The 72,089-nt window shown below is 36.5% G+C and overlaps 1 long non-coding RNA gene across 1 annotated transcript; it reads left to right on the top strand.

The window, feature by feature from the left end:
- The first annotated feature begins 23,879 nt into the window (after positions 1–23,879).
- On the top strand, positions 23,880–33,124 carry LOC141377501 (uncharacterized). The gene is made up of 2 exons (XR_015506960.1): positions 23,880–26,487; positions 31,835–33,124. It is a non-coding gene; the product is annotated as an uncharacterized LOC141377501 (long non-coding RNA).
- Positions 33,125–72,089: the final 38,965 nt, after the last annotated feature.

Raw genomic sequence — 72,089 nt, 5'->3', positions numbered from 1 at the left:
GAACCATCAACTTATCCAGCAAACGTTTTTCACAGCGGATGCCCTCCCTGCTGCGACCCATTTCTGGGAAACATCCATACACACTTTTCCTAACCAATTCACCTGTACCACATGTCTTTGGACTGTGAGGAAAACCAGAGCACCCAGAGGAAACCCACACAAATGCAGGGAGAACATGCACACAGAAATGCCAACTCACCCAGCCGAGGCTCGAACCAGCGACCCTCTTGTTGTAAGGCAACTGCACTACCCACTGCGCCACTGCACTGCCAACAGTCTATTTTAGTTCTTCAAAATAGCAACATGCCAACAATGCACCTTTACACACCTTTCTAGACTGGAACACCCATGATCCCACAAAGTGGCGCAAATGGATTTGCTACTTAAACAACGTGGAGCAAAATGTGAAAATTACAGTTGTGGTGGTCTGAAAATAGCAACAAATTGCAGAAAAACACGTCTTGTGCCTTATTGCGCCGGGTGTATGATAGGGCCCTTAATCTCTACTTTTGATGTTAGAAGTTTACAAATAAACTTTTACTGACATGTTTGTTTAATTTTGAAATTATATCTTGTGTTGTTTGTAAAATACACTACACAAACTGCATGGTGAACACTGACATTACATTTCTGTTATTATATAGATTTAATTAATTAAATTAATTTTTTTAACAGTATAATTTTTTCAAAAAAACTACCAAAAAGTCAATAAAAGTCACTTTGCAAACCTGCAGAGTTAAGTTTGTCAGAGCAGAGATTAAGGTTCTATAATGCAATCCAAAAGCTTAACACAGGCAGTTATGTTAACCGTTTTGGTCAGGAAATGAAAAGTTGATGTTTCAGACCGACATGGCTTGGAACTATACTCTCAATTAGGTGTATAAACATACATATTTTCCAATATTTTTCAGCTTGCACATTGATAATCTGCTGCTCCTGAAAATCAGCAACTTTCATCAATTTAAATATACCCAAAACATCCTCAAATAAGACATCAATGGTTCAATATGAAAAATTTTAAACTATAAAAACACTTTTGTGTACACATAATGATTAAATAAATAAATTTGTTTAAATTTTGCCCCTCAGCATCTCTGACATAATACCCCAGATAAGCCTGTGTTTTGTTTCAAACAGAAAAAAAAGATGTGCTCGGTCAAACTGGTTGTATATACATCACTGCACACTTCACAAAGTGATTTATATGTATAAAATAACAAATGTGCTTTCTAAACATTTAATGTCCTGCAAAGCAACATGCACTACATAGAGCAATTTAGGTGTTTTTGTTTCTTTCATTGTAAATTATACAAACTTGTTTTATAATATTAGATTGAAAGACATTTATTTAACTGTCTATAGAATTGCATCTTGAAACTAGGTGTATATGGGAGGAAAACTACTGTATATGACATGGAAACCCTTATCATTGGTCTAAACCATTAGCAAGAAAACAATTTTCTTCCCGACATCATAACTGAAATGATCTTCTATGCTCTATAATATAACTGTTCCAAAAGAAACATGACTGCTCGACTGCTAAATTGAGAACTTCTCAAAGTTTCATGTACTCTGGACTTCATCTTGACAATGGCTTTCATTTCAAAGCTGTAATCAAAGTGAAACTGGTTGATAAATTATGAAAGTCTTCACATGCTATGAAGTGTCAACTCGCTGTGATTTCAACAGTCTCTGCCCCAGTTAGACAGCTCAGTAACCCTTTGTTCACAATGTAGGTGGTGATGTTAAAGTGGGCACGCAATGTTGCTGTATATATCAAACGGGGTTTTTAGAGTGCCGGTTTATACTTACTTGACCTGCCCGTTCTCACTTGCTAACTAACCACAGTATCTTCTTATCAGTGGGTGGCACATGATGTAAAACTTATGCAACTGAACAAGAAGCAGAGAACAAGGTATCCTGAACAAAAATAGGCTTTGTTTCATGGCATCCTCAGGCTGTGAAATAAAGCAGTTCTAAAAATAAACCCTTTTCTATTTAATCCTACTTTCATTTACCCAAATAAAAGTGCAGACAACCCGCACAGAAGGAGGCTGGAATGAATCATAATCTTTTGAAAAAATCCATAACTAAATATATGGTGAAATATCCTGTTGGCTCCAAAATCACAGCTGGGTGAATATTGTCTTTAAATTTAACTACCATGTGGTGCTGTAAATTTTCAAGAAACTAATAATAATTATTCACCCGGCATAGTATACAAAGTTGGGGGTGATTAGATAATTACTTTTTTTTTCTTGTATTTATATATATATATATATATATATATATATATATATATATATATATATATATATATATATAGCATCAGAGACTGCATAATAAGCCCTTAGAGGAGAAAAACTCAATGTACTTTCAAATTACAGCTGATTAAATCATTAAAAAACATGTAAGTGACTTTCTAAATCAACCTCTGTCTTCTGTATGTTGTAGTGCTGCATTTATACCATAGTAGTCTGCTAGTGTTCAGCCTTATAATCTTAAAATGTGAGCAAAATTATCTGCTTTGTCATCATTTTACGCTAGAGAATCAGTCAAATACTAGCTCTGAAGTGACGTTGGTGAAATTAGCAACAGTTTCTGCTGTTCTGACGTCAGCAGCAGATGTGAAGGAATGGCGGAAGAAAGTAGTTCCTTATACTAACGTATTTTTTAGACTCTCTATGTTTGATTTTCTTTTTTATATACAAGATTATGCTGTCAAACTGTTGTATAAATACAATGTCACACTTATAGCAGGGCGATATGGCTGTACAAACGCACAAAAGCACACCTCTCACCAGTGCTGATATACAGTCATATCACACTGCTACTTGTGTAACAAAGTGAGCAAATTTGGCCAGGATGTCGGTGTTAAACCCCTGCTCTTTTTCAAAGGACATCCTGGGATTTTAAACGACCACAGAGAGTAAGGACCTCAGTTAAATGTCTCATCCAAAAATAGGTGTTCACTGAACAGTACAAAGTCACAATCAATATACTGGGGAGCCACACAGGCCGCAGGTTGAGCACCCCCTTCTGGTCTCACTAACCACTTCTGGCAGCATTCTAGCTTTCCCATGTGGTCTCCCATCCAGGGACAGACTGGGCACAGCTTTGCTTGGCTTCATTGGTTGACCATGTGAGAGTTACAGAGAGCTAGCTGCCGACATTTTTAGACCAAATAAATGAAGCAGAGAAGCTTAAGAAACTTCATTGAAAAACAAATATTTGATATTTCAAACTTTAAACCACTAGTAAGAAAAAATCTCACTGCAATTAATTTATTTAGAATTATTGGCTAATTTGTACAATTTAGTACAATTTGCTTATCCCCCAACGCATTTGGGGATTTGGCATGGGGTTTGGTGCCACGCCTACTAGTAAGAATCATACATATTCACAGGACTGAACATATTAATTCATTCACTAAACTGACACAGGGTAAAATAATTGTTTCCTTGTAAAATCAGGCTGAAAAATCTGTACAACAAATCTATCTAGCAGACATTCAGGAAAGAAATTTGTTGTTATCTCCATTACAGTGATGGATTTGAAGCTTCACCCCCATTTTGTGACTCAACCTGTCTGAATCTTGGCCAGAGGCTGATGGCTGCCATTACTCAACTGTGAATTCACCAGTATACACTCGCATTGCTAATGAACTGCTAATTAACACTGGCAGACTTCCTCAATTAGCTCAACCCCCAATTCAGCAGCATTTATACAGTTGCACAGAATAGGTAGTAACCAGCAGTACTGGAGTTCTGTTATATTCCATGTCAGTTTAAAATACCACGGGCTGCCTGAAGCTAAGTCACTGCTCAGTGACATTTGACACAGTGAAGGCAGTGATGGGCAAAGACATTATGACCCTGATGTTAGCACTGCACGCAGAAAGCTCTTTCTCTTGTCAAAATATTCAGACAGCAAAATGGTGCCACTCATCCTCATATGACTCATGCTCTCGTCACCAAGGTTGCAATTTTCATATCACACCATATTGCCTGTAAAATATTTAAGCACATTTTTAAGGAAGCATCACTCTTGAGACTTTTAACCACCCCAAACATGTTGCTCATGTCATATTCAAGATGATTTGGATACTAATCTGTCATTGAATGAAAATCGGGGCTGCGTTTCTCAAAGGGTGTGTCAAGTTGTACATTAAGCTGTACCATTACTACTGTATGTGTTTGCAGAAACATTCTTGTTAAGTACCTTCTCTAAGTCATAGGGCCCTATCATACACGCGACGCATTGTGGAGCAAGGCGCGGCGCAATACTTGTTTGCTTATTTCAGGTTGGCGCAAGAGTCATTTTGAGGCGTTGCGCTACGCTGTTTAAATAGCAAATGCATTAGCGCTCATATGTGCGCCCATAGGCGTTCTGGTCTAAAAAAGAAGGCGTTCTGAGGCGCATGGCTGGCGCGTTGCTATTTTGAGAAACTAAAATAGATTTTTCATTAGACTGCTTAATATGCACAAGAGAGCAATAGGCAAATATCTTTACATATGAAAAAAACTTTAATATTAAGGATATATATAGGATATAATAAGAATAGATATAGGATATAAATATAAAGGATTAAAATATTACAAACCATATTATTTTCTAGCCTACATACATATGAAAAATCACTGCTTTTATGTCTTCTTCATCGCGGGAGGCTTTTTCAGTTTATTCATAACAATTTGCTTTTGTATAATGTTATTATTAGTAGTAGTATTATTTATTATATCCATATTTATATTTGTTTTATTAAAAACAAGCTTAGATTTGCCCACCTGTCAGGTTTTAGACCATATGGGGCACTGCATGTGTTTTAGGATATTACTCAGGTTTTTGAGTACACTTCGTTATTGTTGTTTATTTATTTGTTTGCTGGAAATTAGAACTGAATTTAGAAATAGTTTTAAAACAAATATTTGCGCTTAACAAACGCAATTAATTATTTATAGACTAATTGATGTCTGTGCGTAAAGGTTTCCCTGTCCAAGAGCAAAAGTGAAAGTGATCCATCATCTCTCATTTTCACGCAGTAGATGCTCTGTTTAACAGTTTTCTGAAAAAAAAAAAAAAAAAAAAAACTGTTAACTATTTGCTTGTGAAATGCTCAGTTTTTCCACTTAGACTTACTTTACGTCCTGTAAATAGCGAATGTGCTTATGGCGCAACGCAGCTGGCTCTTAAAGGGAATGGGAGATGAGACTGTAATTGGTTTATTCTCAAAACACACCTATAACTCATTAAGAAAATAAACTCAACCCTTTTAGACCTTGCGCCTCGGCGCAAAGCGGATTTTCCCGTCCGTAAATTAGCAAAAATGCGTTCTGAAAGTGTTTGCACCCTGCTTTTTGCGCTCTGCGCATGGACCGTCAAAATAGAGCCCATAGTGTCATAAGATTGGTGTGGAACACTCTTAGCTATACTTTATCACTCCTTCTTTACATCTAATTTTATAAATATAACTCTTCAAATTGGAATACAAACTGTGTTTAAATATGCTTATTGAAGAGTTTTCTTGCAAAGATTCATTTGATTTCAAATGGACAATGCTAAATACAAGTGTTAACTGTGTGTAAAATATTTAAGTGTGTGCACCTGTTTTTGTTTTTTTGTTTTTTTAATAAACAATAATATTTAGCTATGATGTATGTCTGCATTGTATGTATTTATTGTTGAATGTTAATTATTGATTGTTATTGCTTGAACTGTGAGAAGGTCTATGTATTGTATATTGTTAATACTGTATTTTTTGTTTTTAAATAATAATAATAATTATAATAATAATGGGCAATGCAGTGGCGCAGTGGGTAGCACGTTCACCTCACAGCAAGAAGATCGCTGGTTCAAGCCTTAGCTGGGTCAGTGGGCGTTTCTGTGTTAAGTTTGCATGTTCTCCCCATGTTTGCGTGGGTTTCCTCCAGTTGCTCTGGTTTCCCCCACAAGTCCAAAGATATGTGGTACAGGTAAATTGGGTAGGCTAAATTGTCCATATTGTATGTGTGTGACTGAGTGTGTATGAATATTTCCAAGTGCTGGGTTGTGGCTGGAAGGGCATCTGCTGCGTAAAACATATGCTGGCTAAGTTGGCGGTTTATTCCGCGGTGGTGACCCCAGATTAATAAAGGGACTAAACCTAAAAGAAAATGAATAAATAATAAACTTAAATGGAATGCTTAATATTAACCTAAATTTATGTATCTGTATTAAACTAAGATAAAGGAATCAGATCTTTAGTGGTTTAAAGTGATCTGACGAATTGGAATTATACTGGTTTCCAAACTAACTGGATATATATATATATATATATATATATATATATATATATATATATATATATATATATATATATATATATATATATATATATATATTGTATAAAGCAATATCATACTCGTATCAGTGTGATATGGCTGTATATCATCACTGGAGGGCCTGTAGCCTCTTTCCATCACATACCTGCCACCAGTGCCGATATACATCCATATTGCGGTGCTACTTGTGTGATATTGCTCATATCATGGGGACCTACATTTTACTGCTATATTTTAGGCTGTTCTTTACATTATAAAGTACACGCACACACACACACACACACACACACACACACACACACACAAAAACATATATAACGTTGACCTAAACAATCCATGCAGCATGAGACATTCTGTTTGACTGGGTTAGATATATGAATATTACTTAATTAGATGTATAGAAAAAAGTAACAGTAACGGTAAAAAAAAGACTACAGTACATGCCAAAAAGTCCAACAGTTATTTTGTTTAAAATTAATATCTCTATATTAACATGTACTCAATTGAAAAAAAAGTGCATTTGATAGATTCAGCTGCTTTAACACAAACACAAAAACATAAAAAAAGAAAAGTTAGTAAAGTTAAAGAACTTTATTTTTGGCTCCATCTTAAATTTTCCAAGGAAGATTTAACAGCATAATTATTGTAATACTGAGATTATAATCAGAAAGTAAATTAATGAGTTAATAATTAACTATTCATTAATTCATTTTCTTTTCGGCCACAGCAGAATGAACTGCCAACTTTTCCAGCACATGTTTTACTCAGTGGATGCTCTTTCAGCTGCAATCAATCACTGGGAAACACCCATACACTCCTTTTCACACACATACACGATGGCCATTTTACCTTAATCAATTCACCAAGACCCAGTCAAGGCTTGAACCAGGGACCTTTGTGCTGTGAGGCAACAACGTTACCCCCTGTGCCACTGCATCACCAAATTATCATTTAAATTAACAGAATAACCTTTCATTCAGTAGTTCAAACATAAAACAAGAATTAAACTAAATGTTTTACCTACTCTTGTGATGAGACAACAGTGACGGGGCATCAGCTGAGCAGTAAATACTGATCTGACCAGAAGCAAAAGCAATAAATTCAGCTTTACGATTATGACAAAGCATAATTCATTGTTAGTGTCAAACTGGTAGAATGGCAACAAAAGTGTGTGAGAATCTATAGAAAACTGTTCCTGTTCAAATTATATGAGAGGGGTCTGGCTGCAGACTGGGTGCAGTGCAATCTAAGCAACATGCAATGTTTTTTTAATGGGCTCACCTAACCCCACCCCTAACCCTAGAGGATGTCACTAGCTCCATTGAGTGCATTGTGTCTGACATAGCATCTCTGACAGTTTGTCTTGATTTCACCAATATCAATGATGATGACCAAAATGAACATGGTTATATAATATCTATGTCAATGTCAACATCAATATCAGTATAACAATCAATGCAGTCAATAACAACACTAAAATGGAATATGATATTGTCAAGGAAACAGCAGCAACAGCAATGACTCTCATATACAAGAGTTAGCACCACTTTTTGCAGGATTATGGAACCCTGCTGATTCCTCCAATCGACACAGATGACACAGCTAATATGCAAATAAGAACCTGTACAGTGTGAAACATCAGTTTGTGAATTGCTAGAATTTACTTTTATTGCCGGGAACAGTATGAACTGTGAAATAGAAAAATCCAGGTTTCTGTTTACCAGGGGTTTAGAATGACCCAGGGTTTACTATTCAGGTGTGAAAAGCCCTTCAGTGTTCCAGATGTTTGTTGTCCACAGCCTTCATGTACAAGGTTGTTCAAACAAAATTAGACACTTTCTTCTTACTGCAATGCGGCCCAGCTCAGCTACTGAAAAACAACATCTATCTAGGGCTGTGCAGTATGATAGTATGAGGACAAAATAAAAAGTCTATCATTTCATATTATGCTCAATCATTTATTTTGGGATGTCACATGGTACATTGCTTACGGTAATGCTTTTTCATTACAGGGATGCAGACAGAAAAATGAACAGCATTGTGGGAAGTTACAATTTTAAAAGTAAAATCCTTATATGTTTGCAATTTATTTAGCAATGTTTTGATTATTGTTATGTTGGGCCTGTAGTCATTAGTTTTATATTTTATTAAAATGTATTTTATATTTTAACAGTTTTAAGCAAACATCTGCTCTGAAATATTAAATAAATAAATAAATAAATAAATATATAAATAAATAAATTAATTAATTAATTAATTAATATGAATAGTAAATTTCCGAGTATATGCTTGATATAAAAAATACACAGAGTATATGTTTTTTTCAAATTTTGTAAAATAAAAGTAAATAAAATTATCTATCCACTCATCTAAATACATTTATATGAATTATTATTTAGTTGTATTTATATATATTCTAGTTTATTTATGAAATGATCAGCTATTTCCTTGTTTTGGATCATTCATATGCATTGTGTAGCCAGCGAACTAAGGAGAGAATGTCACCATAGCGACATTTTGGTGCTTGGACATAGGGTGACATTCATTTTGAGATTGTACTGTACTTGGGTTGTTTGTGTGTGGGTCTAAAAGGATTTTGAAGATAAAATGAATATCTGGCCTGTTCAAATTGAGTTTACATCTTTTATTGGGGTTTAAAACAAATTGAAACATTCAAATGCATTGGATTTGATGCTTGCTGATAATAACAAAACAAATTTTGGCTGGATGAAACAATTCAATGAATAAATAAGCATGCTGTTGCATTCTTTAGTATGGCACTGACTTGTGGCCTCCACCTAATGAAGGTCAATCAGCAGCAAGATTGATTGTCATTACATACATCATTTCTAAAATAAATAAATGTTTTGCTTGTGTTGATGTGAAAGGTTGGGGCACAAGATTAGTTCCCTGTTCAAATTAGGGGATGCATTTCAAAGTGAAAGACAAAGATTCAAGATTTGCTGGTTAACTGAAGTTAAAGAGTGATACAGCACTGGAACACTAGATTTAAACAAAATTATCCCCATCAGAGTGAGTATAAAGTTTAATACAATTAATGAATTATATTAAATGTACTTAAATTAAGTTTTATTTTAATTTAATTTATTTACATTTTATTTTATTTCACTTCTATGAATTAAATTACATTACAATAGACCGCAAATCGTCTTATTAAATGGCATTTAATGTGGACTCTGAATTCCTTAGGAACTTTTTTTATTATCTATAATATATTTCCCTGTAGTTGTTTGCTTCTAATGTGTAAAACGGGTTGCAGTGAACTGTATCATATTGCAAAGCAAGTAAATTGTCTTCTGTAGTAAATGTATGGTCTAGTGCCTCCTGGTATATGTTGCTTAGCTAACAGTTTCATTGCTCTTCACAAGAACATCTTGAAATGCATGAGGCAGCAGAAGGCAGGCCATGTATTGATTGTATTGCTGAGAATAGAGCATACAGGCACAGAGCCCAGAGCTTTGTCATATACCGGATGTATGTGGATACTGCAGTGTTCCATTCAAAAGTCAGATGTGGCTATTTCTGTTTGATATCTCCTACTTCCGACCACAAATGCAGTCCATTAAATGACGCACAGAAAATGACGTATGAAAAAAAATGCATTTCTATGATTCTCTTTGGAAATGTCAACAGAGGCAACACATCTCCTGGAAAGCAAACTGAATAGGATAGGTGGTGATATACAGACTAGCATTGTTCTGCCTGTGCAAATTATGAACGGCAGAGCTTGCTTATGGTGTTTTACGTATTTGCAATCCAAAGCAACTGCATAAAATTGATTGTGTATCAATGTGTGTACTAGCTCTCGGTGACATGAAAAAGAATAAAATCCCCTTGAAAGATTTTTTTTTTTTTTTTTCCACAGAACATTGGTTTTCAAGCTACTGTCTGTGGCTTCCCAGTTGATCTTATGTTTATACTGTAGGGAGTCTGCTAGCTGCTATTATAAAAAATAACATTGTTGGTGTAAAAAAAAGACTAGTTATAATATGATCAAATAACAAAAATATAAATAAGAAATTGTTACTCTGTGTTCATTATTTGATTTTGCCAATTGGTCAGCAAATTAAAACCTTTATTTTATTTATTTATTTATTTATTTATTTTTCTGCAGGTCTTGTGTTTTCAGATGCAAAGACTTCTTTGTGAATGGCTGCTAAGTTGGGATTGCACTGCTGTGGTCTTTTTGCCTAAACTGTTGTAACTGGTCTGGTATATCTGCACTGACTATTTGCAGTGTGAATGCATGAACCGAACCATCACTCTCATAGTAGGAAGTGCTGATGCAAAACTGGCATTTCGTCATAGTGTTGAAATTCCAAAGCGCACGTGTTTCGAAACACTGCACCAAAGTATGATCTGAAACACCAGGTCATGTGACTAAAATTATTTGAAGCACACACACGTCACATCACTAAAGCAATTCAAAGCATCGAATATTTGAACGTTTCAAGACGGTTCTTGCTAGATTAGATGCGGGTGCGGCTGGAAATTAACAATAATTATTTATATTATTTATTAAATTTCCTTTTTATTGTATTTTAGTAAGGTCTACACCTACCCTAAACCCAACCGTCACAGTAATGTAAAAACAGTTGTACCGAGTAGCGAGCATTATTTAGGTATTTATCAAGCTATCCCCAAAAAATATTTTCTTAATGCCTACCCCCACCCTATCCCTAAACCCAATCATCATATTACTGTATTAGTTATTGCTACAGTGTTACAAAAATGATGCGATATTGCTGTGTGTATCCGCAACTGTATCCTCATTAGACTTCATCTTTTGAGAGCAGGCAAATCTGTATTTGATTGATAGGATCGGGAAAACCCTCTATTTCATGTTGCCTAGTGGAATCTGCGTGTGCACAAAATAAGTGTGTCCTGAGTTTGAATCCAGACTTGTGGAGCACCCAGAGGAAACCCACTTAAACACTGGGAGAAATACCACCTGACCCAGGAGAGGCTCGAACCAGTAACCTTCTTGCTATGAGGCGACAGCACTACCTACTTCACCACTGCATCACCCTGATGTATTTTAATAATGTTAATTGTTATGATAAAAACAAGACATACTTATTAACAAAGTGTTTATTGGCATGTCAGACCAATGTTAAAACAAAACATGTTACAATACAGAGCATTTAAAAACTAACATCTATAGATGCATCAACCATTATCTGCTTTGCTAGTCAGGAACTTTCACTAAATCACTTGAAATCTCAATTCTACAAAGTTGGGTATGATTTCTCAACTTGTGTAATTGTTTTTTTTTTTTTTCTTTCTTTTTTTTCTTTTTTTTTTTTTGCTGAAGCTGAAGCTGTTCCAGAGTAATACATGAAAAATACCAATAGTTGACGCTGTAAAGAAGAATTTCAATTGTAAAGCCTCACTCCTCCCACCACTATCCTGTATCAGGAGAGTCTGGGATATATGTAGGTACGGTAAGTAGGTAGGTAGGTAGATTGGTTAGTTGGTTGGTTGGTGGGTAGGCAGGTAGATTGATAGATTGATTTTTTTGTGCCCGTTTGTTGGCAGAAATAAATTAGGAACATCACATATTGAATTAAATGCATCAATGTATGTTTTTTTTTTTCAAGTTGAAAGTCAAAACCACTTTTTAAAGTAGAAACTATTGATTAGCATGGAAGGGTAATGGTTAAACCAGTGGGGGAAAAAAAAAAAAAAACTCAAATAGAAACTAAAACTCAAAAATGGGCATTCATCCTGCTCTGGTTGGCATATAGTGATACTGTCCATATGCCAGCTGTAAAATTAGCCATGTTGGCATAGCATGACTATTGAGCCATATGATAATTAATTAGCACAATAGTGTTGACTGTCAGTATTCAATGGACGACAGCAAGCTTGTTGAGTGTCTAGACTCTGAAACAAAGCTGCCAGCATATTTATCTTCCAACAAGATGAACACAGAAGATGTAGGAAGTGGCTGTGGAACCAAGCCACATTACACAATCCATGGGAAAATCTTGAGGATACTTTTTTTTTTTTTTTCTACATCATGAATGCATGGCTATATAACAGCTATAAGGTTAGTAGCATATTATTACCTAAATTTAGTATCGCTTATTCACTGCTGTGACAACCCAGTGAATGTTAGTATTTAGTAAAAATTTAGTATTGCTCATTTACTGCTGTGATAACCTGAACAACCCAGATTTAGATGATACACAAAGGAATAAGCAACATAAAGTCTGTTCTGTCACTCCTGAAGTATCCCACCTTACCTGCTGTGTTCCTTGTTCCTGTTAAAAGCTATGAAATCCCATCAGAGTTCCTGCTTTTTGGCCAGTAGCACATGTGATGTCCATCAGTGGGCTGTCTGAGTGCTTTTCTAGCTACCCAAAGGACTGACAAAATGGTGCAATGGATTTTTGGTGAAAGGTCAATTGAAAGTTCTGAAACAAGGTAGTAGCAAATTGCCATTGAGTCAAGAAGTTTAGAAACTGAAGACAAAGTGGAGTGTAAAGATCAAAATGTCCCCAGACATCAAGATAGAAGATGGAGTGCCATCAAATTAACTTGACAGATTTTCCACTCTGTAAAAACACACCGAGTGTGAAGTGTTTATATACATCTTGCTAGTACTGGGTTGAACACTGAACATCTGGCCTTACTGTAAATGTTTGTTGCATTGATTCAGTAAGGTGCTGGGAACATTCCTCTGAGATTTTGGTCTGTTTTGACATGATAGCATCGCATAGCTGCTGCAGATTTGTTGGTTGTACATTGATGATGCAAATTCCCTATTCGCCACATCCCAAAGTGCTCCATTAGTCTGAGATGTGGTGACAGTGGAGGCCACTTGAGTATAATGAACTCCCTATTAAGCTCAAGAAACCACTTTCAGTTGATTGGAGCTTTGTAACGGTTAGCATGATAAGATGGGATGGACATGGTCAACAAGTTTGTAGCATTTAAGCAATGCTGAACTGGTAGCCCACAGTGCACCAATAATGTAAGCAGTAGCTAGAACAAGTGATACTGCACAACATGTGGTCATGTTATTACAGCAAATTCTGGCTCTACCATTCAAATCTTAGTGCAGAAACTAAGATCAAATTTCTTTTCTTTTCTTTTCTTTTTTTTATCTTCTTGTCCAATTTCAGCAAGTCTGTGCAAAATGGTTGGACATTATCATGGTCTTCAATAGATTTGACATTCAACAAAGCTTTTCATACTTTGGTAGTAACAATACATTTTGTAGCATCAATACATTTTACTCCACAAAACTCCTTCATGCTAGGTTTATTTATTTATTATATTTGGTGAGTGGGCTTGACAAACAACCTGTAGAACTACTCTTCACTTTATATGTGCTGGACACTTTACTTAAATTTCATCTCACACAGAATCAGTGAGGAAAACAATGTAAAAATAATGTTGCACTACTTGTTTTCAGCCTTAAAAACCTCTTTTACACAGTATTTTGCACAATGTTATTAAGTCATATGTAAAAATACATGCGTAGTCTTTCTTAGGTAATGCAATCAGTTATTTAAACTCAAATTAGGTCAAATATGTACAAACCCAAACAATGGTTAAATTTAGTTATATATACCTCAAGTAATGCAACAAGCATTTAGTTTGGGCTAGCTTTTGCAGCTGGACATGCCCTTTACAATGCCCTTGAAGGGTGAACATTAGCCAGTGGGGGAGTGTCTTTTGTCTCTCCAGGTGTGAATTATTCATGACCATTGTCACTCCAGTATAAAGCTAAGACGACCCAAAATAGACTTTACACAAGACTTTAGACTTTACAAATCATTGTAATGTTTTCTTTAAATGAGAGAACTTTTTTTTCTTTTTTTCTTTTTTTTTTGCATAATTGTGAAGTAAATATTCTACCCTCCAAGATTATTTGCTCAAAACTAGTCCCATTTCAGTGTGGTTTTTGGATCTCATTTCAGCTACATTTTTTTCACTAAAAACTACTAACCCTGCATAATATTTTTTTTTTCCTCTAAAAAACGCAAGGATGTACATCCCTATTTCTCACATATGATTGTAGCACAGCTTGTGCTGAATAGAAAAAAAAAATAGTACATGTTGGCAATACTATGTAATAAGGAGCTGAAATAAGTACAAATGTCAGGGCTTGTTAAAACATCTTAGGGGCCCCAAAATTATCTCAGACCCCTGCGGGTTATGTAATGACTTTTTTCCTCGAAGTCAATGAGTGAACAGGTGAGCAGTTTTGGAAGCAACTTATGTGTACATGCATAAATGACCTAATTTTCTGCCATGTTATACGCTGATTAGATATTTGTGTAAGTGAACAGTTCACAGATTTACATGACAAAAGTGACCAGTCAGTGTGTATACTTACACAGAGAAATATTTATGAACGGTGCTTGCTAAACCTGCCATTGTCAGCGCAAAAACACCCCTTTGTCTTCAAATCTATTTACTACTGTAGCAATTTACTACTGACTTTTTCAGTTTAAGTATAACCGTTTCTTTTGCTTTAGTCACTAACTCTTGTTTGGCTGAAATTGCAGTTCCAAAGGGTGCTAGCTGGACCATGATTCACCTATTGGACTGATCCCCGCTCTTCTGCAATCCTGGCCAGCGCTTGATCCAGTCGGATAACGAAGAGATTGATAACAGACCTATTGAGATAGAGCGCTCCCTCAGTGTATTTGCCAGCCTGTAAATCAGCGAGGTAAGCCACCAGCCTACGCTAGCTGAGCCAGAAGTAAATTGCTGTTTACTCCGGAGCCTGCGGGTGTCCTTTAGGCCAGTAAGCCTGTGGTCGCACTGTAACTCAAGAGCTGTGTGTCATTATACACAGGGAAATAATCAATAAGTTCAGGGAAATCCATAGGAAATCTGGGTAAAACCTGCAGTTCATTGCTCAGCTGTCGAGTTGAATGACAGCACTGGGCTGTCAAAAGTTGCTGATGATGTATTTGGTGTAGTGTTGGGGTGCAGCACTACATCCAAACTGATTTAAAAGTAGTATGTAAAAGTATACTGCAGAATGCAATAAAATATCTTCTACAGCACAAAGGCTCAAACTCAGTGGAATAAATTCAGCTGAAAATTCACAACTCTGTTGAGAAGCTTAAAAGATCAGATGCAAAACTCAGTCAATTATTAACAATAATGATAATAATATGTAATGGCATCATAGACAGCAGTAGGTCTCTTTAGACTGCATTTACATTTACATATTAGAGGTTTTGTTTTAGCTGTTTACAAACCCTTAAGACTAAACTGATTGCATTATACATGCTGCATCATGGACTAGAGATAGGATATGCTAGCATATGTACAAATTTCAATGTACAGCTATAAGTTCTACAACATTAATTTACATCCATGAAGACCTATGCTTTTTTTTCTTTGCAACTGTGTGACAAAAACTTTGTAAAAAAAAAAAATAATAATGAAAATAGTACACGACAACCCCTACATCAACTTTTTTTTTATTGTTGCTCTTGATTCTTCTCCTTTGTTAATTTTCTGATTTTGAAACCCATTTATATACAGGGCTTGACATTAATATCCACCAACCCGCCAAATGTGGGTAGATTTCACTTCTTTTTTTTTTTTTTTTTCATTTCGCTTTGGCGTGTTGGACAGTCACTCTTACTAGCCACTTTGGCTGGTTAAAATTTATATTTTTTTATTATGGTTTTCATTAAAGCAAGGTTTGACTATAAGGATGACTCAATATGTGTGCAAATGTGATATTAGAATCGAGAAACAGTACGACAAAAAATAATAATAATAATAATAATAATTGTGTTTGCGCGAACAAAAGAAAGCAGGTGAATACCAAATGAGAGGATGATCACTCGTGCTAACAGTTGATTTGATGTGTGCGACTGTTTAAAGCAGATGCACGATCCTGCTTAGTTGCATGAAGCTACCGTGCCTGGAAGGCAACTGTGAATGATTCTCTTTCAAATAGACTACACAAAATGTTATGCTAATGCACCCACAGTCTTGCTGCTTTCAATAGCTTCAAATTTGTCCTTTTGTAAGCAGCACCAGTTGCTTTCGCTTTGAACAGATTTTTAATAGGTCTTAACCGTGTGGATGTGATCAACCTTTCATTATCACACACAATGTTTTTCACTTGCTTTCTTTTGCTTACAGTTATTTATTTATTATTATTTTTTTTAATTCATTCATTAATTTTCTTGTCGACTTAGTCCCTTTATTAATCTGGGGTCGCCACAGCGGAATGAACCGCCAACTTATCCAGCAAGTTTTTACGAAGTGGATGCCCTTCCAGCCACAACACATCTCTGGGAAACATCCACACACACATTCACACACACACTCATACACTATGGACAATTTAGCCTACCCAATTCACCTGTACCACATGTCTTTGGACTGTGGGGGAAACCGGAGCACCCGGAGGAAACCCACGTGAAGGCAGGGAGAACATGCAAACTACACACATAAACGCCAACTTAGCCGAGGTTCAAACCAGCGACCCAGCGACCTTCTTGCTGTGAGGCGACAGCACTACCTACTGCGTCACTGCCTCACCTCTATTTTTTTTATAACAATTTTTTTTATATGGCTTAATTATCTTTTTTTTATTTAATTTAATTTTTTTTTACAATAGCTTTGCTTTAATGGAGCAGAACTCCCCATTTATGTGAAGATAACTGGTGATCTGAGAGATATTTATCCAAGACAGATTACTGTGCATGTTTTTGATAGATGACAATAATATATATATATATTTTTTTAAAAGAAAGGGTTTTTAAAGGGATTTTAAAAGAGATGTTTTGTTAAATAATAATAATATATATATATATTTTTTTAAGTATAGTATACAGCTATATTTAGCTTGTTTTGACACATTTACAACTTGTGGCTAAGAAATAATTATTGTTTGATGTGGTCAGAGATAAATTTGGTAAGTCCTTAATTTTGAGTTCTGAAAAGTCATGTGAAATAACTAATTGCAATATAACACTATGGAACCATGACCCATTTGCTCATACACAACATACACAAATGCACAAATGCACAAATGCAACATACAGCGGCCTGTGGACATAAGACAAAATCTTAAGTATTTTAGCATGTCAAGTATCAAGTATTTTAGCATGTCATTGTCATACTTAGGCATTTAATTAATTTATTTGTTTTCCCAACAACAAAATTGTGGCTAGTGAAAATACAGAGTGGCTAGTAATGCAAAATTACTAGCCACAGTGGCTGGTGATCAAAAAAGTTAATGTCAAGCCCTATATATATATATATATATATATATATATATATATATATATATATATATATATATATATATATATATATATATATATATATATATATATATATATATATATATATATATATATATATATATATATATATATATATATATGTATATATATATATATATATATATATATATATATATATATATATATGTCATAAATTACATGTATCAGTGTAATGTATATTAATAAGCATTAATTGCTTAACTTATATCTTTTTTTTATTTTGCTTTTTAATTGTAAAATGAATTATAATTGCTTTCGATTAAACCATCTGCCAAATTCATAAAAAAACTTAAATACTGTTTTCCACATGAAATTACCTAGAGTATCTAACTTTTTTCTTGTGTTTTGACTAAAACATTGTTTAAAAAAAAGAAAAAAAAGAAAAGAAAAGAAATTATAAAATAGTAATAATAGGACCATTTGAATTATATGACAAATTGTGATTGCCCTTCTTGAAAACTGGTGAAATATTTTTCTTTTTTTTTTTCTTTCACTGTCTTTTGTTGTCTAAAAAAGAACATAGTGTAGGCTTGTACTATAAAATATTTAGTACACAGGAGCCTAGTTTTCCATTCTTAAAACCTCCATTGTTCTTGTATGCAATAAAAAGCAAGCTTTTTTATTTTAAATGAAAACTTTGAATAATAATATGTGTGTTTAGCATTTGCTGACAAAACAGCACATTGTACTCACTAAAGCAATAGTAAAAGGATTTCCCTTATGTATTGGATATAAGTTGCGTAAAGCTGTTTTGTGCAGCATCGGACACATTATAAAGACGGTACTCTGAGTTTTGCTAAGGCTTGACAAACCCATGAGTTGGATAAGCCCTTGCTAGGTGCCATTCCACAGAGACGCTGACAGATACAAGGGCACTAAGTCCTTTCTGGGCTGTCACCTAACCTGCTACTGTAAGACTCGGTCGGATTATGTTGACACGGTGGGGACACAGCAGTCAGTTTCTTGTGACTGAAGCGCTGGATCGTTACACAGCTCTCCTTTTCCACCTCACACCTCTAAAATGTATAAACGCCTTTTTCCTTCACTTGTCTACTGCTATTTTCCTCTTTCAGATGTGTCCTGCCTTTTTTTCTCTTTGCCTTTTATTCTCTCTGAAGAATTGTACTTGTGACCTTACCGAGCTGATTTTGATTCATGTGTGTATTTCTCTATTTATGCTATGACGGTTTTACTGATGATCGATTTGATGACTTCACAATGACTTCAGACTTCCGCTGGGACGCTGCGCTGCCTCTACAAACTATTTCAAATGGCCTGATGTCTTATGCATAAGCTCTTAATAATTGGATGCCATCAATATGTGTAATCTGTGCTGAATAAAACATAGACTGCAAAGGTGCCTCAGAGGACAATGTCAGAGAGCATATTAAAATAAATATTAGTGATGCACTCACATGAAATATATTGGCCGTTTGGATATTGTAATTTCAAATGATACATTTGGCAAGATGACATGAAGCTGGGGACATTTTCTTATTTCAGGGGTCAAAATACCATTGACATTAAGTATTTTGGAATGTAATCTCTTGTCTTTATATACTTTACGTGTGGATGCCCTTCTGTTTGCAACTAAAATCTGAGAGTGCAATGACTCATGCACACTCAGCCTATTAACTTTGAACAATATACATACATTATACCATATCTTGTGCTATTGTGGTAGTCTTGTGGTATACAAGTGGACTCTGGGGAAAACTCATGCAAACATTGGGAGAACATGCAGATTTCACACAGAAAGGCATCCTGGCTCAGCTAGGAATTTTTAAATCAAACATTTGCCAGCTTTATTTTCTTTTAATTAAATTACATTTTCCATTCTTAAAACCTCCATTGTTCTTGTATGCAATAAAAAGCAAGCTTTTTTATTTTAAATGAAAACTTTGAATAATGATATGTCGTGTTTAGCATTTGCTGACAAAACAGCACATTGTACTCACTAAAGCAATAGTAAAAGGATTTCCCTCATGTATTGGATATAAGATGCGTAAAGCTGTTTTGTGCAGCATCGGACACATTATAAAGATGGAACTCCGGGTTTTGCTTTTGCTAAGGCTTGACAAACCCATGAGTTGGATAAATTTAATTTAATTTAATTTAATTGTATTATGTTGTATTGTATTGTATTGTATTGTATTGTTTTTTTATTCACAATGAAAGGGCAGTATACATTTTAACATTTGTTAAAAATGTAAATATACCCAAAATTAGCCCAGTGACTAGTTTTTATTGGTAGTCCCAAAACAAAAATTAAAATTAAAATTAGAAACAAGACTTAAATATATAATGGTAAAAAAAAAAAAAAAAAAAAAAAAAAAAAAAAAAAAAAAAAAAAACTAAAGCAAATAAAATAAATAAATAAATAATAATAAAAAATAATAATAATAAAAAATTAACATTAATAATAATAATAATAATAATAATAATAATAATAATAATTATTATTATTATCATTATGTTTACCATGCTGATTATTAAGAAGCAATTTCCTAAAATGATAATTAAACCGAGTAATGCAATAATGTGGAATAGTGAGGGATAATGCAATATAAACAGGGATTTTTCTCAATGAGAAGATTGGCCTTCATTATATTATTTTTAGGTGCACTCAAAAGACAACTGTATGTGATTATGGAATTTTGTGTTTTAATGTCAGCACGAGTTATGACACCTCTAAACTGAAAAAGCAAATAATAATAATAATAAAAAATAAAACATATTCTGCATCTGCTCTGCTGCATTAGCACTGTGACTAGCTATGTTTTCATCCACCTATTTTTATGCGCATTTTGCATATGCGCATAAAAAAACTGTTGATGGAAACGCCATGATGCACATAAATTTTGAAAATGTGCATAAAAAACTATAATAACTATAATAACTGAGTAGGATAAACGTTTTAATTGATAAGAAAATATGTGCATAAACTATGATGGAAACAATTTTACCGCACAAATTTCAGTATACACATTAAAAAAGATCATGTGATTTTGTGATAAGAGATCATGTGATGATGAAAATGTGTGTAAATGGACAAACCAGCAGGCTGAGCAGACTGTAAAACATCTGAAATGTTATTTTAGTCATACTAAAATGCCTTATCGTTTAGTATTAGTGTTTTTTTTTTCTTTTTATTATTGATGACCTCCAGAATCAAGAGCGTCTGTGCTCCGCGTCCAACGCATGTTCACTACATGTCAGGATTGCCTTCTGAGATGCAAGTCATTTATTAGATAAAAAAAAAAATAGATATATGTATATTTATATATATTGACGTAGCTTCTCCTACTGCAGCAAATTCAGTTTTTACTGTTGATATTTGGTGCCAGTTAATCAGGCAATGATGATTTTGTTCGCTTTGAATCGTTAGATGGAAACACAGCTTTATTTGAACGTCTTTCATGCGATAATCCAGTTTTGCGCATAAAGTTCATTCGCATTTTTGGATTGAAACATGGCTAATGAGACGTTTTACCTGCAGTCACTACTCCTCTTTTGATTTGCTAAATTTGTTGCTACGGGAATTTTCACAAACTAATTTTGAGAGAAGCACATGTTATGATCGACTACAGCTGAATTTGTTGCTAGATGAAGTTTCACAGACTAATTTTGAGAGGAGCACATGATATGATCGACTACAGCTGATCCTTATCGCTAATCATTGGCTAGCCTATCAGATCACTCCAAAATACCCTGCCTAATCTTCGTTCCCTATCTTTGTTTTTGGAAAACCCCCATCTATTCTTCCCTTCACCCTCCTTCTCAATTCTTTGACTGGGCGGCCCGGCGGCTCAGTGGCTGGGACAGTTGTCTCGCAGCGGGAGGACCAAAGGGTCAAGTTATAAATGAGCCAGTTGGTACTCTCTGCATGGATTTTGCATGTTTTCCTTGTGTTCTCGTAGGTTTTCCCCAGGTACTCCGGTTTCCTCCCATAGTCTAAAAACATGTACATAAGTGAATTGTGATAACTGTCACAAGCACTTAACGCATACATACTGAATCAATTAGAACCCACCATATTAATCAAAGTATAGGATAAAAATAGACTGTAGGCTCTCGAGAAATAACTGATCTCGTATGCCTCATAATGCTCATTGACCAGGTGGGAACCTTGGGCCATCTATCTCTGAGCTCAGGGTTCTCTCCCTGAACAGCATGCCAAACCTGCTATCATAGTCAAGCATTATATAAGTGTGAACTCCTGAAGTGCTTTAAAAGAAAAGAAAAAAAAAAAAGCTAGAACGAAGTTGCTACATTTAACACCATGGATGCTAAATTGACACACAAGTGTGCACTTGGAAGTTCATTTACTAAATTGTTTAAATTTACTAAATTGTAACTCGTTGCAAACTATTTATATGTGTTCCGTTTAAACAAACAAGTGAAGTTGAACATTACTAATATTATTTTATTTTATTTGTTTTATTTTTTTACTTAGCACATATAAATTGTTTGCAGCCAGTCATCTTAAAAAATGTTCATTAAATTAATAATTGTTTAGGGTACAGGTAAAACCATACTTCACAAAGGCTCTTCACTAGTGTCCTTTTCATGACCCTGTTATACAATCGCATTTCTTTAATATGAACATCTACTAGAACAAAAGCTCAGGCTTAAAATCAGATTTTGGGATGATGCCAAAGAAAGACATTTTTGAATTTCTTTGCATCTTATTAGATCAAAAGTGACGTTGTAGAATAGAAAGCTTCCATAGATGTTAAAGGTTCTTAACTGAACCACAAATGCTTTATATTTTGAAGATTGTAATACTGGTTACCAGACACTAATAATCCAGCTTGTAAAGCACAATGATGACAATGGATTCCAAATTGAACATGTCTACCTCCTGGCAATTCAGAGTCAGTATAATCATGGCCTTTGTATTTAAGTGCTCAAAACTGACCACTTCAAAGCTCCCAATAGAATCAGGAATTTCAAAGAATATAAGTGATTTACATTTGCACTCTCATTATACAGTCTCTTTGTGACTGTTTGATTTTTGAGAACGATGACTCAGAAGAGCATCTTGTTGGTCCTTACATTTATTCAAAACTCTCAATCTAAAAAACTAACTTCGAGAGGATCACATGCTCAAACCATTCCTGAGCGCTGCATTTGGCGCTTTTTGGTGCAAAGATGTGTGAATGACTCCTAAATCTGTGCATACGATAAACATTTTGCAGTAAAAACTGGTCGCACGGCAACACTTATATGTGGCGCCAGTTTGTGTACCCTGATAGAAATCTATAGGCTATGTTTACAGTTCTAAAATGCATGCACTGTTCATATTTTGTCATGCCACAGAGCAGCATATGATATCCGGTGTGTGACCTACTTTAGGACTGTTTTTGCACGCAATTAACAAACAGTCAGAGCCAAATTAAACTTTAGTGACAATGCAGCACTGGCCAGATCGGGCCAGTAACCATAATGTCCACTGTCTCGAGCATCTCTCATGCTAGCCCAGTTCCATCGGACAGTCCTTATTGCCAAGCCCTGCTATAAATAACCAGTCTTCATTCCACAACTGTCTTTGTCTGTGTAGTGATCAGCGGTAAAGCCAGGAACTTGTGGAAATTAACTTGTGGAAATGAATTTCCAATATAAACAAATGCAGCAGAGTTAACACTAAACTCTGACCTTTTTCTTAAGCTCATCAGAAAGTGGCAATTGAGACAGTGACCATCTGTCTTTTGTTTATCTGAAAGACAAAGGTGTTAAGAGCCCAGAACTTGCTTCTTGATCCAATCAACTTTTGACATCGTCTCAAACTCAGAGATACACATGGATCAGTAAACTTGCATTTCACAAAAGAGACACAAATGGAAAATTTCACTTCCTATACCTGTATATTCAAATGATCATGAATATATTTAATATGCACTGCTTGAAATACTTCACTGTATGAAACTTTGCTTATTAAGGTTTATATATGAATGCTTGGGTAAAGATCAACATTACATAGTGATGTTTAGACTCTATATATTGCAAATAATGCCTTGGGTAAATTAGATGTGGTTTGGAAAGTGAATTATGCATAGGAAAATATTTAAGACTCTTAAATATTATCATAGTTAACCAGTGGACTATGACTATGCAAATGCAGGCCACATTATGGATGACACCTCCCAGTGACCAACTCACAGGATCATCCAATCACAATGCTGGATTTGAAAGGTGACATCCTTCAATCCCGCTTTCCAGAGAAAGTATTAAAGACATTGACTTAAACAAAGAAGGCCTGTTAAGAAGAGTGTGTGTGTCCTATAAGGTGGTCGAAGAGTGGTCAAAGTGTGGTTCATGGTGGTTTGCAGGGTTCTGTCCTAGACATCAGAACTTTTGCTGCCTGTTCCAGCAAGGATTTGGTAATTGGATTCACAGTGCTTTTTCCAAGGCGTCTGAAACCATAGCATCAAGACCACCACCTCCAAAAATCTGCATGTCCCAGATTTCCAGGAACGTTACCTTCAAAGGAAAGGCATCGGTGTGTTCCCGACATCGAACCACCACCTCCAGAAATCTCCAATTTCTGCGTGTTCCAGAAGATACAGATTTCTATGCTCAAGGATAAAGACGTTGGCGTGTTCCCGACATCGAACCACCACTTCTAGAAATCTCCAGTCTGCGTGTTCCAGAAACTACACATTTCTTCCACTCAAAGCTCAAGAGAGCCAAGTTGTTCGTTTCATGCTTCAAGATTTGCAGGAAGATCCAACTTCTTGCATCCACTGCATCAAAGGCAGAAACGTAAATATTCCACTTTCCAACCCTTTAAATTAGACCTTGGCATAGTGTGTTTCAGTATAAAATATTCTAATGAATTAGATGTTTATAACTGATCGTCAATAATAACAAAGCCTTTCTCAGTTCTTTGTTATTGTAGAATAAGGTTTACCTTACCTTAACTTAATCACCTTCATCACTCGCCTATGCACTTTATTTATTGTACATTTAGTAATTGTAGTTACCCTTGATTACTATTTTGTTAATAAATACACCTTTATTACAATTGTGTCTTCCTTGTGTTGATAATACAGAAAAAGGCTCTACAAGTCAAACAATCTCATTATCCTTCAGATTTGGCCAGATAATAAACTCCTCATTTGTATAATTTAACTAACAATATTTTATTGTTAATTATTTTGACAGTGGAAAGCTGTCTGGTGCCCCGTTTAAAAGGAGTTATTCATCTGTTATTTCTACATTAATTGGTGCCCCCACGTGAGGCTAAAATACCAATATTAATATCAATAACAAGATATTGATTTTAATATTTGATAAATCCAATTATCACTACATCTGGAAAAAACCCCTCTTCTCCTTCTACTCTCATCTTTACCTATAGATTGGGAAGCAAGGCAGCCCAGTGGTTAGCACTGTTGCCCCCACAGCAAGAACACCACCAACTCTGGTCCCCACCGGGCCGGTCGGCGTTTTTGTGCAAAGTTTGCATGTTCTTCCCCTGTCCACGTAGGTTTCCACCATGTCAAATGTAAACGGACTAAGCCAAATGGGCACCATAGTTTAGCTCCCAGCATCTGTATTTTTTCCTTTTCAAAGCAGTTCACATTTAGCCACATCAGAGGGTGAGTTTTTGAGATCTACCTGAGCTCAATCTCCTCTCTCGCCCTGCAAATCGGAGGGAGCCCAGAGCTTAAGGATCCTTAAAGCTCTTTTTTTTGGAGAGGGGGCTAAGATCGTTAGACTTTTACAAGTCACAGAAAGAAAACTCTTTTTTACTTTTCTTTTTTTTTGTGTGTGTGCTATTTTGGTGCAGTCCTAATGAATATATAATTTCCCTCCGAATAGTTACTACGCACAAAGAAAGCTGGAAAAAGAAAATATAATGCGCAAGAATCTTTGAAAAAGTCATATATGCTCTTCTCTTCTGCATGCATCTGGTGTCCTCACATTGTCAGTCAGCACTCACTGTGCTGTGCTGCTCTTGGATTCAATGCTCAGGTTCTATACTTATACTCTTATTTCAAGACTTTTGACAGTGTGTTATCATCCCATAAAATCCATAACTTCCAAAAAATCATGCCAGCAGGATACATATTTTTTTAAAGCAAGCTTACACATGTGCTATTACAATAATTTTGTAAGAACCATTCATTCATATTCATCATTCACTCCATACATGAATGCTGTATGCTCATAATTTATGCACATACATTTTTTTTTTCATCTAATAAATAACTCATACATCACAAAAGTACACAATGTGCTTTAAGACTTTTTGAAGTTTGGCAGACATAATTCTCCATGTTTATTTTAACACATAGTTGTTCATTGTATAATGGAGCACTGTTCAAATGATGTGAATTCGTTTCATAACCTCACATAATTTTCATTAGAGGTTATTAAGTTTAATTTTAGATGAGTGAAGCCATCACTATAGTGAATCAGGGTCTTTATTTGTCCCTGAAAAGCTGCGTAGCAGTCGGCTGGAACTGTAATTAAAAGATGATAAAGCTTTCGCTGATCATTCTGTCAGATTAGATGTTTTAATAAACTTTGAATCTCATGGTACTCCACGGACTCCAGAGTACTTTCCATCAAATAATCTTAAAAATCTCATTTAAATGGTCTCTTGTTCGTTTGAGGATTTTAATTAGTTATCTTACACCAGATGAGTAAACTCACTTCAGTAAATAGGCATTGTGCATTGTCCCAGGTTTAATTTTTAAAGAGTGTTTAAATGTTTTATTATGAAGATATATTAGACAAAAATTTACCAATGACGTACCCATTAAATAATGTTTAAAGATAAAAATACAAAAAAACAACATTGTTATTAAGCTTTATTTACTTACAACTTTATATTCATTTTTCATGTATATGTATAGGTGTCACCGACTCGGTCCCAGTCATTCCCCTCGCTGGCCAGCAGAGGCCACCATCTCCGGACTTCTAACCATTACGTCATCCATTCACCCTGATTCCAGCACACCTGTTCTCCATTCCACTAATGACCCACGTACCACATATAAGCAGCTCTCACACACACCTCAGTGCGAAGTCTTGTTTAGCCCCGGCCAGCATTTCTGAGTGTTCTATCCTGCCTGATCTCCCGTTTACTACTACTGCCCGTTTCACGACTCTGCTCTGTCTTCTGCCTGCCCTCGACCAAAGCCTGTTTCCTCGGACTCTGATTCTCGCCGCCTGCCCCTGACTAAAGCCTGTTACACGGACTCTGAATCACACAGCCTGCCTCTGACCCAAGCCTGGTAATCACACTGTGTCTGTCATCTGCTACTTCCCCTTTGATGTGTATGTTGTATGTCCGCACAGCCGTGCGAGTTGTTGATGTTTAAGTGTGACTTAATAAATACTGCAAAATGGATCCCTCCGTGTCAGTCTCCCCGTTACAGAAGACTTCGCCCAACATGGATCCCGCAGCCATCCAGGTTTTGTCTCACAAAGTCACAGCTCAAGCTCAGGTATTGTCTATTCACCAACAACAACTACCACATCTAACTCAGTTGACAGACGAACTTGTGAAATCTCTACAAAACCTGCAAGCTGCTCCCACAGCGCAACTCACCGCCAACTACTCTCCGAGTCCACTTGTTGTTACGCAACCTCCGATGACTTCCGGAGCTCGATTGGCATTCCCTGACAAGTTCTCAGGTAACCCAGCAAAATGTAAAGGCTTCCTATTACAATGTAAACTGTTTATCGCCCAACAGCCCCATCTGTTTAAGGACGATAATGGGAAAATTGCTTTTGTGTGTTCACTGCTCACTGGGAAAGCGCTAGACTGGGCTACTGCAGTTTGGCCAGACAGCACCCCGATATTTCCCTCGTTTAATGACTTTCTCAAACGTTTTTGCACTGTGTTTGATCATCCGGAGGGTGGTCGTAACGCTGGCGAGGAGCTACTGTGTATTCAACAGGGAGATCGCTCCGCAACTGAGTTCGCACTGCAGTTCCGCACCTTGGCAGCGCAAACTGGCTGGGCTGATGATCCGCTTACCACACTCTACAGAAAGGCTCTGAGACCAGAAGTGCAGAAAGAGATGGCATGTCGTGACGAGGGAAAAACACTGGATCAACTAATTGAACTTTCCATAAGGTTAGACACTCTCCTCCGCACTCGCAACCCACTGTGCTTAATTGCTTCCAGTCCTGTATCCCCTGAGAACTCCGCTGAACCCATGCAATTGGGTAGAACCCGCCTGAACCCAGAGGAACGAGAACGACAGAGAAGAAATCACCTATGCATCTATTGCGGACTTCCAGGTCATACGAAGGTTTTATGTCCCAACAAGCCTCTCCCTAAAACCCTCTCGGTGAGTGCAACCACTATGTTCACGACCACTAATAATGTTATGAATTTGCCTGTCATTTTGAGAAATAATGGAGATGAAATTGAGACCATGGCCATGATTGATTCAGGAGCCGCTGGCAACTTTATCGACTACACGTTTGCCACCACTCACTCCATTCCTCTAACCTCCTGTGATTCCTCCATAGCCATCACTGCTGTAGACGGGCGCCCATTGGGAGAGGGACGCATAAAATTCCAGACTCAACCAATCTCTCTTCAAACAGGCTCTCTCCATGAAGAGGAGATTTCCCTTCTTGCCATCGACTCCCCTAAGCACTCTGTAATTCTCGGGTTGCCATGGCTACAACTACATGACCCTCAAGTTTCCTGGAGAACTGTTGAGATCACAAAATGGAGCAATCAGTGCTTTACCCAATGTCTGCATTCTGTTTCCCCAGTCCAGATCAACACGATTACCAACACCGAAGACCCTGAACTCTGTCATGTTCCCGAGGCTTATCATGATTTAACTGAGGCATTTAATAAGCAGAAGGCTACCAAGCTCCCTCCGCATCGTGAAAATGACTGTGCCATCGAACTGTTACCAGGCACCATGCCCCCTCGTGGTCGCATTTTCCCCCTCTCTCAACCTGAAACTGAAGCGATGAAGAACTACATCTCTGAGGAGCTAGAAAAGGGCTTTATCCGACCATCTACCTCACCCGCTTCAGCAGGCTTTTTCTTCGTGAAGAAGGATGGTAGCTTACGCCCATGCATTGATTACCGAGGCTTAAATGAGATCACAGTCAAATACCGCTACCCCTTGCCATTGGTTCCAGCCGCCCTTGAGCAACTCCGATCTGCCCAGTATTTCACTAAGTTGGACCTCCGTAGTGCATATAACCTCATCCGCATACGACAGGGAGACGAGTGGAAAACCGGGTTCTCCACAATCGACGGCCACTATGAATACCTCGTTATGCCCTTCGGCCTAGCAAACAGTCCTTCCGTGTTCCAGGCTTTTGTAAATGAGGTATTTCGAGACATGCTCAACAAATGGGTCATAGTATACATTAACGACATCCTGGTCTACTCCAACTCATTATCTGAGCACATTCAGCACGTCAGGGCAGTGCTCAAACGCCTCATCCAGAATCAGTTGTATGCAAAGATCTACAAGTGTGAATTCCACCAGACCTGCATTTCGTTCTTGGGTTACATCATCAGCCCCGAAGGCGTGGCCATGGACCAGCAAAAGGTCGACTCCGTGACGCAATGGCCACAACCTGAAACCATCCGACAACTGCAACGATTCCTGGGTTTTGCCAACTTCTACAGGCGATTCATAAGGAATTTTAGTTCAGTTGCTGCTCCACTTACTGCCATGGTAAAGGCCAATAACGCCCGCCTAAAATGGAACCCAGACGCTATTCGAGCCTTTACTCAACTCAAAACCCGCTTCTCCAGTGCACCTATTCTGCGTCATCCTGATCCCGAACAACCCTTTATTGTTGAGATTGACGCATCCAACACTGGCATTGGAGCCATCCTGTCCCAAAGATCCCTAGTCACGAAGAAGCTCCATCTCTGTGCCTTCTACTCTCGCAAGCTCAACTCCGCTGAACGGAACTACGATGTGGGAAATCGAGAACTCCTCGCCATGAAGGCGGCGTTAGAGGAGTGGAGACACTGGCTTGAAGGCGCCAAACACCCTTTCACTGTTATCACCGATCATAAAACTTGGAATATATCCGCTCCTGTAAACGTCTGAACCCTAGACAGGCAAGATGGGCTCTGTTTTTCACACGATTCGACTTCCAAGTCACATATATCCCTGGTTCAAAAAACATCAAAGCAGACGCTCTTTCCCGCCTCTCAGACGATGAAACCTCCGAGAACAATGATGAACCCATTATCAAAGATCCTCTAATTGTCGCTCCCATCCAGTGGGACATCGAACACGAAATCCTCCAAGCCGCCGAAACCAGTTCCACGCCACAGTCCTGTCCAGAGAATAAGATCTTTGTTTCCCCGTCACTTCGGGAAAAGCTCATCTCCGAGGTACATGACCACCCCAGTTCCGGTCATCCAGGCAGCACAGCCACCGTGCAATTAATTCAATCCCGCTATTGGTGGCCATCCATAAATAAAGATGTCATCAACTTCATAAACAAATGCTCACCCTGTCAGATATCTAAACACTCCCGTCACCGTCCAGCTGGATTACTCCAACCCCTGGAGGTGCCACACCGTCCCTGGTCACACATCGCCATAGATTTCGTCACCGATCTACCCATATCTCAGGGCAAAACCACCATCCTCACAGTAGTAGATCGATTTTCTAAATCCTGCCGTCTCATTCCCATACCCAAACTGCCTACAGCCATGGAAACAGCCGAATTACTCTGCGAATGTGTGTTCCGGTACTATGGTCTCCCCGAAGACATCGTGTCGGATAGAGGTCCCCAGTTCACATCCCGACTCTGGTCAGCATTCTTCAAAAATCTCCTGGTGAATATTAGCCTAACATTCGGCTATCATCCCCAATCCAATGGGCAGACAGAGCGCTTGAACCAGGAGATTGGCAGATTTCTCCGCACATACTGTCACTCTAACCAGAATGAATGGGCTAAATTTCTTATGTGGGCAGAATATGCTCAAAATTCTCTGAGAAAGGCATCTACCGGGCTAACTCCATTTCAATGCGTACTGGGCTTCCAACCTCCTCTTTTTCCCTGGTCCGGCGAGACCTCCGAACTCCCCGCTGTGGACACCTGGTTCAAAAGCTGCAAAGAGGTTTGGAACGCAGCTCACACTCATCTCTCTCACGCCGTACGGCGTTTCAAGGAACAAGCCGATCGACACCGACGTCCTGGTCCCATGTATTCCCCAGGACAATGGGTATGGCTTTCTACCCGTGACTTGCGCCTCAGACTGCCCTGCAAGAAGCTCAGCCCCAGGTACGTGGGTCCTTTCCAAATTGAAAAACAAATATCTCCTGTTTCGTTCAGACTGACACTCCCTAATCATTTCCGTGTTTCTCCCACTTTCCATGTCTCTCTGCTCAAGCCTGCTGTTGGTCCAGTCGAGGCGGATAGGGAGGTGGCAGCCGGTGAACAGGGTCCCCCGCCTCTCATGATCGATGGTGAGGAGGCCTACCAGATCCACGAAATCCTGAGATCCAGACGCCGGGGGGGACAACTTCAATATCTCATTGATTGGGAGGGGTACGGTCCGGAGGAGAGATCTTGGATTAACCGCAAGGACATCCTAGACACTACACTACTGGAAGAGTTCCACTCACAACATCCGGATATGCCGGCCCCTCGCCCCCGTGGAAGACCCCGGCGTCGAGACTTGCCTCACTTCAGGAGCCGTTCGTTGGGGGGGGGGCTCTGTCACCGACTCGGTCCCAGTCATTCCCCTCGCTGGCCAGCAGAGGCCACCATCTCCGGACTTCTAACCATTACGTCATCCATTCACCCTGATTCCAGCACACCTGTTCTCCATTCCACTAATGACCCACGTACCACATATAAGCAGCTCTCACACACACCTCAGTGCGAAGTCTTGTTTAGCCCCGGCCAGCATTTCTGAGCGTTCTATCCTGCCTGATCTCCCGTTTACTACTACTGCCCGTTTCACGACTCTGCTCTGTCTTCTGCCTGCCCTCGACCAAAGCCTGTTTCCTCGGACTCTGATTCTCGCCGCCTGCCCCTGACTAAAGCCTGTTACACAGACTCTGAATCACGCTGCCTGCCTCTGACCCAAGCCTGGTAATCACACTGTGTCTGTCATCTGCTACTTCCCCTTTGATGTGTATGTTGTATGTCCGCACAGCCGTGCGAGTTGTTGATGTTTAAGTGTGACTTAATTAATACTGCAAAATGGATCCCTCCGTGTCAGTCTCCCCGTTACAATAGGTTAGGTAAGGTCTCATTACAGCATGAAATGTTCTTTCAAAAGCAGTATTTCAATACAAACAAGCACTCGACTAGTAGACATCATATCGCCTTTGCTGCCCATTATAATTACAATGCTTGCAGGGGAGCACTTTTCAATTTTTTGTTTCATTCAGTGTACCAGTTTCATTTCAGCTATATTTTATAGGTAATTTAAACCTTAGGAGAGTAGTTTCTTTAACCTTTTACTTTTAGAGGATTTTTTGTTGAGAGTTTGGAAATCTCATATCATTTACACATATAAAGTGGTGTGAAAAAGTGTTTGCCTCTTACTGATTTTGTAAGGATGGCTAAATCTGTCCATAATATCAGACCCTGAGAACTGTTATAGAAGTTCATGAGGCAAGACCACGAGAATTATCATGCAATAAAGCAATAAACTTTCTAATCTGAGAAGAAGATCAGCTAGGAGAACAGTTGTTAAACAGTTGTTCCCTCTCTGCCCTCGACTTTGCCTTCTCCACCAGAGCAGCTCACTGAAACTCCACATGGAATGTTCAAGTTCTCCATATGGTGTATCTTGTGGTGTATCTTTTCCCTTTTCATGTTGGGTATAATTTTAAATGTCTCTCTGTGACTTATAAAGTGGTCTCGATTTCGCAGTGGTATTTCTGTTGTCAGATATTAATTTTTACTTTTACTCATTACACTTTTACAGAAATATATGTACTTTCTTCTCCTAACATTGTTAAACCAGACTTGTTGTTTTAATTTCGATGTGTTTGGTGGCCCTATCTATGTTATGTCTTGTCATTGCACATTTTGAATGCCTTTTTAATTCAATATATTTTTATTATTATTATTATTATTTTTTCATTTTGCACATGTTGATCGTATGTTGATTTTATGTTGATCACACACCTTACAAGCCATGAGAAAGGCAAAGATGGCTAATGTGGACAAGACTAATGCTGCTCTGTTTAACTAGGGTAACAAGATGCCAATTAGTTGATTTCTAACAAATACTGTACAGCATATATTTGATGTTTACTTTAATAGCAAACAAACAAACAAACAAACAAACAAACAAACAAACAAACAATCAAAAACTTTAACAATCATGCACTTTTTGAATAAAATAATACTGCAAAACATCAGGGATTTATCACAAGTAAGATCGTGGTTGTAATGGAGGATGTGATTGGGCCTGTTTTCTTTTTTTCCCTTTTTTTTGGCGTAGAATACATGTATTAACAGTCTATCCATGAAATAAAATATCCACACTACTCTGAAAAAAACAAAAAAACAAAACAGGATATCGAGAGTTTTGACGATAATGAAACAGCTTCTGTCAATGAAAGAGTCAAATCTTAATTAATTGATATTTATTATAGCAAAATAAAAGTAAAATATAGGCATGTTTTGGACAAACTTAAGTTTTAAACTGAAGATGTTTATTATTTGTAAAGATATAGGTCTACATATCGCTGAATTATAGTGTATAAACATAAATAATTGCAGTTGTTCTTGATATAAAAGCAAATAAACTACATGTTGAACGTTGAAGTTTGTGTGATAATACACTGGGTGACTTTTTACAATTTTTTTTTTTTTTTGCATGAAAATCAGAAATGTTATTTTATATAAATGCATCAATATGATGTAAGATTTAGTTACCATAGTTACACTAAAACATGTTGTAGTAATGCATAGTTTTTAATTAAGTACATGTTTGAGGCTGTACTTCTTTATTGTACTTTAGTACCAAAAATGTGTAGTCAGTACCATTTTAAACATGAGTATTAGTACTTCTTTTGTAAAGAATGTGTATTTTGCCGTCTCTGCTAATAACTGGGTAGGCATCCCTTACCAGCAGCGATTGCAAATCAAGCATTTCTGAAAACTTACAATCAGTCTAGCACTGTAGATCTCTGGAAGATCTCGACTCATGGGGTAGCAATCATGTTAAGAATGGTCAAGAATCAGCCCAGAAGTACATTGGAGGAGCTGGTCAATGCCATTAAGACAGCTGGCACCACCATTTCCAAGGTTATTATCAGTAAAACACCAAGACGTCATGGTTTAAAATAATGCATCACACGGAAGGTTCCACTGATTAAGTCAGCCCATGTCCAGGCTCATCTAAAGTTTGCCAGAAACCATCTGGATGATCCAGAGGAGGAGTCATGAGAGAAAGCCCTGTGCTCACATGAGACCAAAGTAGAACTTTTTGGTCTTAACCCCATTCCAAAAAAGAAGGATGAGTTTCACCCCAGTAATACCATCCCTGAAGCATAAGCTGGAAGCATCTTGCTCTGGAGGTGTTTTTCTGCACAGGGGACTGGACAACTGCACTGTATTAAGGAGAGGATGAATGGGGTCATATTTTGTGAAATATTGGACAAAAACCTCCTTCCCACAGTCAGAGCATTAAAGAGAGACCGTGGCTGGGTCTTCCAATATGACAATGACCCAATGCACATAGCCAGGAAAACCAAGTGGTGGCTCCATAAGATGCATATCAAGGTTTGGCCCAGCCCGTCTCCAGACCTAAATCCAATAGAAAACTACGTGTTGCTTACCAACAGCCCCAAAACCTGACAAATCTTCAGAAGATCTGTTTGGAGGAAACGTTGGCCAAAACGTTCCTGCAGTGTGTACAAACCTGGTAAAGAACTACGGGAACTATTTGATCTCTGAAATTGTTAACAAAGGCTTCTGTACCAAATAGTAAACTTTTTTTTTTTTTTACTCAACTGATCAAATACTTATTTGACAATAACTTACATATAAATGATTGTTACATGCCTGGGGGTGTTGCTCTGTTGTTCCCTCCTCCCCTCTATGTTTCTATTTGCTGTCTCCTGTACTTCTAAAATCTAGGTGTTCCGATTGGTTGGCAGAGTTCTCCCGAGTGGACCAATCAGAAGAGGATGGGTGTTATTTAAACGCTCCAGTGATGACTCAGCCCAGATGAGAGGGGGATCCATGTTGCTTGTTGCTGCTGTGGGTTTTTTTTTTTTTTTTTTTTTTTTTTTTTTTTTTGTAACTTTTGGTGTCTATCTTGTGCTCGGGTTCGCTTTAAAGAGAGTTTTTGTGATTTAAAAATACCTAGAGGGAAGTGAAGGGAAGTATGTCACGTGACTTACATTTTACACACACGTAGTAGATTTTTTTTGTTATTCCACTAGGTTAGAGGCGGGTGCTACCATATGTATGTTTGTTCCAGTCAGTGCAGTTGAGTAAGGGGCGTGTGACGCTGAAGATGTTTTTTTTCTTATTTACATATTTCTCTTTAGTTATTTAGAGGTGGGGGAGGGAATAGTTAGCGGGTGTTTAAATTGTTATTTTCTTTGATTTGGCACCGCTTATTCTCCTTCCCTCCATCAGGTATTTGTTTACTTTTTGCATTTGCATTTTGTTTTATTGTACATATTTGTAAATATACTTTGGGTGATTTAAATATTTACTTTATCTTTATTGTAATAAAGCGAACCAGTTTTTTTGCCACGTCGTTGTCTGTGTTGATTCATAGCAGCTAACATCTCAGAGGAATTCTTAAAATATTGGGTTGTCATAATTATGTTAAGCCCTTTTTCATCCTCCGAGCCACATGGGGTGTAACAATGATCAATTATCATAAAATGTGATTTCTGAATTTTTATCATTATATTCTGTCTCTCACAGTGGAAATTCACCTACTGTATGCTGAAAAGTCTAGACCCCTCCATGATTTCTAAGGAGATATTAAAAAAATCACAGGGTGATCAAATACTTATTGACCTCACTGTAAGTTCTATAATTAAATTATTCCCATAAACATTTGTTTTTTAATTGTTAAAATTACAAAATAGTTTTTTTAATAAACCAAAATCCAGTCATCACAATGGCTCATTTTAAGAAATACAAAAAAACGGTGTTTTCCAGTCAGACTACCATATACGTCACCACCAGCCCAATGGGGAATCAAGTTGTGAGATTAGATTCCTTCCCTGAATCAAATAGCTCACTCTCCAAAGGAATGCACCAAATTTCAGCTGTAATATGAACTGAAAATACACATTCCTCCCCTCAGTGCTCAGATTTACTCTTGCTCTGAAGTTTTCATGGCGCTACTCAGAATGATCACGTCAGAGCTGCTGAAACACTTAAAAGTTTTTAATAAGGACAAACTTTCGCTCAGACTGCTTCTCATAAAAAAAAAAATAAATAAATAAATACTTCCAAACATATCACAGTTGAGCAAAGTTTTGTTGTTGAATGAATACATCATGATCCAATCGTAAGGTGTCAAAACTGAACCAGGCTTTTGTTTTAGTTTTCAGATACCTTGAGATATCATTTGCACTTTATGGTACTAATTTGTACATTTTCTAAGACCAAAACATGTAGACCTGATAAATACAAATGTGTAAAAGCTACTGCCTCAGTGACAGATTTTGTACCTTCATTTCTGAGAGTGTAAGAAGAAAAGAAGAAAAAAGAAACACGCACACACACACAGGATTAGTGTCCATGCATGCTATGGTATGGAGTATACATATAAAAGTTTGTTCGACTGTGGGGGTAAAAAAAAAAGTGCTTTAAACTAAAAGACATTATTAGTATTATATGCCTAGCCAAACGAATCCTTTTTTAATCTTTTACCCTTTCCACCTTTTCTTTATCTTGTCCAATCATCTTCTCCCCTCGAGAAATGAACCAGAGTCAAATAGTCTTGCATTGAAGAGCCCAGATAAGCAAGCTCTTAACTGCTGGACGGTTAATTAGGAAGACATATAGGCGGTAGAATTAAAAAATATAAAAGTCAGCAGGGAATCCTGAGACAGCAGGAGTCTGAAACATCCACCATGTTCTGCCCCAGGCCCATCATGAAGCCCTGAAAGAGACACATGGTGCGGTAAGCTGATGTAACCCAAGGAAAGCCATTGCTGTAGCTTCAGCCGCTGTATACACAAGTTGTTTCAATGTCCACAAACCCATTCCAGTGGGTGGACGTTTGTCAGAAGAGTGACCATTGTTTCTTTTCTAATGGTTTGACCTGGCAGCTGTTTCGTCTGTCACTTGTTCATGGCTGTTAATCTTTGTGTACAATTTCCTGTATGTTTGCAATTTTTAGAGGTCACCAAGAGAGACAAGCAGCAGATGCACACCACAGCAATTATGAAGGATAAACCCTTAAAGGATACTGTCCTTCTCCAGCTCAGCTTTCACCAGCGGCACGGATGTTGTAAGAGCTCGTTAGTTATTCAATGACAGTCAGAAGGACTCATGATATGCTTTGGTGCTTTAAAAACAGAAAACCACCCCACTTTCCCAAATCATAGTATCATGATATCCATTAATATGCCCATTTCAGATATTTATGAATCTAGTTTATTGTAAAATGGCAACCTTGGCTAAAGGGTAAAAAATGCATAAGAGTGGACATTATCAATATGTTTTTTTTTTTTTCTTCATTGTGATGCTTACATGTAGAAGGTATATCATTTTAGTTATTCATTCAGCAATTTAACTATAAATTAGACTTGTATTATTAGATCTGTTTTTAAGGTAACAACTCGCTGATTCAAACGATCCAGTTACACTGAGTCTCTGGTAAACAATTAATTGATTCAAATGATGGTCAGAGTGGTTCAACAATTAATGATGCACAGATTCAAATGATCTGGCCAGAGTGAGTCTTCAGATTCAAATGATCTGGTGAAAGTGAGTCTATAGTAAACAATTAATTGATTCAAATTATGTGGTCAGAGTGATTCAACAATTAATGATTCACAGATTCTAAGGATCAGGTCAAAATGAGTTTTTAGATTAAATAGTCTGGTCAGAGAATACCCATCAACCCTCCCGTTTTTCCCAGGATTCTCCCGTATTTTAAAGTTCTATCCCGCTATCATCCCATAAAGGTATTTTCCCATATTTCTCCCGCATTTTCAGTCTTTCTCTGAACAGCCGAGCCTCTCTACACGCCACCTATTCCGCCAAACCACCAGGGGTCGCCCCTTGCTCTAAAACTTGAGTCTGTTCTGTGCTTTCGCTTTGTTTAGGAATAAAAACACTTATAAATAAATATTAAAAATGGTGATGTCATTTGCTTTTAATTACAGGTGCTGTTGCCCATCCTATACAATCCTCAAAACAGTCATATAATGGTGCATGACTGTCAGCTGACGTGCTCCATAGTGATAAACAGATGCTGTTTCCCAAACACATTCTGTACACGTGATTTAAGGCTGATAGAAAGTCTGGCTTTGGGTGCGTGTTTAAACAGACATACACACATAATTAATAATAATAACATATAAGGAAGTCGATCCTGGTGTTTTTTTTTTTTTTTTTTTTTTTTTTTTAAGATCCCTTATTATGGTGGGCATATCCCTTATTTTCACATCCCAATGTTGACAGGTATGGGTCAGAGTGAGTGTCAATATTCAAATTATCTGGCCAGAGTGAGCTTACAGTAAACAATTTACTGATTCAAATGATGTGGTCGGTGTGATTAGACAATTAATGCTTCACAGATTCAAATGATCTGGTCAGGGTGAGTCTTAAGATTTAAATGATCTGGTGACAGTGAGAGTCAATATTCAAAAGATCTGGTCAGGGTGAGCCTCTAGTTAACAATTTACTGATTTAAATGATGTAGTCATAGTGATTCAACAATTAATAATTCACAGATTCAAATGATCTGGCCAGAGTGAGTCTTCAGATTCAAATGGAGAGTGAGTGTCTATAATCAAATGATCTGGTCAGAGTGAGCCTATAGTAAACAATTCACTGATTTGAATTAGAGATTTGTGGGAAACTTTTTTTTAGTCACACTCCCACCTGCTCCCGCAAGATTTATTCTGTACCCGACTGCTCACACCGTATATTTAGTCTTTGTTTACCCACTGCCTGACCCTCCACGTTTTATACTTGACATGACCAGGGCTGGATTAATGTAAGGGCTAGGTGGGGCTGAAGCCCCAGGGCCCACGGAAGAAGGGAGCCCTTGATTAGCTAAGGAATTAATTTGATGCTGTGATGCGGAAAAAGCCTCTTTGCATTATGCTTTCTCCCGTCCATAATGTGAAGTATTCCTTTCGGTTCACTGCTTTTCAAAAACAGTGACACTGGTGCTAATCTGAGGTGGAACAAAAAATAAAATTCAAACAGTCTTCGACATTGATACATTTGTACACGTAGTAACAGAAGCTGGGATAGGCGGAATCATACTAAATGGACTCATAACTGAAGCGATGTCTCGACCATGCGGCAGTTACAGATGGACTAAAACCGACGCATACCCGCACAATCCTTCCATCACACAATAATATAACCGAGACTGTGTGGGAACAAGTCAAATAACTTACAGCAGTTATTGAAACATCCATTGTTGCAGAGTATCTATCTCAAGTAGATACACTCTGTTTTGGTTTACAGTAAGACTAACTGAACAAGCTAGAAAGCAAACCTTTTAGAAATGTTTACTTTGCCCCTTCTATGAAAACAACAGTAATAATATGAAGCAATGAAATATTGCCGCTGGTTTTCATCAGACATTATCTGATGCAAAATAAAAATAAAATAAATAAATAAAACAAAGATGCTAACCTTCTGTAACTCAGAAGAACACAATAAGCTATTTTGGATATTTGAAGCATGTATATTAACTATATTACATTATTAGGGATTTATGGGCAGCTGTGGTTCTAACCATTTTTAAGGTAAACCCCTATTTAAGGTATTTATTATAAAACACTAAATTAGAAAGTATTGCAAATGTTTATTTATTTATTTTTGCAGATTTTTGCAGCCTGTTTGAACTTTAAAGTTATTAAATAGATATACAAAATAGAAAAAATAATAATAATAACAACAACAACAACAACAATATATATATATATATATATATATATATATATATATATATATATATATATATATATATATAAAAATGGGATATATATATATATATATATATATATATATATATATATATATATATATATATATATATATATATATATATATATATATATATATATATATATATATATTGGCCCTTGGATTTGCTATAGCCCGGGGTCCAGTGCATTCTTATTCTGGCTCTGGTACCGGCCGTTCCCGCTAAATTTAGATCTGGTTTTCTAAATCTCACGTTTAAATTGGGTTTTACCAAAAGAAAGAGATAACAGAAAAAACTGTTTTGCAAGGATCATAGGCTAAATGTTAGTTTTGTTAGTTTTAGTTTGCGTTTCCTAACAGTAAACTGGTCAGGTCCTGAATGCAGACCTGTAGTTCAAATGATATGGTTATAGTCATCAGACTCAAATTATCAGCTCAGAGTGAATCTAACAAACTAATCCATCCATCCATCCATCCATCCATCCATCCATCCATCCATCCATCCATCCATCCATCCATCCATCCATCCATCCATCCATCCATCCATCCATCCATCCATCCATCCATCCATCCATCCATCCATCCATCCATCCATCCATCCTTGTTGGTTTTGTCCTAGTAAAAGGACAATAATTTACAGGCTTTTTCTTGCATTATTTGTCCAAATTGGCCTTGAATCTTTTTATTTTTCATTGTCATTGCATATTTAAAACTGATCATGGATTTGAAACTTTTTAAAAAAACAAAAGAACTCACTGACTGTTGCAGTTGATGCCCTTTTTCTTTGACCAAATAGAGGTGTCACTCCCTATTTTAATGAATTGTGCCATTGGCCATTTTATTTGACTGTCATGCTCTTCATGTCAAGTTTGATGAAGCATGTAATTATGACAAATGTCATTGCATGGATTCTTGGCGCATAGAGCGTCATGGGTGGCGCTTCAACATGCACATTGCTTGTGGTTTGTATGATCTGAATTAGAATACCAGCTTGAGGCCTTTTTCAGCTCTACAATTTTTCTTGCTTCAATTCATCAATTGTGGATCAATCAAGATTCCACGACAAGTGGAAGTCTCTTGCACCAAATTAAAGGTTGCTATAGAGTATCAAAATATTACAAATAACTATTATATTTATTTATTTTTATATATTTTTTATATATTATTTACATAAGCTGCAACTTTAAATGTTATTAATTTAATAATAATAATAATAATAATAATAATAATAATAATAATAATAATACACACATTTAAAATGATTATAAATTAGCTTATATTTTTGAGTTTCTGTATACCTATATAAAGTATAAAAATTGACTTCACACCATTCACTTGCACTAAAAAAGCTATATTTTTTGGTAACACTTCATAATAACTACACACTATGAATCATTTACTAAGCATTAGCATCCAGTGAATTCAACATTTGTTTAGTATTAACTCTACATTAATAAGCGTACTTCCTGTTGGGTTTGAGATTTTACTTTTTTGTAGGTATTGGCATGTTTGACGTGTGTCAATTTTCTTATGTGTGCATGAATTGTAGCTTGGGGGCTACTTTGTCAAAGCTGCATAGGTGGCGCTGTTGAGTCATTTTGCCACACCCACTTCTAAAATCCATAACAAACCTAAATGTTTGCTACTTCTGGGGTCCGTTCTTCATAGCTCTTTTCAATTTGGCAGATCCTGGATCTGTTAATCTTGAAAACTGAACTCTAAACTCTACTGAAGCTAATTTGGCTCTTCAAACAAAGTCACAAATCAGATTAGATGTGAATCATACAGTTGAATCAGATTGTGTTGTGAAGGATAAATCTATTGATCCTCGAAATGATTATAAGCAATACAACGATTGGCTAATGTCGCAGCAGCGTAATGACATCATCTGATTAATATTATCCATGTGAGCAAAATCAGATAAAATTCACAGTAAGGTTTGTTAAATATAATACGCAATAACTTTCCACATATGTTGTGAGCTGCAGGCTTTACACTTTCATGTGCCAAGAGTATTTAGCAATTTATTTAGTTTTAGATTTTAGATCAGATTTTCTTTACTATAGTAGCTTAGCCCCATTTTAGTTTCTTAATCTGTGTAAGGAATTTAATAAAATTTTGCATCAAAAAAGCATTTTGCGCGTGATGCAGTGGCGCAGTAGGTAGTGCTGTCGCCTCACATCAAGAAGGTTGCTGGGTCGCTGCGTAAAAAAGTGCTGGATAAGTTGGCGGTTCATTCCACTGTGGTGACCCCGGATTAATGAAGGGACTAAACCGACAAGAAAATGAAATGAAAATGAAAAGCATTTCGCTGTAAGTACAGGTGTCTGCCACTTTTTGTAATGCATCAAATCCCTGACAAATTTGCTGTGAAAACAAAACCAAAAATATTCCTTTATAAAAAATAAAAAAATAATAAAAATCAGTGGAAAATTCTGCATGTCTATTATCTTACAGAAATTGTTCTAAAGCTGGATTGATACCTTTAAATATTATGCATTTGAACCTTGAAATCCATGTAAAAATTATTACCTCTGCTTGAAATGAGCCGATTTAATCCTGTTTAAATGAAAAAAAAAAAAAACCTGCTGCTGAGCAAGTTTGAGTTACCAGAACTGTCCTATGACAACAACTTTTGGGTCAGTTGAAGATCGAAACGATCCTGGATCATAACCAAATCCAGCTAATTAAGTAGTCCATGTACAAAGAATGGACCCCTAGCGCACCGTAGGTGCTCAGTCCCTAAACAATGTTAAATGGTTGGCTGTAGAGGTTAATTTGGTGCTTAAAAATGTCTAAACAGTGTCATTCAATTAATCCTAGTGTACTGTTGGATTTTTAACAAAAAATTCCAAAGCATTTTTTTTTCCAAAATATGTTTCAAAATAAGAATTTACCAAATATAGAAAGTTGCGGGCAAATAAAAAAAAACACGGCAAAATATCACAAGGGTTAAATTACTATAATATGATCAAATCAGCTTATTAGTTTATCATTTGAAACACCAATGATTTACACTAGTATAGTCTCATAGAAAGTATAGCTACCTTTTTATGATGAGCTCCAAAAGTCATTGGCATTCTCATGAAGACCATCCATTTAGCCACTGACTGCTGTCTCTTAGCCCTCCAGCAATGGCAACTTGCTTGCATTGTGTACCAAAGATGAACATCATTGTGATGTCCAATTGACAAATGCACTCCATTGGAATTTAGCCATTGTAAAAAATGTTGAAAGCCCCCACGTGTGTTTATGGGGTTCTTTGTGGGTCTTTGTGCCCTTGAATGGTCTGGCCGCATGTTAATGCTGATAGATGAGCTGACACTTGTGGTACTTTAAGCCTGTCCATCAAAAAAGTGGGCACTGGCATCTGAGTTTGACCCCATTCTTGTTTACAAATGCAAACAATTAATTTTAGTTGTGCTGTGATACTTAATTCAAAATACTCTTCACATGCCAGACATTACCATCCATCACTTAAGTACTTACTTTGTTGAAGTGCTTATTTAGTTTACTTATTTATCTTAACAGTGAAATATGGTGAGGCTGCAGAACAACTGCAGATAAACCTTCCTTAGCACATTTCCCCAATAAGTATCTATGACACAATCAAAACTTTGCCTTTGATTGATTTCACAGACTTGGTTTAAGTGGCTAACGAAGGGTATGTTTCCCACTCAACAATATAACTCACTGCTTAACCATAGTTTATAGCATCATTTTTACACTACAGTAGTTCACAAATTAACAAACAAAGACTCTACTCTGAAACATCAGTGACTTTCTTTGGAGTTATGGTTTCGAGAAATCCCATATTGTTGATGTATGTGGATAACATAGGACAATTCAACTATAGATGACAAGCAATGCACCTGAGACTCACACACTCCAGGGAAAACAAGTTTAATTTAAGGAAACTCATTTCAGAATAAGAATTGAATCAAAAGAAGTGGACAGTTGTATGTAAGTATTTTGATTTAAGTTGTTGAGCATGTATAGTTTTACTATGTTTACCACATGACTTTGAGCAGTAGTCTTGTTTGTTTTTGTGTGGCATTGGGACATTTTAGCTGTCTGTAAATATACATGTAAAAAAGTGTCCAATCATCAAGTAAATGTATTTATTCAGTGCTGGCAAGCAATCATTAGTATAAGCATTGAAGCAACCCAAGAGGACAGTGCTCCTTTCTTTGTGCTGTATGTGGATTAATTAATTTTCTGGATTTGATTATTGACAACATGACATGACCCAGTATAGCTTGTTCTGCTGTAAGCTCAAACCTACTAGTGAACAGCTTATTTTATACAAAGATGACTTCAAGAGTTCACACTTACTGTAACTATTACTTGATAATAGTTGCAGGTTTAGCATGCTGTCCCAATAGAGAACCCTGAGCTTCGAAATACGTGAGCCCAGGGCTTCTGCCTGGTCGTTTAGTACAGAAGGGTCTGAGATTAGTTAGGTCTCAAGAGCTCCCCCTGATAATGGAGGAAAAGGGTGGATGGGGGATTCTTCAAAATTGACAAGTTAGGCTATTTATTGAAGGCTTGGTTGAATCTGCTGTGATCAATTACAGCATGTGATCCTTTCGAAATTAGTTTTAAAAACTTAACACAATATTTTACTGTATAATTCCAAGCTAAGTTGAAACAAAACTTTGGGTACCAACTGCTAATACTTTCTTAGAGTAATGTATTAAAATGGGGAATTTGTGTGTGTGTGTGTGTGTGTGTGTGTGTGTGTTTGTGTGTTTGTGTGTGTGTGTGTTTGTGTGTATGCGTCAGCAGTTTTTGTGGTATAAAAATGTTTGTATAGCTGGTGTGTCAGAGCTGACCTGGACGGCAACTTTAAATGTGTACAGTCTTCATTAAAAATTAAAAAAAAAAAAACTACATTTTTTTTAATGTAGTTATTTTTGATGCGAAATTAGTTTAAACAGCCAATTGTGGCTCAGGCCACAGAATCAAGACACTTTAATTATATCACACAGAAAAATCTGCTTTGAGTGTAAAACTAAATAAATTACTAAATACCCTTGACATACTGTACAAATAGCCTACAACAAATGTGGAAAATTAGTTAGTATCAAACTCAGCTTATCATAATTTTGAGGATTTGTAATGGAATCTGTCCTTCACAACACTCAAACGCATGCAGTAATCTCGATTCATCCAGATATTTTAATCTGGCACACTTGTATGAGGAACCAATTAAGCCAAAGATCAAATATCACATTCTAAAGATCCAGAATCTGACAAATCAGAGATCATTTAAGTGATGTGCAAAGAACAGAAATGTAAATGTTTTGTTTTGTTTTGTTTTGTTTTAGCTTTTGTTCAGAACATCACTTTGTGGTAACACCCAAAAGAGGCTCATGATCAATTGCAAGACTTTTATTTATTTTTATTTTTTTTTATCCTGGTTGAATGGCTTGATCAACATCACACAAGCAGTTACACAAACATTTTTTTTTTAAAGGCTGAAGAAGCATCTGTCAACACCCCTTATTTATTCTTTATCCATCTGTTTGTCCTGCTTGCTTTTTTGTTTGTTTGGGGAAAAAAAATAATAATTACACAATGCTAAACTAACTGAGACTTGGTAGGCCCAATCCCATTTTTTCTCCTTAGCCCTTAGTCCCTATCCATAATTCCTGTACCGTATTCCCACAACATTATATCACTCGATGACACTACAATACCCTTTCAGAAATGTCTAGTGGCTGAGAATGAGCTTTTTACAGTGTCTGCTATAATGTTAATGTTGTTTTTGTGTTTTTATATAGATGAATATGGCACCTATGTAAATACACAGTAAAAGATCTTATTGCCACATTAGATCGTTATGATAACATAATACATGACTTCAGTGATTTCCTAAAGATAAATACCAAAAGAATAGCACAACTGAAATAACTACAGTTGTCACAATCGTCTATTTTCACATGAAGCATGAGATCGCGATGACATATAATGACATTTGTAGGTGCTGCAGTGGTGTCCCAATTCTTAGGGGTAAGTATTGAAGCCCTTCAACTTAACCCTCTGTTGTAAGGGCCAAGAGGAAGGCGTAGGGGTACAAAAATTGAATTGGGATTGGGCCTTGGTAATCTACATGCATCTATGTTGTTTTTCTGGTGATTTGATGTGCTTCAGTTATCCCTGTTCATAAGCCATTTGGATAAAAGCATTTGCTAAATGAATAAATTAAGTGTTCATAGGCATTTTATTTAAAAATCAAGGTTTTTTTTTTTTTTTGGAAATTGTCCTCTTCACACATGGTCTAAAAAAACAGAAAAATACATTTGAGTAATTTTACAAATCATGATTTTTTTTTAAATGTCAAATTTAAAAAAGTTAAATGTCTGTTGAATGTTTATATCAACAGATATTAAGCAGACAGTCTACTAATATTTAAATGGACCGTCAAAATAAAATGTTACCAAATACAATTGCTTATCTGAAAAACAGTTCTAAAGTCAGTTAATCTGCTTTAAACTCTATCTTTGTTTTGGTTCTTTTAAATTGCCTAATGCCACTTTAGCCAATTATATTTCAGCACCCCAGGTTGCCTTGATGGAAACAGCCTATTTCATTCATTCAGTCAGAAAGGCTTTAAAAGCATGTGCCCATAACCGAAATGTGACCTTCGGTGGAAAGTAGCAAACTCCGAAATGAGACACAGATTGAGAGTTCCACATGAGGTGGTTATTAGTTAGCATATAACATAAATATTACAAATGTAAACATTAGATGAGCAGGTTACATTGTAACCCCATGTCCTAACAATATGCTACGAGACAAGATTTACAGTGATAAGCAATTTGGCTGTTTGCATCAAACTAAACATGACAGAAATCTAAACACAGCCATTTCGAAGCATAGAATACTCACTCAGTCACAAAAAATGGTAAGATTTATAATCTAATTACTACATATTAAACCTCTTTAACATTATTAAATGTACATGCGGAATCATTAATATGTGTTGGTATTGAGTCACAGTTCTAAAGATGAATTTCAAACTTTTTATTTCATTTTAAAGATCTGAGGTGAACTATTTGCTGCTGCTTTTAAATGTAAAATGGAATTCAAACTCACATTGTTAGCATTTAACACTGAATAAAGCACATGAGGGGCCTGTTTCAGTAAGGAGATTCAAACAACTCAGAGTTTAAATTTGAACTCTGAGTTGATTTACCGAGAAATTAAAAACTCTGAGTTTTCGGTTTCAGAATAGCTGATCTGAGTTGGGTCAATCAACTTTGAGTAGACCAACTCAGAGTTAAGCGTGCACACCGTGACTATAAAAAGGCATTATCAAGGGAGCACAGATATTACGAGTGACCATGGCAACATCTAAAAAAAGAGATCGCTATTTCTTTCTCCAGCTAAACTTGATGTGCTCATACAAAGTTATAGCAAACATGAGCGTATATATATATATATATATATATATATATATATATATATATATATATATATATATATATATATATATATATATATATATAAAAGGAAACAACTATCAGTGAAACAGAGACAGTTAGTCTGGGAAAACAGCTGCTCAAGTTAATGCGTAATTTTACATTTAAAGTAAAAAAAGTAATTTAATGTGTGACGAACATTTTTCTAAACTTTTGAACACGTTTATCAGTTTTATTAAACTTAAAAGTGCACTTGTGTGTCTGCCTTTTTTATTGATCAAGTGATTGAGGTTGATATAACATTTAGAACGTAAGCAGTACTAAATATTTTAGAAAGATTATTAATCTTATTAATTTAGTTACAGTACATGTCAAAGGACAGTGAATTTAAGAGAATTATGAAAAAAAGGACAAGCCATTCTCGTACGTGACTTTGTTCTGTGTGACTAAAATTTAGGCAATATCTATGTTTACATCCAAATATGTTACATAAATACACCAAATATCAACAGTAAAAGCAGAATTTACTGTGGCAGAAGAAGCTGCGTCAATTATTATTATTTTTATTTAATAAATGTACTTTTGCCTCAGAAGAATATGTTGACACACAATTAACATGTGGGGGCGTTTGAAGCCATGTGACGCAGAGACTCTTGACACGCTCCAGACACTCTGAGGTAATCAATAAAATACACTAATACTGAAACAGTTATGGCATTTTAGAATGACCAAAAACAACATTTAAGATGTTCTGCAGTGTGCTCAGCCTGCTAGTTTGTCCATTCACACACATTTTCATCATCATATGATCTCTTATAACAAACTTTTTTTTAATGCACATACTGTAAATTACTTAATTAAAAAGTGCTTCCTTCGTAGTTTATGCACATCTTTTTTTATCAAATAAAAGTTTATCCTACTCAGATATGCACATTTTTTTTATCAAAAGTTATGTGTATCATGACGTTTGCATTGATCGTTTTTATGCGCATCTCCAAACTGAGCTCTAAAATAGGTGTGTGAAAACTTAAGGCTAAGGCGAGAAATACCGCTTTGTCTTTAAAAAAGGGAGGAGACCGACAGAAACTCAGGCCCCGTTTACACTAATGCATTTTTGTTTTAAAACGCATACGTTTTGCTCTGGTTAAGCCATTCGTCCACACTACACCGGAGTTTTCGAGCGCCGAAAACAAAGGGTTTTGAAAAAGCTGGAGAGGCCATTTTCATTATAAAATGCTGCTGCTCCGTTTCAGTGTGGATGAGGAAAAACGGAGACATCTGAAAACGGAGGCGGAGCTGCCAACATTCACCTATTTGATTGGGGCATTTCCTCAATTTTAAGTAGCCTAACACACACAGTTCAGTCCTGCATCCTCTCCTTGTAAGTTCAGACTTCACAAGTTTGATCAAGGCTGCAGTCTCCCCCTTCTCAGTTTGATATAAAAACAGACTACCGAGGACACGGGTAAATCTTCAAAGGGAACAGTGTACTTTAAATCTTCATTCACATCACCCTGACTACGTTGTTTCACTTTCTCAACAAAAAAACGTAAACATGATTTAAGGAACTGCTTATTTTTATTTTAATATTAGCACCTTAACAGACAGCAGAAATGTTGAGGCGCCGTGCTGCATTTATGAGCGTCATCTATAACATAACTGCCTCCTTTCAAATTCAGTAAAAATACGAAACACCCTCTCTTGCTGAATATCAGTTTTAATAATCGATAATGGCCATTATAAAAGTATAACTTACAATAAGTTTATACATTATAGGAAATAAAGGCAAGCGATCAGTCAATATACAGAATGTAGGCTACGTGGCTACAATAATCAATAACTTAACTTTGCACTTAACCAAAACACGTTACCTGAGAACAAGTAATAGATTCCAATGACCAAAGTCAGGGAATATGTCGTTAGATAAAGACAACAAGATGAATGAAATATCACGTTTAATAAACATAGTGAGATTAGATTCAGTGGGATATGCTTGACGAGCAGTCCGACTAGCAGAGCTCTCATATGGGTAGATAGGTGGCATCGCTTGCCCGAGAGTTTGTGTGTGGTCACGTGATGTGCGTTTTCAGCGTTTTGATGTGGACGGAGAGCAGTTCAGAAATGCTGGGTAAAACGCAAGTGTGGACGCGGATCGTTTTAAAACTAAAAAGCACTAGTGTAAACGGGGCCTCAGAGTTTAGATAATAAAACCTGCTCCTGACCAGGTTAGATTCACAGAGTAAGTTACCACAGTAACTGACTCTGAGTTAAAGTTACTTATTTTTCAGAAACAGGCTTGACTTATACTCTGCTATCTCGAGTTTGACAAACCTGCCATTTTGAAACAGAAAACCCCACTTCCATGTGACGTTGCGGTAGCCTTAACATAGGAAGGATTTGGATATAATTGTTTAACTTCAGAACATTTAAAAAGAAGAGAGTTATTGTCTTTCTATCACTCCAATATGGTATGGAATAAGGAATGTGGACAAACTATCCCTACACAGTTCTGTTCAAAAAGCTTACAAATGTTAATTTTCATCATAGGTGCCCTTTAAAATTATTACAAACCAATATTTTTATTTATTATTATTATTATTATTTATTTTATTTTATTTAAAAAAAAAAAAAAACAGGTACACTACTACTCTATAGGCACTCAAGACTAATATGGGCTTGGAACTAAATGAGCCTGTTACATCGACTTTAAAACATAAAAAAAAAAAAAAAAAAAAATACTATAAGGTGTAATGTAATTTAATGTGTTAATAAGATAATGATAATATATTATAGTTAAATTGAATCAAGGCTGTCTGGCACACTGAGGCTTCTGCTGGTAACTCATCGTTGCACTTTTCTCATTAATTTTCAACAATGTAGTTTATTGGACTGTATGCCTTACTCTTTCTTACTGTCTTACTATCAGATGGGAACAAAGCCCAGTTTAAGATGATTATGATGATCAATCTATAAAAAATATGTTATTATTTATTTTGAATTATTATAATAATTACCATATGATTATTTATTGGTCTCTATGTACAAAGAGACACATCTATGTTTATGTAGTCTATAGTTCAGTCCATAACTCCATAAGCATTGCAATATGCAAGTTGTTTGTTATTTCCACTCTAAAGAAACCACATAAATAATGTTCTAGGTTTGCCATTTGATTGAATTTAAAAATGTAACACTGTGTACACACGTACTGTAGCCTCAGCTTTCATATTGAGAGGTATTTGTTGAAAAATGCCACATAATTATAAAATCAATGGGGTGCTGCAGGTCCACTAATCAGTCACTGGAGAATTTTGTCATAAGCTAATTCAAAACTTGCTCTAAATCTGGATAGAAATCTTAGGCATGTAAACCACCCTAGCATCAACAACTTGTGCAGTTCAAGGACTGCTTTTGAAAGAGCTTTAGGAAATATTCTAAGAATTTGAGCTACCGTTTATTTTCTGTTTTGTTTGTACCCTCAAAGCAAACAAGAAAAAAAAAACTGTGATTTTCAAACCATTTAAAATGAATGAAAGCTTTTTTTTCTTTTCTTTTTTTTGACAAAGTTAGTTATGTCTTCTTGAGTAAATACTTTCAAATGGTGTTACTTTGCATGAACTTTAGGCTGTCTGTTTATTCAAAGCAAACTTGAGAAGTGAAGTTGATTCATTAGCAAAAGATGTCATGACATTAAAAGTACTGAAGTCCTTCTTAAGTTTACAAATGGTTGAAAATGACAGACTGCAATCCTTTATATGGAAATTCTATTCATCCAAAACAATGAGCAGCTATTATTCATTGAGGTACAGCAGAAACCACATTAGCCCATAAAGGTCTTGTCCTGTACCATTTATTTCAGCCATAGGCTTACCGCTTGTTTATGATTAATGCTATAATAATACCCCAAAAACTGTGAAGTGTGCTTTTAATGGCACTTCTAATTAATGAAGATAGAGGAAGACATTTAATGATTTGCATTTAATCACACAAGACCTGACACCTTCAAATGCTGATGAATGTAATGGGGATCCTCTTTTTGCACTGCGTTTTCTAGGAACTAATTGAAGGAAGTTTGAGCCACACTCAGACCCTGTGAGAATAGCACAAACATTCTCTAGCTGAAGACACTAATGGGACACACTTCTAACTACCGGGTCAAAAGGTTCCCATGTTTTTTTTTTTTTTTTCTCCTTTTAGTTTTGAGAGATGCTAAATTTACTTGCTGTGCACAGGAAAATCTATTACAAAACCACATTAAAATGGAGCAGTGTTTTCCTTTTATCTAGCCGCCTAATTAATGGATTCCTTTTGTGTTGCTTTAAACAATCATTGTAGGTACTCCTAACAATGTACACATCTTAAAAGAAACAATTGGTTTCTTTCAAACAGACAATGCATACACACTTCTTATAAAGTAAGCAAATGACCTAAAGGAACTGTACAGTTACAAAAAAAAAAAAAAAAAAGTCAATTTGCTCACCCTCAGCCTCGGACCATTAAAAATTTATTATTATGAAATTTTTTTTTCTTTCTGAGAATAAAAAAAATATATATTTTTAGCTAAAACCTTGGCTCTTGGTAAGTTTATTTACAAGATTACTTGTTTATTTGCTCTAATCCAAAACATCGACAAGCAGTGCAGACCATCTTCACAGCACTCTAGATTTTGTGTGTGTATTGCCAATGGTTGAACCAGTTTTAGTGGTTGAGATGCTAAAAACAAAAAGATTAGTTGTAGACCATTAGACTTGAGGGTGTGTTTAGAAATGCAAAAATGCATCTTTAGATTGTTGTAAATTAAATGTAGAGTATGTAAGTCTGAAACCCAATGGTTGAACTAGGTATTGCATTCCTGGATCAAAACAAATGCAAACTAGATTGAAGACCAACAGGAGCGAGTCTGACTATCTAAACCGTATTCTAATTAAAAGCAATGGCACGTGGTAAAAGGAATATTTTTCATATTAAAAGGAGTTTATGTTTTAACCATCACCTTGAATTGATAAGTAAAAACAGCTTATATTTCTTGGAGCTGAACAACAGGAAATTGACAATGATCATCTCAGGTACACCTGGGGCCTGTTTCAGAAAGGAGGTTAAGCGAAAACTCAGAGTATTTTAACCCTGAAATGAGAGAAACTCTGGGTTTTCCCCACCCACTGAATTGATTGACAGCCGCATAAAACATGTCTCTGTAGTAACACGTATAATCATATCAACAAGACCGGACGTGCGCAAAGCAACTGGGAATAAAAGATCTGTTCAGCTCTCTGTGATCATCTGCACCACATTTTTTTAAACAGTGAATGTTTGTAATAAAGACAGTAAAATTGCTGTAATTCATCACCACAGCTGCACATTGTTAGTGCAATCACAAAAAAAAGACGCTTCAATCCCTGTTTGTGGACTTTAATCAGGTTTATTTTGTACATTGAAATAACAGATAACCATACTGCAGTGTATAATAACAAGGATCCTTTCACATTTACCATGCAAAACAGTTCAAAGTCATCAAACGTACAGATGTGGCTATGCGTGCTTTTTACCATGCTTGGCTCGTTTTGTTCAGAGGCTTGCCACAGCTTGCGTCAAATGCTCCATGGAATTTAAATAAATGTGTTGTGCTTTAAATAACATCCACCAGGTGGCGCATTGAACAACAAACTCTACTGTACAGATTACATGAAGGTTATCTAATTATTCTGCTGCTCCAAACTTTAAACTTTTTTTTTTTTTTTTTATGCATGTGTTACGAGTAGAGGAAGATAAAATAGGCGTATTTCATTAAATAAACTTTTTAAGCAGCCCCCAAAAACCCACCCCACTGGGAGGTCACATGTCACATACCAAAGCGCTGAGTTACCATGGTAACAATGTTGATAGTCGAGCTTCAAAGACTTTTCACACTCACACATGAAAGAAACTGGACCTTTCCTTTAATAGCCATTTCTATATTTTAGTATGTAGGTGATGTTGTTGTGCATTCATTCATGTTCTTGTTCACAGGTAGACTGCTATGTCTGTGCTGAAAAAGTGTTTATTGATGATTTACTGGAAATATGTCAATCTTCTTGGTATTAAAACCCTTAGAAGTATTACTTAATAACTTAGACTCAAATACGTCACATAAGTGTTTGATATGTATGCACAGCTAATGTGGTTTAGAGAACAACTCTAGCATTGTATTTTGGTACTAGTAACAAATGTTGAGATGATAAAATCTTTAACACTACTCACCAAACACATGTAAATCACGAGCCTTACAAAAAGAGCCACAAAACTGGCTAGAAGGCAACATCCCATTGGCTAACTCAACCCCTGAGTTCATAACAACAGCAAACCTATATAAGAAACTGAACCTCTTAAGTCACACCTTTCACTAAGCTCTCAAGCTTCTTCGCCTCTTTACATTCTTCAACTTTTCTGTCAAAATGTGAACCAGGTTTTAGGCCTCACACAACCTGGCCTGGCTTCAGCCTACTCTTCAGAGATTTTCAGCATGAAAGCAGGTGATACAGATTTTTTTTATAAATGGTTTTAGGTTAGTGATGTTTTGAATGTGTAATTCTCTCTCTCTCTCTCTCTCTCTCTTTCTCTCTCTCTCTGTCATATATGCATGCTTGTACAAATAAATAGTTACTTGAACTCAAAGATAAAGCAACATTCATTCATACATTTTCTTGTCGGCTTAGTCCCTTTATTAATCCGGAGTGGCCTCAGCGGAATGAACCGCCAACTTATCCAGCAAGTTTTCATGCAGCAGATGCCCTTTCAGCCGCAACCCAGCTCTGGGAAACATCCACACACACATTCACACACTACGGACAATTTAGCCTACCCAATTTACCTGTACCGCATGTCTTTGGACTGTGGGGGAAACTGAAGCACTCGGAGGAAACCCACGCAAAGGCAGGGAGAACATGCAAACTCCACACAGAAACGCCAACTGAGCCGAGATTCGAACCAGCGACCCAGCGACCTTCTTGCTGTGAGGCGACAGCACTACCTACATCGCCACTGCCTCGCTGATAAAGCAACAGGTTGTACTAATCCATTAATGTAGTAAGATAAATAATTTTTCCAGGCCAGGAAATTAATAGATATTTGGATTAATAGACAAATAAACTGTAGGCCCCAACAGACGAGCAGTTCAATCTAATGTAATTTAGTGGGCTACCATTAACAATAAAGTCAACCCAAATAATCATAATTAAATAATAACATGTTATTATTAATATTCATAATTTTATGAGCTTGATTCGTTACATGTGTTGACATTTAGACCATTTGTTTTGATCAAGTATTTAATTTATATTTAAGACGAATAAACTTTAAGATTATATATTAAGTATTCTTAGTTCTTTAGATTTATTTATATAATTTACATAAGTATGTAAATAAAATTAGATTTATAATGTGTGTGTGTGTGTGTGTGTGTGTGTGTGTGTGTGTGTGTGTGTGTGAAGCACAAACTTTGTAGCGACATTGTGTGTGGCTCATCATTGCAGAAAGGCTTGAATTAACTCCACAACAAATACACCTAAAAACCATTGGGAAAGTTATTTCTAGTAAGGCAGATCTGCTTCATTGTTGTCACTGTGCTGTTTATCTCTGTGAGACGTACCAGGTGAAGGCCACACACATCAGAACAATACAAAGATGTCTATGGCTCCGACATTCATGTGTGAATGGTGGATGGGTATAACCAGCACATTTGCATTAAAGGCACAGGCAACAAAAACAGCAACAGTGTTCTAACAGATCAAAATTAGCATATTCAGAAAGGTATAATAAATATTAGAATAGGTATTTTGAGCTGAAACTTTACAGACACATTCTGGAGACACAACAGACTTATATAAAATCTTGAAAAAGTGGTTAAACAGGTGACCGTTAAGAAAAAATTACAGCTTTCTGATTCTCTCCAGAAGAAAATGCACACCTGAAGGTGTGCCGTGGCCGGATATACTGAGTCATCAGTGTGCAGACTACATCCTGTGATTTCAAATACAACACCGAAACAACTTTGTAATCATTGCCCATTGATGAATACAATCACAGCAGAGTGATCAGTCTAGGTTAGTACCAGAAGTGTACAATCACACCAGTGTTCTAAGAGCATTCAGTACATCATTGATCAGCTGCTAAGCTCAAGTGCTTGCAATGACTAAAGCTGAGCAGAAAGAGAAAGACGAAAGTGCACTTGTCAAAAATCGAAACTAACTGTACTTTCAATGAAATAGCATTTGCAGACCTTTACACTTTGTGTGAGTTACTAGCTAAATGAAATAAGTGCTTTGTAAAATCCATGCTGACATCTATGGGAACATCCACATTTTACACAAGCTGACAATGTGTGTTGTTTACATCAGATACACTGCTTAAGTAACTTGAACTTTTATTATATTCTTCTCCCAGTTAAACAGTCACTTACTTTCATGTAGTTTAGGAGAAAATGATGGTTTAACATGTTTTAAAACATGTCCAGCATCTCTAATCTCATTTGCAGTGCATGGGGCTGCAACATACAGTAAACTGCATAAACCAGACACATGGCCAGGGAAATATAATAGTGATGGTTCTAAATAAATTACAAAAGGGGGTCAGCTGAAGTATTTACATCCTTTCTAATGTGAAAGAGTTAACTACAGTATGACTTAACAAAAATTACCATTGCATAACCTTGGAATTATAAGGTTCTATCTGCGTTCTGTATGATTTTGAGATATTGAGCTTTACATGCATTCTTTACTTGCGTTTATATGCATTTTTTACTTGCATTCCATATAGCAAACAGTATGAGTATAACATTTGTTTTTAAACAAAATGTAAACAACTTACAAAAACATCCCATAATGTAAATAAGTTGTCATTTAATAAGAATATGTGAATGACTCAATTTTGACAAAAATGTCAGATAGAAGCTTATAATTCTAAGGTGACGATTGGCCATTTATTTATGGTGTGTATACATTTTTAAGGAACTTTTTGTTGGTGCCCCAACAAAGATTTCACCTCTTAGTAATGGAATGTCCCATTTCCACTAAGTTGCACGGTACAGGATGGTTCGGTACACTGGGACGCTGTTTCCGCTGTCAAAAAGGAACCAAAAAGTAAACCATATCATACCACTTTCTAAAGGATACCTAGCACAACAAAAGGGTACTGAAAAGAGGAGCAATACACACAACTACACTATTGGTTTACAGAGATACATGACTAGCTTGTGCACAAGCCAGGAGACTTAAAACAATGAAAGCACCATTTTTAAATACACAGCCAAGACATTACATCACAATAATATATAACGAACCATGGTCGATTAGAGCTCAAACAAACCTTGTCGCTGTCTTGATGAATAGCCACAAAGCCAAGAAGACATGCACGTGTGAACGGTGGGTGGGGAGAACCAGAGGCCTATGTACAAAGACTTGCCTTGAATGAATACTAAAACATTGCGTATGGACAAAGCTGTAAATGTGCATACGCAGTAAAAAAAATCAGGTGTATGAAACACTGCATACACAGAATCTCACACATATTCTCTTTGTACATCTGAATTAACATGAACTTGAGCGCGGGGGAACAGGTGATGCTAAACTAACAACCTTTGAGGAGAAAGTTGCCTCACTTGTGGGTGACACTTTATTGTCTGAAGTAGTGTCTGTGGGAGAAACAGATGTATTAAAGGAACGCTTGTTAGGGCGGTATAGCAGCCCCTCTACGCTCTTCAGCTGCCCAATCAAGGCCAAGGCCACCTTGCCACAATATTTTTTAAATGTGTTTGAGCATCACATATTATTTGCACATTTATTGAATGGAAATGTTTTCGATTCACGTATGCAAATGCGCCTTAAAATTTTGCCCTTATAGGAATGTAAAAGTGAAATGTGAAAGTCGATTGTATATTTGGCACATTAAATGTTCTTTATGATTAAAGCAAAACTAACTTTATTATAGGTTAGACTTAGACTAAAATAAAAGCACAAGGGTTCATTAAATAATTTGTGTGAACCACAAATCAACATTTAAAGTGACCCTTTCAAAGTTACCCTAAATAAATGTGAACAACTTCACATTACGGGAAACTTTTCTTGTACCTTTATGTTTCTTTGTGAGCCGACTGTATGGTTGTGTGGTAAAAATAAATAAATAAACACAAATTAAACAAGTATTCCAGTTATACTGAAATGTCTACATAGAATGAGAATAATTCTGCAAGCTACTCTTCTACTCAACTTTTTAAAGAAGTGAAGTGACTTAGCTAAAAGCCTATTTACCCACAACTGCAGTAGTGCTCTTAATTTGTCACATCTACTAAGAAATCAAAGATGTTTTGATGGAGATTAGAGGTCACCTAAGCCTCCTGTGGATAATTCCTCATGTGTGTGGGAGAGCATCACTCTACTAGAAATGTCTAATATCTAAAAAACCTGGCAAATCATGCTGTGAGTGAACATATTAAAACATAATTTTTGGTCTACATATTAATGAATGATCAGTTCTAATTTTGGGGGCTATGTGGGGTTGTTTACAGCGCTTACCCCGCTTACAGCGAGGCTTGTCGCTCAAACCACAACAGACTTTGCTGGGCTTACCTGTGTTTATGTCTGTGCCTCTCTGGTGGTATTTCCCCAGCTAAGCTGCTTCAGAGTACATTCCACCCGGCATCCTAAAACAGGAGAGATCAATGTACTAACCAATGTCTTAATGCCTGCTGTGTTCATGGCTCCTCACCACCTTGCTAAACCAATAGTCCTAAAGTTTATTGAGTTCTCCAGTGTATCAACTCACAAGATGGGCACTTCTAATCTGCCACCAGCTCCCAAGTTGGCTTTTAGTACCAATTCCCTTCTTGTCATAGTTTCTGTTCCTGAGTTGCCATTGCTTAAGCTACAGGAATGGCCACCACCACCTGAGGTACCACAAAACTGGTTTCAAGTTCACCCTGATTACACTCACAGCATAATTGAACATCCTAATGCCCATTAGTTACTTGGACTAAAAATACACCATTCACACAGACACCCATTGAGTCTTGTCTAGCTATTGCTGTCATTTCAAAAGCCCCTTTTACACATACAGACCTTTCTAGAAAATTTTCCAAAAATGATCATGTGTGAACAGGCCCTTTTTGAAAATACCGGTAAATTTGTTCCGGTAATTTTCTGAAAAGAGAAGTTGTAACATTATTGGTAATTTGTCAAAAATGCTGCTCTGTGTGAACACAGAAGGAAAATTGCCGGAAAGAGCACGTTAATTATTAGAAAGAGCTGACTTGAGGCGTCAACTCCAGCAAATCAGAACATTCAGACACTATTACATCCACGCTGTTTATAAAAATAAACGCCTTTGAGTAATTTTCAAGCTGCTAGATGTTAGTCAGAAAACATTTCTATGTTCCTTCTAAATTATTGATAAAATGCTTATGATACACATCTTCAATCTCTGCTTCAGTGGCCTTATGCGTGTGCACGTAAAGCAGTGCTCCAGTGAGCGCCAGCACGCACACATATTATATACATCTCGACATGCAAAAGTATTCATCAATGTTTTTATCAAAGTTGTTCACAATGCTCATCCATCCACAGGATTTGTAATGTAATCAAATGTGTAAACATTTAGCTGCGGCTTGCACTTTTGCCTTTGTATTTCTCTGGGACAAAGCAGCTTGATGAATGCTAAAGCTTTAAATAAAAGTGAAACCATCAACAAAAGCTCATCCCATTTTATGTTTACAAATACAAGTGCAGCCATTTAGAGGTTCTTTCTGGTTAATGATGTCAGAATTTACCAGTATTTTGGAATGAATGACAAACATTATATGTTCCAAATTAGAAATACAGTCTAAATATAATGGTCACTTAAAATTGGAGGCAGACTAAATTCAGAGCTGGAAACAAATACAAATATATTTTAATAAGTAACAAAATTTGCTTCAGAAGCCCTAGAAAAGACTTGTGTGCATTTAAGTTTGACCATTAATTGGATTCAGTTATTGGGCTGATAGAATGAACCTTACACAGTTGATCATATATTATACTGTTATGGTCACTTCCTTAAGACTGATGGAAAGAAAACATGAAAAAAAAATACACTTTTAAAGGATTATTTTTCAATTGTATCTATTTTATTTCTAAATATTTAACACACACTCCATGTCTTTGAAGGCTAGGTTCTCGCAGTGAATTTTTCCACCCACATTGAGCCACTTCAGTGTAACTTACATAAATCAAGCATTGTTGTATTCCTATCTATATTTTTAAGAATTTTACAAAGGGGTTTGTTCATAATTTATCCAATTGATTTATAGCATATTTTAGTCCTAAAAGAAAAAAAAATTTAACTACTTTAATTGTTGACGATATATACTGAAATGGTGAGATGATAAATCCATTATCCTCTTTGTAAAAAAAAAAAAATAGGTGTGAAACACATTATAGTATTTTATTTTAATCCTTTTTAATGTATAGTACATAGATCACCATTCCTCATGCCACCTTTTTGAGTTCATTACAGAGATCTGTTTTGACTGGCTTGAATTTAATTCAGAATTAAACTATTGATTTTTTAATTAATTAATTAATTAATTTATTTGGACCTGAAGAGCTTGACTGTTTCAATTAGAATCATGTGTCTGTTATCAAACGTAACTGACAACATCGATCTGCCACTGTCTAACCATGACAAGCTGCCATAATAGGAGAAACAAATAAGAATAAGCCTGCATTTTTAAAGCCTCTAGCCATTAACATCATAACAGACATTTATCTGCTTTCCCAGCTTTCCAAGGTTTCTAGTCTGTTGGCCAATTATAAAATATAAATAAAAATAAGCCTAATTCTGGGAACCTATCCTTTAAACAGGGCTTGAGGAGAAATGATGTGAATATGATGCTAATGAGGACTCGCATGGAAAAGAGTCATTTTTCTGGACACACAAGTTTGGAATAAAACTTTTCAATGAAAGGTTTGCCTGTAATAATTATTTCAGTCTGCTGTCTAGAGTTTCTGCAACTCACCAACTCTCTGGGCTAATTAAACCTAGAAAGACTTTTACATATATTGGGGGAGAAGTTCTGATGAGCACAAAGTTGAACTTTTGACCCAGACAGGTCTGTCTGGTCTCGTGAACTGACCCCACAACCAAGCTCATCCCACACTGCCTTCAAACTGCTGCTGGCTCTCATTTCACACAGCTTGATGTCAAACAAAACAGCTGAACATTGAGTGGAATTATGTGGAGGGATCAAAGCTGAAGGAGGACACCAACTCCCTGGATGAATCAGACTCACAACTGCCACTTGCCTGAATAAAAGTGACAGGATGATGTGATTTCTCTTGTCGCGTATAAAAGACTACTCAAGCATCCCTCTCTCTTTCTTGAAAAGAAACTATGGGTGATTAAAAACCATCTGAGCTGATATACTTTAGCATGACAGAGCTGAATCCTGTTGGGTTAATGAAACATGGGTAATAGGATAAACCCAGACTGACTAAAATTATATGACAGTTGCTTTCATTTCAGCATGCTTCCATGCACAATGCCTTCAAAACTAGTTTACTATATGGTACATGTTTTGTAAATGAAACTATTTTGATTAAACAAGGACACTTTCGAAAACAAAGTCATGGTGGCCCATATCCATTCAATTTTAGGTTTGCTTGATCATCACGCATCCTTATCTGATTCATCAACAGTTACGGTATCAATGGCAATTACTGACCAGCCTTAGTAAATGGTTGTTAACCAAATGTTAACTGTCAACCAACAAAAGTAGAATGTTAAGTTACATTTACTTTTAAATTGTGAAGTGTACAATAGCTTCCATGAACAGAGAAAAAAAATAAAAAATCAAAGTTCCTTAAGAAAATAAATTTATTATTTAGAATTGAACGGAGCCTCAAGGAGCATACTAGACTGTTTCTGGATATTGCGAACAACACCACCAGATTTCCAGACGACATGCTCTGCAGGTTCTACAATACCAACCCTAACACCACCTGCAGAGTGCTGCTGCCCAAATATGGTCCTTGAGGCAACTTCGCCTCTTATGTGGAGACTTATGTGCAGACACTAGTGAGGCATGGATCTCCATTCACTGTCTGAGGAAGACCTTGTCAGTGTCACTTCTGACCCAGAGACCAGCCAACCATAACTTGCTAAAGCCTACTGCCAATGAAGAGCCACTTGTGGTGTCTGAGCCATCACCATCAAGAGCGACATAATTGAAATATCTATATAGAAGAACTACAGCAGATTGTCTGACTAGGTGCGTGAGCCCACAATATTGTTCCCACCTTCCCACTGCTGAGGGTTAGCTGCTGCTGGAATCTGAGATGCTGCTTATCAACCTCTGGAGAGATGTCAGCCCATCCCCGCTGTTCCAAGACAGCATAAACTTTTTCCCAGATCCGCTGTTAACAGACACCACAGACCTTCTATTAGCCGGCTGTGCCCATACAGCTTTAACTCCAGTGTGATAGGTAGCATCCAACCCAACCCTCCCTCTCCACCTATGCAAATGTCTATTCCTGCAGCCAGTCAGCCAGTGTCAGCAACACTGCAGTCAGTGTGAGGTCTCATTAAGGGTTTGCCTGACATCATTGCCATCGGGTTAGTTGCGCCCTTTGTCCTCACCTCCAATCTGCGGACTCCACCTCAGCCCTCTGTTCCTAAGGCTACACCTGGTCTCACTCCTCCCTTGTCTCCACTATGAAGAGTCATACCACCAGCTCCACCAGGCTCCTTTATTCCTTAGGTTTCCAGGCTGCACTTCATCACTCCATTCTGCCGGCTAAGTTGAGCTCTTCCTTCTCTCCAGCTCCACCTTGATCCTCTGTCACTCTGGCTCCACCGTGGGCTTCGGGATCCACATCTTTGCCTCGGTCATGTGAAACACTCATTCAATCTAGGCTCTCCTGGAACTCGGCATCAACCTCATCCTGCAGCTCTCTGTCACATCATAGGGCTCCACCTCCATCAGTGGTCTATCTCTCAGTCAGTCCTCTGGTGTGATCAGCCACTTCTCCTCTATAGACCCTGACCTGTCCTCCGGGTTGTGTCCTGGGTCCCGTCCTTCACCCTTTATTATCCAGCTTCCCTCCTTGCTGCTCCCTCCAGGTAGTCATGCCTGGCCGCCCCCTCTGCTCTCCCTTGTGAATATGTTTTTGTAGGCACGAAGACACATAGGGAGGTGATGTCAAGATTATGTGTTTCCCGTGTATTGCATTCCATGACATTTTTGTTGAAACCCTGCAGGGACACAGGCCCTCCAGGACCGAAATTGCTGACCCCTGGTGTAGGTGATATAGAGTGGCGTGGTGGTGCAGTGAGTAGCACTGTCGCCTTACAGCAAGAAGGTTGCTAGTTATAGCCACAGCAACGTCATTTGGCATTTCTGTGTAAAGTTTGCATGTTTTCCCTGTGTTCGCATGCCGTTCAGGTGCTTTGGTTTCCCTCACAAGTACAAAGACGTGTTATACTGTAGGTTGATTGGGTAAACTAAATGGTCCATAGTGAGTGTGTGTGTGTGTATGTCCTGGTCCTCCAGGTTGAGCATTGGGCTAATGACCCACCTCATAAAAATGAGGTCTTATGAAACACCAACATGATGTGGCTAAATATCAGTTTAGTTTTAAACGGGCCTGGGAATAAGTAAGTAGGTGGTACATTCATGATCAATGTTATAGATCTTTAACAAAATATTTGTGTAAGAAATATTGCAACAGCCATTTTTAACTTACTAATAAACTAAACATACTAACAAACTTTCAGCATGCTAGTCAAGTATATCCAGTGAGCCTGGAAAGTGTATATTACATTCATATCAGAATTAAATGCCTTGTTTTTCCTCACACTTCATTAATATGCACCGCAGTCTGTACCTTGTCACAAAGCCATGTTTTTATCTTGTATTATTGAGAACATAAAACGAGCTGTCAAAGACTGAGTGAAATAAATTGGCCATACTGCAATGAATTGTAAATAAGCTTGGAGAAACTTTCTTTTGTGTCTCCCTCTCACTTTCAACTCTTTCTGAAATAACTGCCCAGTCTCACTGAACAGTTAACTGTTGCCTGTCTTGTAATTTTAAACTTCTCATACTGTCATAGCATGTGTATTTATAATAAGCATCATACAGGTTCCTAAAGTATTGGGGATTGTAACTCTGTATCTCTGCATGTCTTTTATTCTAGTTCATACCTTTAGCCAAATATGTAATCAAATAACAAACATTCAATAAAGTCCTAACAAAGATTTAGCTCACAGAACTTCTTAGCAACTGCAAAACAATGCTCTGGCATCCTCTCAGCATTCTAGCAGTGCAGATAAGACACCTTTACATATCTCAAATATCCATTAGGAACTTGAAAATGCAAACACAGAAAGAGCAGCAATTATGCTGGTTCAAGTCTGTTGACCGCATATGTAACCATCTACCTAGTAATGCATCTAACAATTTTAGCCAGTTTAGTTCATTTTTCACTGAAAAGTGCTTGTTATTATTATAATTATAATAATAATAATAATAATAATAATAATAATAATAATAATTATTATTATTATTATTATTATTATTATTATTATTATTATAAATATTTTTATGACTTTTTCCAAATAATTTGTACTTTGTATATTTGATTATACTTATTTTGTAAATAACCCTACTCATATATTTACATTTGGTAATTATTGTTTTAATGAATACCGATTTACTACTGGGCGACGCAGTGGCGCAGTAGGTAGTGCTGTCGCCTCACAGCAAGCAGGTTGCTGGTTCGAGCCTCGGCTGGGTCAGTTGGCGTTTCTGTGTGGAGTTTGCATGTTCTCATTGCATTCCCGTAGGTTTCCTCCGGGTGCTCCGGTTTCCTCCACAGTCCAAAGAGATGCGGTACAGGTGAATTGGGTAAGCTAAATTGTCCGTAGTGTATGTGTGTGTTTGAATAAGAGGGTGTGGATGTTTCCCAGAGATGGGTTGCGGTTGTATAAACGTGCTGAATAAGTTGGGGGTTCATTCCGCTGTGGCAACCCTGGATTAATAAAGGGACTAAGCCGAAAAGGAAATGAATGAATGAATGAATGATTCACTACTAACTGACTAAAACTCTTCCCAATGTTTTGGTTATGTTAACTGTTGAGAATGTGTGCTACACTAACCTTATCATTTAAATACAATAGAACTCCTGAGATTTATATTTTTAAAATATACTGCCAGATAAACTTAAATATGAACATTTCAAGGGAATCCAGTTGAGAAAAGTAACATATCTAATCCAATATTTTTGTAAAACCTGAAATATGTTGCTCCAAGTACATTTCATTACACGTTATAGGTGGAAAATCCACCAGGGGAGCTGTCTAAAATGTTTGCAAATCTGAAATATGTTACTTATGTTATGTTGTGTTTCACATGCACAGATACACTTTTTTGTACACACCCACAAAAAGCCAGAGATTGTCATTCAAATCATCTGGCAAACCACTGAATGAAAGCCAACCAAAAGTGTTTTCAAAGGCAAAATTGAGATAAAAGTGCACTGTGACATTGCAGTTTTAACCTGGATTTCACATGTTTGTCTTACTTTTGTGGAACTGTGCTTCACCAGACTCAAACCTAAGTGCTCTACATTATTAATATTGTGAGCTACCGAGTAAACTGACCACACTAAAAGAGTTGTTCATACGAAGATAGATAAGGCAAATGTTTCTGATTGCAAATTATGGACATTGTTAATGTGTTTTGTAGTATTTATTTGGTGATTTGCAAAGAACTGCATAGAATAAGCCTTTTTATTGATAAGTCCCTGTAAATATCACTGGAGTAAAAAGGAAAAAACGTCAAACCACCCAATATTGTTCATTTTACTCACTTAGTCCAAAGACATGCTGTACAGGTAAATTGGGTAGGCTAAATTGCCCGTAGTTTATGAGTGTGAATGATTGTGTATGGATGTTTCCCAGGGATGGGTTGCAGCTGGAAGGGCTTCCACTGCATGAAATGTATGCTGGATAAGTTAGCGGTTCATTCTGCTGTGGCAACCCCAGATTAATTAAGGGACTAAACCAAAAAGAAAATGAATGAAGGCACATATTTCCATTGAACCTGTTTTGCAAATTTCTCTGCTCTAGAACTCACAGGTGTGACAAGACATTTGTTTTCTGTTACATGAACACTATGTCAAGGGGATAAACAATCAGTGTATGAAGTGGAATATAAAGTCTAAGAGTACCACTGAAGCATAATTTAGTTATTTTCATAGCAGAACTGTGTTGTCACATGTAAAATTAACATTCTTCAACATCAACTGCTGATGTTCATGTGCAGCTGTTCAAAGTCATGAATGGCTTTGCTTTTTCTGAGACATTTCAGTGATAATTAGAATGGCCTTTAAGTCAAATGGTGTCCTACATAACCCTCAGTGGTGCCAATGTCACGGATGAAGAAGCATTTATTCATCAAAGCTCTTTGCAGCCCTCTGTTCTTGTAGGCTTTTTGGTTTGGACATGGAATGAAAGAGCAAGTTGGCCCATAGTGGGTTGGTTTTTGAAGCCATTAAGAATGTGCCCACTCTCCATCCCTTTCTGAGCCCCTCTCTCTGATAGGCATGTCTAGAAACATCATTGTTACACATTCAATACATCTTTTTTTCTTACAGAAACTCTCACCTTCTCACATATTTAAAAAAATCATGCATGGGGGGACATTTGCAAAAATGGCTTTGCTGCTTAACCGTTTAGTAGCAGTTTCGAAATGAAATGTCAGGTGAGTGGTGTTAAAAATGTTACATTTCCTCAGAAACAAATCAAAGTAAATGTGGTAGTGCTTTAATAAATTGATTCATGCTTGTAATGCAGCAGTTCAGAAACCAAATGGATGCTTAAGTGATGATAAAACGCTAAAGCCTGATAAGTAATAAAAAAAAAAAAACACCTTAGTCCTAAAACCTTAGTCGTTAAACTTTAGTCCTTAAACCTTAGTCAAAACCTTAAGGCATTTATTGTCAGCGTTTTATGAGATTTTTCCATATTCAAACCCAAGCGGTTTTCACTGGCATCAAGCAGATGAGTATGCAAAATCACTCCTTGACATTAGATGGCGCTACACAAATTTAAACTTCTGACATACCACTTATAACACAGAAGAAGAGGAGGAGAGGAAGTGGCGCGTCAAAACAAAAAAAATGAGCATGAATAATTTTTTTTTTAATGACACTTCTGCGCCTGGCGTTTTGCGCGTTGGTGTGCACGATCACATTGACGCCCTTTATTTAGTCACGAGGTTTTTAACGATGACGGAAAAGCGAGCAAAAAATGTCTTGGTGTGCACGGGTCTTAAGAATGATAGTGTGGCAAAATGTGCTTATAAAGCAAAAAGTATGGCTTTAAACTTTGAACTTTTTTAATGGCTGTAAACTTTTTAGCATGACTTAGAAGTCACAGGACCATACTGAGGCACTTTTATCATTATAATAGAACATGTATATATAGAGAGAGACAGATTTGTGCTACAGTATATCAGTTTACAAATCATGCATTATGCTAAAAGATTTAGGTATTTTATTGCCTGGTGAGTTTCTACTGAAACTGCTATAAATTACAGGTATAGATAAACTAATGAAAGTGAATAGTAACTGAAATTTAATGGGGTGCTCCAAAGTGTATTTTTAGGGCTTGGTTGTGTTTATAAGATGGAAAGCAATGTGTGCTCATGCTTTATTTGTAAATAATCACACAGTTTTTTTTTTCATATATCTTAATTTAATTATTTACTGCTACTCAGCTAATATGGAAACGACACTTATATTTCCTGGTTCCTCTGAAAGCCCATCCTCAAAAGGCTGTGATTGAACAGCTAATACAATGTGCTGTGATTTGTGGATCGGCTCTATGTCACCAGGTTAGTAGCATGCGCTGTGCCTCTGCTCTGTAAATACTGTCTGTCAGTGTGAGCCTAAATTAAACATTCATTCAGCTTTTTTTGTAGCTGTAAACAATGTCTTAAACTCGGGTTTAACATGGATTTACAGAATTAGACATAAAATGAAAATAAAAATAGGCACTGAAAATGTATTAAAAATGAACAGTAGATTATAGAAATCAAAATACTTTGTTTTATTACCAATAGACAGCTCACTAAAATAACTATCACAGGGTCTGACCTAGGAGATTTTAATCCATCTGAATGATTTTTCAACTAGCAAAGCACAAACAAAATGCTATCCTTTCCTGTATTTTAATGATTTAAATTTCAGTCCTTCAATTGCATTATATTAGTGTACAAATATAGGGAATAGTGACTTAGGGTATATTTGGTGAGTATGGACATAACTAAACTGACAAATTGTAAATATGTTTCCTTGTGAGATCAAGCTGGAGGATCAGCACATAAGCCCGAAAAGAGATGTGTACCTGCAAAAGACATTGTTCAGTGAGTGAGTGAGTTGGGGTGGTGTGTTTGGAGATGTTTTCTGTCTGATGAATGAATATCGCCTGGATATCCATTCATTTTCTACAGTGGTCACTTTTGACCGGGAACACCACAGGTGTAATAAGGTTGATTAAAACACTCAAAATTCAATGAACGAGATAATCATCACTTTTATATCACAGTACACAGTGTGGAGAATATAATAAGGACTTGAGGCAATCAGATGTAAAACACAATATTTATGAGTGATTTGAGATGTAAATCGGTCAGATTTGAATGAATGAATGTATGGTTTTAGGCGAACTAATCTAAAGTTGTGCTTAAAAATGGTAAAAGTCTAGATGGGATATCGCTGTGGATACTTACATCATTCATTCATTCATTCATTTCCTTTTTGGCTCAGTCCCTTTATTAATCTGGGGTCACCACAGCGGAATGAACCACCAACTTATACAGCATATGTTCTATGCAGCGGATGCCCTTCCAGCCACAACCCATCACTGGGAAACATTCATACAGACTCATTCACACACACACACTCATACACTACAGTCAATTTTAGCATGCCAAATTCACCTGTACCACGTCTTTGGACGGAGCACCCAGAGGAAACCAACATGAACATGGGAAGAACATGCAAACTCCATACAGAAATGCTAACTGACCAAGCCAAGGCTAAAACCAGCAACTTTCTTGCTGTGAGGCGAACATGCTACCTACTGGGCCACTATGTTGCCCATATTAACATCAATATAACATCATTTTTGTGACACTGTACAACAATAATTAATGTTTTTACATTACTGAAAGTCTTAGGCTTATGGTTTTATCAAATGTCAAATTTATCAAATTATCTTGTGAAATAAATCACACTTTTATTTTAAGATGCAGGCAGATATATATATATATATATATATATATATATATATATATATATATATATATATATATATATATATATATATATATATATTTTTTTTTTTTTTTTTTTTTTTTTTTTTTTTTTTTTTTTTTGTAGCTTATTTTATAGAACAGACATTCAAAAACATCTTATAAAGTGTGGTAGTCCAAAACATTTAGTTAAGGGTATGTTTCTAATGACTATTAATGCTGACTAAATTTGCTGGAAATAACAATGCTTTTCTCAACTGCTCTTGTCACTTTCATTATATTCTGGGTATCCTGTGAAACATCATCATCTCTCCTCTCCAAACATGCTGTTAAATGTTGTATAAATCTAATAAAAAAAACTTAGAAATGCGCACAAACATTGATAACTGCTGATCATTTGTCAAACGGAAGCCCCATTTTGTCTGACAGGCAGGCGATTGGTCCAACCATCCTCCTGTAAGACATAGCAGCACTCTTGAGAAATCTCTTCTCAATCTTGAGAAAGATTCAATACTATGTAGAGTGGTATAATGTAGTGTGGAAGACAATCATGTGGATGATGAAAATGTTGAACAGCCTGTGACTGATGTTGAGGAAGCTAATAAGGTCATGTGTAGTTGTGAAGCAGTGAGTAAAACAGTTAGCATGGATCGGGATGATGAATTAGCCACAATGTGCCATTTACTGCAAAGGTTATAAACTTGATGGAGAGTCGTGTTTTCTGTCATTTGATGAAGATTTTGTTTATGAGATACATCTGTCGATGGCGTTTCTGACTGAATACAAAATTTATTTTAACCCATTATTTAACTATTAGTATCTCTGTTATGCAAAAAGTCTTTAACACTCTTATATATAAATAATAGATAAATAAAAGATATATAATAAATAAAAGATAAATATATCACCTCTCTTCAACCTTTCTGATTTAAGTAAATCTTTGTAAGAGTGCCTTTTAAAATATTTATTAAACTAACCATATTTAAAATTATTTGAGCTTTAGGCTGGTTTAAGAGCATTTGTAAATATGCATAGTTACTAATTAAGCTGGATTTAAATAGTCTATCCTTTTAAATGCAGTGGATTTTAAAGGATATCAGCAAAAACTGGGCAAAAAAAAACGTTTCCTTACAATTTTCTCAGATTTTCAATTGGAAACATTGCTTGGCAAACAAGCAATTTTGAAATTCATGTCACTGTCACTCATTTTGCGGGTTCAGGGGGCTGTTTCATTAAAGTGGTTTAGAAAAGCAGGTATTAAAGTAAAAAAAAAAAAAAAAAAAACTTACTTCAATGAGCCGAACTAAATGTCCATGCTGTAATTGGTTCCATAACATCTGAATTCAGTTTAAATAATCTAGGTAACTGCTCGTGCACTTACTGTAGTGAAACCCTGAAGGTCGAGCATAGATGCATTGATTATGTTGTATGCTACCATGGCAACTATGATGAAAGAGCGATTAAAGAGATTATTTAGAAATTATTAAGATATTATTAAATAAAACTTTATTAAACAGGAAAAAAATCAGCATAATGTTTGGTGCATATATATTTACTATTAAGTGACTAAAGTTTTAATCATTATTAAAAGGTTAAGTGAATCAAAATGGCATCAAATTACGACAAGCAAATGTTAACATTACTTTGATTAAGCTTGAATTTAAGACTAGCCTGAGTTAATCTGCCCCAGACCAGGCTAGTTTCCCAACATAAGTTGCCATAGTAACTGAGTTTGAACTATCGTAAACTTGAATTATAACAAAATCCGCCATTAAATAACCTGACTTACCAAAGTAAGCCTGGCTTTTTTCATTAAAGGCTTGGTTTATGAAACAGGCCCCTGATAACAGGCCACAAATATGAAACAACACAGTAATAAATGTTCATTGTTGGTTCATGTTAGTAAAGCCATTAACTAACGTTACCTAACTGTAAAGTGTTACCAAAATAACAAGACACTGAATGACAACGAAACGTAGTTTCCATTTACGACATTTGGCAAAAGTGATGGCTTGTTTCTTTCTCCTTTTATGACTTTGGAAAGATGATTCATGTTTTTTTTTTTTTTTTTTTTTTTGGGGTGGGGTGGGGTGGGGGGGGTGATGGGGCTTCGTCACCTTGAAATTATAAGAATCTATTTGTGTTCTGAATGATTTTAAGATATTGAGCTTCAAAGTTTTTGCATTCAATAGCAAACAGTATGGGCTCTATTTTGACGGTCCATGCGCAGAGCACAAAACGCAGGACGCAAATGCTTTCAGGGCGTGTCAAGACGCATTTTTGCTAATTTAAGGACGGGAAATCTGCCTTGCGCCAGGACGCATGGTCTAAAAGGGTTGAGTTTATTTTCTTAATGGGTTATAGGTGTGTTTTGAGAATAAACCAATTAGAGTCTCATCTCCCATTCCCTTTAAGGGTCAGCTGCGTCGCGCCAAGAGCGCATTCGCAATTAGTCTATAAATAAATAATTTTGTTTGTTAAGCGCAAATATTCGTTTCAAAACTATTTCTAATATCAGTTCTAATTTCCAGCAAACAAATAAATGAATAATAATAGCAAAATGTGCTCAAAAACTTATATCCTATAACACATGCTGTGCCCCATATGGTCTAAAACCTGACAGGTGGGCGAATCTAAGCTTGTATTTAATACAACAAATATAAATATGGATATAATAAATAATACTGCTAATAATAATAACATTATACAAAAGCAAAATGTTATGAATGAACTGAAAAGTTGTGGTTTTTCATATTTATGTAGGCTAGAAAATAATTTGTTTTGTAATATTTTAATCCTTTATATTTATATCCTATATCTATTCTTATTATATACTTTATATATCCTCAATATTTACATTTTTTCATTTGTAAAGATATTTGCCTATTGCTCTCTTCTGTGTATTAAGCAGTGCGTAAGCGAGGCGCAACTCTGCGCCGGAGTTTAGACCGGGTTTGTTTTGGTCTAATGAAAACTCTATTATAGTTTCTCAAAATAGCAACGCGCCAGCGGCCCGCCTCAGAACGCCTTCCTTTTTACACCAGAACGCCTTTGGGCGCACAAGTGAGCACTAATGCATTTGCTATTTAAACAGCGTAGCGCAAAGCCTCAAAACGACTCTTGCGCCAAGCTGAAACTAACAAAAGACTACTGCGTCACGCCTTGCGCTCCACTGCGCCGGGTGTATGATAGGGCCCAATGTGTGTAACATTTACTTTTTAAATAAAAAGTCTTCAAATGTAAACAACTTATCCATAAATATTACTTCACATGATATAATTACTTATCTCATATTGTAATTAAGTTGTCATTTAATAAGAATATTTCAATATCTCAATTTTGACAAAAATATCAGATAAAACCATATCATTCTAAGGTGACAACTTTACTACTGCAACTCTTTGCATGTGGGTATCAGAAAAAATGTCCAGAATAGACTGCAATTACTCCAAAGTGTAGCTACGAGACTTCTGACAGCAACTCACAAGAATGAACACATATGCCCAGTTCTTTCTCCTTAAATGGTCTGGTACCATCTCATTTATTGGATTCCTTATATGTTTCCAATATAATCATGGAAGGTCACTACGGTATTCTGATCAGTTTATTCTTTCTGATCCTTTCAGTGGGGATC

Source organism: Danio rerio, chromosome 14 (assembly GCF_052040795.2).
Source record: "Danio rerio strain M-AB ecotype USA chromosome 14, GRCz13ab, whole genome shotgun sequence".
NCBI classification, from domain to species: Eukaryota; Metazoa; Chordata; class Actinopteri; order Cypriniformes; family Danionidae; genus Danio; species Danio rerio.
The sequence above is the reverse complement of the archived record's forward strand: the minus strand, read 5'-3'. Positions and strand labels throughout refer to the sequence as shown.